The sequence below is a fragment of the Dipodomys merriami genome, unplaced genomic scaffold (assembly GCF_024711535.1).
Source record: "Dipodomys merriami isolate MVZ:Mamm:240054 unplaced genomic scaffold, mDipMer1.0.p SCAF_9, whole genome shotgun sequence".
Classification (NCBI taxonomy): Eukaryota; Metazoa; Chordata; class Mammalia; order Rodentia; family Heteromyidae; genus Dipodomys; species Dipodomys merriami.
The window spans coordinates 61,434,590-61,506,678 of NW_027206512.1; the positions used below are offsets into that span (position 1 = coordinate 61,434,590).

General features: G+C 44.0%; 1 protein-coding gene across 5 annotated transcripts; it reads left to right on the forward strand.

Moving 5' to 3' along the window:
• Nucleotides 1-13,142: 13,142 nt before the first annotated feature.
• Nucleotides 13,143-43,045, forward strand: Hs3st1 (heparan sulfate-glucosamine 3-sulfotransferase 1). 5 transcript variants are annotated; one of them, XM_070012523.1, is made up of 4 exons: nucleotides 13,143-13,388; nucleotides 33,991-34,129; nucleotides 35,544-35,699; nucleotides 41,727-43,045. In XM_070012523.1, the coding sequence occupies exons 3-4, from the start codon at nucleotides 35,651-35,653 to the stop codon at nucleotides 42,719-42,721; spliced, it is 1,044 nt and encodes a 347-aa protein (XP_069868624.1). In that variant the 5' UTR covers nucleotides 13,143-13,388; nucleotides 33,991-34,129; nucleotides 35,544-35,650; the 3' UTR covers nucleotides 42,722-43,045. The 5 variants fall into 5 exon arrangements, with proteins under 5 accessions (XP_069868624.1, XP_069868625.1, XP_069868628.1 ...); XM_070012524.1 differs by lacking the exon at nucleotides 33,991-34,129; XM_070012527.1 differs by lacking the exon at nucleotides 35,544-35,699 and having other exon boundaries at nucleotides 41,727-43,044.
• Nucleotides 43,046-72,089: the final 29,044 nt, after the last annotated feature.

The following is a 72,089-nucleotide window of genomic DNA, read 5'->3' on the forward strand; positions in this document are numbered from 1 at the left end:
ATTAAAGGAACTCCTTCTGTTTCTCTCCTCCGAAAAGAATTCATTTATCTGTGATGTAGGGAGAAAAACCAGACTAAGATTTGTTTATTTTGTTTGTTTATAAGACATTTTTATTCTCTGACCACCAGGAACAAGGCAAGTCCCAATAGGACAGAAGAAAATTTTATTATCCCCCTTAAAAAAATATGGCCAGGAAACCACAGAAAGCTTGAAAAGGCAAGAATGAATACTTAACCTAAAATATTTCATTGCTCATATTGTGTATATTTTAATTTTTAATGTATTTTATTTCCAGGAGCATTTCTTTTTGCTTTATTTTGCTCTGTTTTCTTCTTTCTCCAGGTAGAACCACTTGTTTTAGACTCTTCTTGGAACAAGCAGTAGACACCAACTTTACCACCCAATGCCTGTGAGAATGAAGCTTCCCCAGCTAGAAAACTGCCTTACTCCCCTGGGAGGATTTTAATAGGTTAAAAAAAATAGTGCTGTATAAACAATAAAGTTACAACCATGTTTGCTCCTAAACTTGGCATTCAGGCCCAGGGTGGACACAAGGATGGAAAGGCCAATGAGTCTGAATGGGCAAAGATTCTATGAGGCCAAGTTAGACCTGCTAGTGGAAGGCAGATGATGTTAGCTAATAATAATAGCATCGAACACTCTGTGTGTGTTACATATGGCTGCAGAAATTGCCTGTTTTGTGTCATAAAATTCCCATAATGACATCATATCATATGGGCATTATCCCCCCTTCTCATTCCATAAATATGAATATTGAAGCACAATGACTTGCCCCACATATATAAAGACCGTCTAGAAAGCAAAAATAGAAGACAACAATAATCAATAGAAAAAGGAACAAAACACACAAATAGGCTTCCCTAAAAAGAGGATATCCAAAGAAAAAAAGAAAGGTTCAATCTGATTTGCATCGCAAATATTCAAGTTAAAATCAAAATGGTACCCAACCCCTCAGTCAAGAGTGGCTGTCACCAAATGGATGGATACTTCCAAGTGCTGACAAAGAACAGAGCAGCTCCCCAGTGCTGGAGTGTGAATTGGGCCAAGATCATGGGGAAACAATTCTGCTTTAGCTACCAAGTTAGTTGGGGATGTACAAGTCCTAAGCTGCAACAACTTCACTTGGAATGGTCACCAAATATGAATGGTAGCCATTCTGCAGCAACAATATACACATAGCAATGTCCACAGAAGAAAAATTAGTGAACATCCTAACCCAGAAACAATATAAATGCTATCCACAGAAGGGCAGCTAAAGATGTTTATCAGATTCACATAATAAATATTATTTAAAACTACAAATGAGCTGGAACCACATCCAACAACATGGATAAACCTTATAAACAATATTGAATAAAATGACTAAGACAGAAGGACACATTTAAAATAATGATCACATTTAAAATAATGGGGAGGGAGGCAGAGGATGATTAAGAAAAAGTAATATAAATGAAGTGAATTTGACCAACATACATTATATGTAAGTTAATAATATCACAATAATACACTTTTTACAATTAATTTGTGTTACTTAAAAAAGAAGAAAATAAAGTTCCAAAGTTTACAAAATTAAAGTGTATTTTAAGACTCAGGATGGGCTGACTTTGGGGAAGGAAGAAGGCACAAAGACCTCCCAGAGTGACATCGGTGTCCTCCAGCTCGTCCGGATTGCACTCCTTGAACCAATTTCTTCATCTTGCTCCAAGAATTGGACCAACACAGTGGTTGACTGTGGTGGCACACACCTGTAATCCCAGCTACTCAGATGGAGAAGTGGGAGGACTGTGTGTGAAGGCTATCAGAACAAAAACATGAGACCCTGTGTGAAAAATGAACTAAATGCCAAACAACTGGGGCTGCAGCTCAAGTGTTGAAGAACTTTTCTAGCGAGGGTGAGGCCTTGAGTTTAATCCCTAATACTACCAAAACAACCTTTTTGTTAATTATGTGAAGGATGGATTGAATTATATTTTTGTCCTTCTTCCAGTCACCAAGTGAATACATGTGAATTTTTAATTTATTTTCTTCATAAAGCAAATATTAAAACATTGCTAATTGATTTTTAATGTAAAACCCTGTCCCTAATTTCAACTCTTCCAAAGAAATTGGAAATCTAGATCTTCAGTAAGCATTATATTTAGTAAAGTTAAACATAACCTACTTTAAATGTTAAAGACTTGTACATACTCTATACAACAAACCAACATTTCAATTTCCTTTTTTTCATTTCATCTCATTATATGCTCAGTCTTAATCTAGGAATTGCCTGTGGGTAGTGGAATTATTTTTTTCTGGCTTTATTTCTAATTTTATATCATTTTTCCCATTAGCTATAATAAACAACGATTACTTTATAATGAGACAAGCATGCACTTTAAACATTCAGCTTAACCCTCAGATGCTGACCTATGTATATCTAAAAGTGACGTACCGTCCCCTCTATACTCCTGAGCTGGTAGATGCTGATGCTGTTTCATTCTCTCAGGCCTTTTCATTCTCTCAGGCCTCATTACTGGTGGTACGCAGTAAGAATTTCGTCATTTGACCTTCCTGTGTTGAAACTGAGGCCATGCTTCTGGAGCTTGCTCTCCTTTGTGAAGCCTCACTCCCCTAGACCAGACATTGGAAAAGAGACTCCCTACACTTGTCTTATTTCCTTGACTGTAACCAATATTTTCAGGTTGGTGCCTATCCCTAGTTTAATAATCACCATCTTTTAGTCATCAAATAATTTATTAATCAATAAATGCCTCAATCTTTGAGTCATGATTTCTTTCTACTTTATATTAGAATATTCTTTATCAAAATACAGGATGTGAAAGTAACATGAAAGTCATAAGAAAAAAAATGTATAAGTACACCCAAAACATGACTTGAGCATGGTTTCAAAGATTTTTTTTTTTTAGAAATAATGTATTTCATTGACCTTCAGTTTTATTTTTTTCAAGCACTTAATGTTCATGAAATTTGGAGTATGTATGACTGGGGGCGTCTGTTCTTTGTTTAATATGAAATGTCTCCACGGGCTCATGTTTTAAGCACTTGCTTTGTCCCCAGCTGGTGTGGCTGTGTCAGGAGGTTCTGGGAACTTAAGGAGGTGTGGCCTGTGAAAGAAATGTATCACTGACAGGCGGAACTCTGAAGGTAACTCCTGATCTTCTGTCCCTTCTGCACCCTGCTTCCTGTCCACCATGAGGTGAAGCTCTTCCTCTCCTCCACAATATCGCATCACCACAATCGGCCTCAAAGCCCAGAACAACAGAACCAAGGACCAAGGACTGCAATTGCCAAAACTAATCAGCCTCAAAGCCCAGAACAATAGAACCAAGGACCAAGGACTGCAATTGCCAAAACTAATCAGCCTCAAAGCCCAGAACAACAGAACCAAGGACCAAGGACTGCAATTGCCAAAACTAATCAGCCTCAAAGCCCAGAACAATAGAACCAAGGACCAAGGACTGCAATTGCCAAAACTATGAACCAAAGATAGATCTCTTACTTTATGTTGTTTATGTCAGCGATGTTGCTTTCACCTTGAAGAAAGTGAAGAACAAAACATCTTACCACTATTGTTGTCCAAGCAGCCAATATGGTGCTCATGTTTCATATGCTTGTTCTTGGATTCCTCCTGTGTCAGGAATCACAGCCCCCAGGAATCCACCCTCATTATATTTATGCTCATAAAGAACTGCTTCCCCTGCACTGTGAATGGGACTTGGTACCAACTTCCAGACCACAGGAAATAGCAGATGTGACAAGCTGTTGCCTCTGATGCTAGGTGACTCAAATACAGGGGTGCCAACCTTGACATCTTCTTTTGTTGTGTCACCTGATCATCACAATGGGTCAACTACCATGTTATGCACCCTCCATTAGGAGACTTTGCAGCATGGAGGTGAATTCTGAAATCTCTTGCAAGGTACTCTGGCCTTTAGTCCAACAACATGCAAAACAACAAATCCCAGTTGCCAGGTGACTGGACTTGGAAGCAGATCCTCCCCCACAGAGAAGCCAATCCCTGCTTGAGTACAACCAAGGACACCCAGCGGACTCCACTGAGCTATGCTCAGAGGCAAATTGGATAACACACATAAGTTACTTTAAGGCATGAACTTCGGGGACAGTCATACATCAATGTATAATGGATAGATTTGTACAACTATTACCTCAATTGAAATATTAGCACAGGTGTTGAGTATAATTGCCGTTTCGAATATCATTTTAAAATACACTGATTAGACACTATAAATATTAGTCATATGCAAAAAGGACAGGATCAGCACACTGAGGTAAAAACATGCTTTGTCAAGTCTATGTCCTTGGTTGTGATAAAGACCAGCAAGTCTATGATGTTCACTGTCACATGAGGCGAAAGGATTTGCTGAAGTACCACATATGAGATGGCTTAAATAACAAACTATCATCTCTGCTTTGAGAGGCCCCAAAGTCCAAGATGAAGTGGCCTGCAGATTCCCTCTGAGGAGCAGCAGAAGGATCTGTATCACGTCTCCTTTAGGTTTGAAGATGCCCAGGTTTCCTCTGTGTGTTGACCGTCTTCTCTCTCTGTATTTACCTTCATATCAACTTCTATCAGTTATATTTGATTGGGGCCATCACCTTATCGTCGTCACCTCTACCAAGGCCTCGTCTGTAAATACAGTCACACTTTATGGTTCATAGGAATTAGGAAAGTGTATAGCTTAACGTATAAGCCATGTAAGGTAACATATTCATAGGTTAAGCAAGTAGCATGTGGACATCTTCCAAGAGCCACTGCTCTGTCTCCATCCAGAGTGAAGGAGAAGGAGGAGCCATGGGGAATTGTCTGTCCCAGCAAAAGCAGCATGTGGTCACTGTGAGTGGAGTACAGACAAGGTTAGAAAGGAATGGACCCTGTACAAGAACATCACCTGGCCTTGAAGCAAACAGACCAGTTGTTCAGTTCCCTCTGGAAGAATTCTCCTTCCTGCTGTCCATGTTCAGGGTCATTTGCTTTGTAGGTATAAGCAAATCAGTGCAGAGGATATCAGCAGATCTGGTGAATGGCACCTCCTAAAAATCAGTGCTTAAGGGCTGGGAAGTTGGCTCAGTAGTAGAGCGCTTGCCTTGCATGCATGAGGCCCTGGGTTCGATTCCTCAGCACCACATAAGCAAAAAGAAAAAAGCTGGAAGTGGCGCCGTGGCTCAAGTGGTAGGGCACTAGCCTTGAGCTGAAGAGCTGAGGGAAAGCGCTCAGGCCCAGAGTTCAGGCCCCATGACCGGACCCAAAAAAAAGAAGCTCATGGACCCAGGCCCTAAGTCCAAGCCCCAGAACTAGCACCAAAAAATCAGTGCTTAAAAGAATATTCCCTATATTGACTCATTCAAAATGAGTGTTGTGCACTGTGCATGGCTCTTGGTTGAACTATTTTTTCTCACCTCTCTAAATACTGAATGAGGCAAAGGAACCACGGTGTTTATTTTATTCAGAAAGAAATAAGGTTCAGAAAGGATTTGTGCAATTTGATCCCCAATTCTTGTTCCTTGAGAACTTCTCTTTTCTACGATGATTTTTCAAGCATGAATGACCTCTGGAAGAGATGCTGTCTATTTGGAGAAATGCATCACTTACAGGTTCTGAAATTCAGAGTTCTTTAGTACTGATGAAGAGACCGGAGAGGATTTTATTTGTACTTTCTTGGGAAGATAAGGTCTAATAGTGCACATGTATTCAGCGTGTACACATTCGCCAATGTCCAATACCAGGAGAAAGACGTCCTGTTTTCCCCCCATTTTATGGAGTCTGGAACTGATATTTAGAAATGAAGGTTGCAGCTCAGAGGTTGCTTATAGTATGCTTAGCATTCGCAAGGCCCTGGGTCTGATTCTAAGTACCCAGAAATGAAAAAAATAAATAAAAAGGGAAAAGAAGGAAGGACAGTAATAAAGTAAAGGGTGATAAGGAAAAAAAGGAAGGAAGGAAGGAAGGAAGGAAGGAAGGAAGGAAGGAAGGAAGGAAGGAAGGAAGGAAGGAAGGAAGGAAGGAAGATATTACAGAGCTGGGATCTGAATCCCAGGCATCCAATCTTGAAACCTGCCCTCTTAACATTAATGAAGTCTATTGACTATTTGTGGGAGATTCACTTCCTATTGTCTCCCCAAGCAGAACCAGAGCTCAAACAGAAATGGGCTATGGAGACAGTAGATTTACAGCAGTCCCCAAGAAAGGCATGGCTGTGGTATCTATTAGAGAACAGGACAGTGCATAATGAGTGCTGATGGTGGACAAGAAAGAAATGAATGAGGAGGCATGACAGAGAGGAATCACACAAGCACATAAACTGTGGATCTAAATCAGTCTCAGTAAACCACCCTCCTCTTCCCTGCATAGGAAGATGAGAGATAAGTATACCCCTTGTTACTGAAGAATGTCACTATGGGACAGCCAAGAGAACAGCTATCTCTGAATGTGAGAGTTAAGCACACTTACCCTAGACTAGGAGGAGCTTTCTCATCCAGGGAAGTGGCCCAGGGAGGAAGTGGCAAAGCTTTGCCAGCTGAACACTATCTCCCCAAGGGGTGAAGGACAGAGCTGATGGGAGCATCTACCGTCATCCTTCCCACATTTGTCAATAAATACACTCCTCTATTTCCCTAAGCAGACAATGCTCTATGCAAGTGAAAAGTGGCTTTCCAGGAAAAGGTGAATCCATGAAGACAGGCTGACTCCAGAGACGGAAGGAGAGAGGGTGAAGGACATTCTATCCTGCAGACAACGCACAAACACCAATCTGATGCCTAGCTCCATGCCCGCAGGGGTACTGGGAGTGGCTCAGTCTCCAGGGTTGAGCCCTACCCTCTCCCATGCAGGGCAGAGATTAAGAGCCAGAGTTAAGGAATGCTGGAGGGAATAAATGACCATTCACACAGAAGCGTGAGATCTGCAGCCCCACTTGTAACCAAGGGGTTCAATGTCCACTAGGGTTTGCCTGGAAAATACAAAGCCATAATAGCTTTCATAGTTAAAAGCTAATTATAGGTAGAGAGAGAAACACAATTACCTCGAGAACTGAGCTTTTAAGCTTAGCATTTTCTTTTGCCAATTAGTTTACTCAATACAATTATAACAAAATCATGAATATCGGATTTAAATACCGTATGGATAGTTATATTCCTCCAATGTAAGTACATTTGGAAGGCATGGAGAAGAATTCAATTCTCCTCTTCATTTGAAAGGGTAACATGAAATACACTATGGTCTTCTTTCTAGTTTTATGATGTGTATACAGGCAGATACGAGAGAATGAAAGGATTTGACTTTGACCAGCTTCTCATCCAGTACTGCTACTGCATGCTGGAAAATACAGACTTGAACTTTAGCTTCTCTGTGTTTCTATGCACAATGTGATAAAAGGAGAATGCATGTGTGGTACTCAATAAATGCCCTGATTTATACAATCTCTAAGCACTTGTCACTCACTGTACAAACTGTCTGATGGACTTTCCTAATTTAGTGCGAAAAGGCCATTTTCCACTCATTTACAATAAATATAATGTCCATGTACTGAACTATATTAACTTGCCTATTGTATTTCATATTGTTTCAATTCTATTTTATTTTATTTATTTATTCAGCAATCCTGGAGATTGAATTCAGGCCCTCCGGCTTGCAAGGCAGGGTCTCTATCACTGGAGTCACACACCAGCTCACTTGATAAATTTTAATATAATATATTATTGGTTTGGAGTTTTGGTTTGTTTTTTTAGGAGCCAATTGCCAGAGCTTCAAAGCATTCGGTGAACATTTATTACTACCACAAAGGAGGAAGGGACAGAGCTAGTTTTCCTAAATGCCACTGTCCACTCTTTCATAAGAAAAGTATTTTTAAAGGTGTAGGAGAAGAGAACTCCAGTTCATGCGGCTTCTCTTCCATTTTAAATCTGGAATCCAAGCAAAGTTAACAAGGCAGAAAGTAGCACTGTCGTCTGGAAGATCAATGGAGCCACATTTAGAGAACTTTACTGGGGGCCCAGTGACGAGAGAGACAGTAAAACACCCCAGGCTGCTTGAAGCTGAGAGTTCAGAGTAAAGTGAGACAGGACCAGAGAAATCATCCCAGCATTCCTTTGGCCTTCCTCATCTACAGAACCAGAAGCTCACCAGCATCATCAGATGGAAGATGCAGATCTGTGAGTTCCTGCAGCAAAGGAGTTCATTCTTCTCCATAGGACTCCATCTGTGTACCCATCACAGGCTGCTAGAAAGGAGGTAGCCTGTTAAAATTGGTTCTGCTAACTCCCTGGGCTTCAGGGAGACAGAGAGAAGATAACTCTCTTGCCCCTCCTCCCCCTTTCCCTGGAGACAGTGATTCCTCCATTATCTTTCAATGGGGTCTCAAAGAGAAAATCATCAAGCACTACTCATCAGAGGATCAGGCAGCTTTGGTCCCCGGCAAACCTAAAATCAAAGAGAGTACCTCCATTTGCCATTGCCTGGGAAGGCATGCTGGCGCTCAGCAGGATTTAGTCGCTTCAACCAGAGGACCGCTCCAAGTCTACAATATTGCAATTTTTTTTTTGTAGCACTAATGTATGTAATTTGGGACAAATTTTGACAGAGGTTCAGAAATAAAAGCAACACGTTGTCTTTACTTGTTATCCAATACAACAAATGGACTATAGGCTATTTGTGTGAAGTTGTTTTTAACAGACTGTACCTGAGCCAGTGAAGCACGCATACTCAGTAATATCACCATGCCAACTTTAGCATTAGAAGCTAGAGGCTCAGTGCCTAGAGTCTGTGGTGCTTTGGAAGGCTGTAAAATATTTTAAATTTCTTTGACAATCAGAAGAAAAATAAGGTAAAATTAGAGGTTAAAGAAAACATCTAAATTTAAAAAGGAATAATATTGTCCTTACTCCATTGCAATCATCAAGGATAATTCCAACTGTGAGTGTCTGTGTGTGCCTTAGAGCTCACTTCTCTTCAACATAACAAAATAGCAGAGGTGGGTTAACTTATCCCTAAGAAGGCTTAGTTACCTCTTCATTGTAAATGGCACAATGCAGTTCCCTTAGGAGTTCCCCCTTGGCTCCACCAACCCATGATGCTTTGCAATCCTGGAAGCAAGCAAAAGGCTAAAACATCAGGAACCAGAATGTAGGTAGGGACAAGCTTCCTGCTTTTACAACTGCTTTCTCAGGAGAATTCCCAAGACCTACGGGTCACAAAAGAACCACCTAAATACAGCCAACAAACCAAGGCTTCAACTCTTTGAGTTTCTGTCTCTTTTCCTGACACTGGAGACAAATTCTTTAATAAGTAAATCCTTGTGAGGGGATGGTATGGAAACCATTTCCAGGTAAGTCACAGCAGTATGTGAATAAAATGAATAAAAGGACCTATGTAGGCAAAAATCCGCAATCATATAAACACACGTGTGTGCATGCACACACACACACACACACACACACACACACACACACACACACACACAAGAATCAATCTGGTAAGGGCACACAGGAAACAAAAATCAGGTTTTCAGGAAGAAAACCGTATCACCAAATAGTTCACTTCTAGATGTCTGGATTGTTTGCACACTCATTAGATCACTTGTGAGCTGGGAAGGGTGTGTGGGAGGGAGAGATGGGATGGGTCATCTGGGTTGGAAGGACCCCCAAGCCTTCTCAGTTTGTGGATGAACTCCCCCAGGCTCTCTCACAGGCTCGTAGCTCTGGCTAATTAGCAAATCAAAAGAAACAGAAGCAATTCTAGACCTCAGCAAAATCAAATTAGTGGAGTTATTTGAGGATACCATTTTCACACAGTGTAATCATGCTTTCTTTGTTTTGGTCAAAAGCAGTGAAATTATCTTGCAAACCCAACATCTTCCCCTCTCCCCAACCAGCTCTTTGGACAGCATTGAGCCTATCAGCTCTCTTCAATCTTACAGACGATCTTTGTCTACGAAGACAGGAATGCACAATGCACAATTAAGCAATATCCATCAAGCTTCTCATACAAAGAGGACCTTTTAAAAATACATTTGACTTTTAAGGTGATTCGGCAAGAACAGCCATTAGCACATCATCTAAATCAGGACTTGGAAAGTTTATTAAAATTGGATTTTTAACCTGATCCCAATTTCCTCTGCTTGTAAAGAATCCCATTGGACTTCTTAATATTCATCCCATTAACCTGAAACATTCAAACTGCCATTTTGAGAGGAGAGGCTATACAGGGCAGACCAGTAGACAGAAGTTACAAGTAAAACTCCCTGAAGTCCAACCCAGGTAGAGAGAGTCTTCAGAATTAAGCAAGCTTGCTCTTTTCTCTCTCTCCCTGCCTCCCCTCCTCTTGGTCTCCCTCTCCCCTCACATATTGAGAGGAAAGAATAACCAAAGCCAACAACAGCAAACATAGCGGACTATTTAATTACAAAGAGCACTAAACCAGGAGTCCCATTTTCACTAAAAGAGGAGCTGCTGTGGATAAATTGCTTCCTCCTCTGGCACTCCATTGAACTCTCTCAGTTATAAACTAGGAAAGTGTAAGCCTAATACTTTCTAAGACTGGGTAAGAAAGACCTCTTATTAGTATGTCACCTTGAAAAGTTACCCAACTGCAGTAAAACTAAGGCTCTTGTTGGTTAAACTGAGAAATACTCTTTCCCAAAATGGTAGCTATACGCTTAGATGCAGCTTACAGAATTCATTTTGCACATTACCTATGACAGGCATCTTGGCTCTCCCTTAGCTGCTATTATTGCAGATTATTGAGCCAACTCATGGGTCGATTGCTTTTGTTTCTTTTCCATTGCTTGACTTTGCATCTTGTACAAACAATATCTAAACCTTAACCAGAATCAGTGAGCTCTGGGAAAGGTAGGCTGGATTATAGGCCTTGTTTCTGTCAAGACAATATTCTATGCTCCCTTCAGGTACTGGCCACAGTGTAATTTTTTTTAGTTCTTCTTCAGAGTAGGTGCTCATTAAATATCCTAATAGCTTCAGTACTGGTGGCACAGATATGATGACACTGCTTTGAGAGACACAACTACAGTTACAGCTACTTTTCTGGCTGACTACCATATCTTCTAGGAACCTCTATGCAAACATCCACAATTCTGACATAGAAATGCATTTGACCTTAACAAACCAACACACCTTAAAGAAACCAAATCTTTATGTATATATGTATATATACATATACATGAACATATATACATATATTATAGTTTATATGCATATATGTGTATATATTATATACATGTATATTATATACATATGATAGATAATAGATACTTCCCTGAGAAGATTTTATTTTCATACAATGTTGATTTAGAGTAAAACTAAATTCTAGTACTAAAAGAGTTCCTAAGGAGCAAGACCAATGCATGCCCTGAAGGATTTAGGGACGATGTTTAGAAGATCTTAGAAAATCTGGCAAATGTCTAAGCAGAGACATAAAGCTAAATAAGGGGGAAAATAGTCTGTGGACAATTTTTATTCATCTAAAGTATAAGGATATTGATTACTGATGCAAAGGGGCCCGGAGGTCACTTCTGCAAATGACTTTAACTAGCAGAGATTCAGAGCTGGAGCCTAGGATTCTATTTTCTTGCAGATTCTTGTGGCTGCCTTTGGCTTCCAGGGTACAAATAGAATCGTTGCTCACCTCCCTGTCACAAATGAATTGTGCAGTTCCCCCTGTAGGCACCAAACCACTTTGAGCCCTTTAGAAAAAGTAATCACTTGCCAGTGCAGAGGTGCAACCCCATGATCTTCCGTGCACTGGCCACCGGTAGAAGTTAGGGCTACCAAAACTGGCAGAGCTTTATCTTAGACCTCCCTTTGACCCCCAACAACCTCTCCGTGATTTTTCTCAGCGTCGCAGAATGGGGGAGCACTTTTACATCTCATATAAGCTTAAATGCTTAGGCTGTCACAGTGCAGCTTTAAAGTGACGTTCAATTTCTTAAATGGACTTAGTCTTAAATGGACTTGTGAATATTACTCTGACTCAGAGAACTATCCAGGGCCATTAAAACTCCTAAAAGCATATTTTAAAAAAGAAAAAAAGAAAGGCTGAGATCTAGACCAGCAAGATGTTTCTTGACTCTTCTAAGCCAGAAAACAGCAGTACCAGGCAGTACTTCATCTTCTACAAAGATGAAGGCTAATCTTTGCAGGAGTTAAGGGGTTAATTTGCAATAGAAACCTTCCCTGAGATGGGAGAATATTCGTTCTTCAAAAAAAACTGTAAACGGCCACTATTTCTCTTCCAATATTAAAGATAGTGGAAATGATCCACATCTGCTCTGAAGGAAGTTTCAGAACATTTGTTTCATGTTTCACGGCGAATGACCTCTTGACTTGGAGGGCGACTTGCTTGGCCCAGGTCAGGTTCTCCAAGGAGATTCCAAGTGGACTCTCCCTCATCTTAAGGTGAGCTGCGCGGTCCCTCGGAGCCCGGGACCCGGGGAGCAGCAGGAAGGCGTCCTTCCCTTGCAGGGTTGATGGTGTGCAATCCTCGCGCGTGAGCGCCCGGGCGAGCTGAGCTCCCCTGGCCCTCGCTTCTCTGCTCCTCTCTCTTTCTCTCTGTCCCCGGCTAAGTTGGCACGGGCTCTCCCCAAGGACAGACCGGGGCTGGGCGCGGGAGCGCCGGGCTGCGGGCACCGTGGGGCGGCATCGGCGCGCTAAGGGGGGTCACCTGCGGGGAGGAGACGCGGGGCGGGGACGCGGGGCTTGGGGACCTTGCGGAGCTGGGCGGTGGGGAAACGGATGAGCTCCAAGCCGGGCGCCCTCCAGAGCCTGTGGGATATTCGTTCCCGGTCAGCAGCGCAGACCTAGAAGTTCGCCCACCCCTCCCCCCCCAACCCGGTCCCTCTGGCTTCGCCTCCGGGGCTTGACACCAAGGACTCTCAGGCAGCCGGCCACCCAGGGGCACCCGGCACCCCGCGGCGGCCGGGCGGGCCTGGGGCGGCGGCGGAGCGCCGCGGGCCGGGCAGCAGCGGGCGCTCGCGAGCCGCCTCTGCCCCGCCGCGCGCTCTCCCTGCGGCCCCGGCCCCCTTGGCCCCGCCTCCGGCCTCGGCTCCTCCTCCCGCCCCGCCCCTCCCCGGGACCCAGGACCAAAACGCCCGCCTGCGAGGTCCCCGGCGCGCCGCAGCCCGGAGCCGCCGCCGCCGCCGCCCGCCTGCTCTCCGCCCGCGCCGGGTCCCCGCGCGCCCCGTCCCCGCGCGCCCCTCGTCGCTTCGCGCCTGTCCACCCCCTCCGGGGGGCGTCCCGGAATTCACCCCACCGCAGGCAGATGTTCGGCGGTGCCGCCCATGGCCCGGCCACCGCGGCGATCTAGGGCGCCCGACGGGCTGGACGGCTGCGCAGCCCAGGTGAGCGAGCGAGCGGGCGGGCGGGGCCGGGGCGGCGGGCTGGGCAGGGGCCGGGCGCGGGCGGCCAAGGTGCCCTGCACTTGGGGTCCGCCCGTCGGGTCGGGGACAGAGCCCGAGGTGGGGAGCCCGGGGAGCAGGTGGAATGGGATGACGGAGCCCCCCGGTGTACCCACCTGCGCCCCCCACCCCCGCGCGTCCCCCTCGGCTCTGGGATCCTCCGGACGCCGGCGTGGCCGAGTTCCGAACTGTGGATGGATGGCCGGGGTCCCCGGCGGGGCCGCGCGCGCCAGGCTGCAGCCCCGCGTCCTCCACCCGGGGCGGGCATCTGGGGTCGTGCCCTGGCCCGCGGGGCACCCCGGGGTGGGCGAGCCTGGGGTCTGGCTAAACTTTGCCTGCGGTTGGGAGACAGAGCATCAACCCCCCAAGGGACGGGGTGGGGGAGTGCCGATCGGAAAGAGATGGGGTGACCGCGGGACGGCGGTGAGCTTCCTTCCCCAAGCACTAACACGCGGCTGGGGGGGGGGGGGAGTGGATTTTATTTCATTTTTTATGGACTTGTAACTTTTCCCTCGCTCCCTCGGTGTCTCTTGCGGGTCCTGTGGGTAGTGCATGGGAATGGGGTTGAGTGGTGGCTGGACGCGAACCCGCGGTGCTCAGGGCTGCTTTGGGTATCGGGCCCGCGCGGCTCCCGCGTGCGTCGGGTCCAGCCTTCCTGCTGGCTAAACCTGGAGCTCAGGCCAAGGGCGGGCGGCAGAAGCTGGAGCGCGAGCCCCAAGCTGGCTGCAGCTGGATGGATGGCTGGGCTGGACTGAAGCAGGCGTTTGTCTGCGCTGTAGGGCTTAGATCTCGCATCCAGCACAGCCGCCCCAAAGGCTACCTGAGCCTCGTAGTCCACCTCCACCCTCCTCCACACAGCACTTTGTAGAACCATCGTACCCTCCTCTTGCCTGGCAGGAGACTCGCTCCTCCCTTTCTCCTCGCGTTATCCCTGGCTATTTTCAGCCACAACTTAATGCCAACATGTTTGGGGGTGTGGGGGAGATCCTGAGAAGGCGGACTCTAAATCGACTCTTCAGAATCTGCTCCCAGAAGCCTGTTCTTTGAGCCACTAGGAGTAGCAGGCCAAGGGGCAAAGGACTTAGGGTGTGCACCCATCGCTCCCCTTTGCTCCGTGAGCATTAGCTGTGCCTCCTGCCACCGGTCCAGGGAGCTGGTCCCCAGGCCCAGTCCCCACATGCTTGGGCCCTGGGTGCTTGTCCAGGTGATCTGACCACAGCTAAGCTGCAAACGGGATCCTTCGGACTGCCTGGCTCCTGGGATTGCAGTCAGATCTCTCCTGATTTTGTGGAAATGCAATTGCCAGCCTCCATCCAAGGGTTAATTCAAGGAATTCTATATTTAATTCTTTTTTTTTTTTTTTAAGCAGGGCGAGATAACCCAGCTTCTGCCTCAGCATTTCTAAAGCGCATCCTCTGGCTGTCTGAATTGTTCCTGCTCGCTGAGAAGCAGCAGTGACAGTGGGTGCAATTAGAAATTCCGGGAGACAAATGCTTCCGCCACAAACCTCTGCACTACTCTTTCCTTTGTATTTCCAGTGCTTGGATTCTCCCACCACAGAGTCAGAGAAATAATATATGGAAATGGACCTTTGTATTATGTAAGACTTCCCCTTCTCTCCCCCAGGGACTAGCCAGGGAAAGGTCTGCTTCTAAAAGAGCCTGGCTGGGTCTTCAATTACCCACCGAACTCTTGCAGTGGAGTTTGACAGGGAAAGACAACTTCATGATAAGCACTCTGAAGTCAGAGCAGCTAATTACACCCGCAGCACAGTGAGAAGATCCTTCCTGACGATGGCTGAGCCCTGATTCTGGGCTGCAGGTGCACTGCGAAGCTGCTGGGTGTACCATGGACTCTAGCTTTAAGAGGAGAGTGTTTTAATGGGGAAGCTGGTGAGAAAATGGTGCTTTAACCATGCACATGGGAGTTTGGACAAATCGAGGGCTCTGTGCTGCTGGAGTGTTGAAATATGCAATGTTATTCTCCACTTCTGGAAGTGCCCGACGCAGTGCATTTGTTTAGTATGGCCTGTTAAAGGGAAAGGGATTTTGTTTTGTTTTGTTTTTTGTTTTTGTCTTTCTGGGCCTCAATAATGTAGCTGAGAATTGTGCTTTTGTGGTGGAAAGAAGTAATATTTCTACTGGGGGAAAAATGCCAGGTGCTCTCCGAAAGGAAATGCCATGTGAAAGCTTTTCTTGGTTTGAATTAAGTGTGGGTGATAAACTCCAGAGGGGCTTCGAAGGTGGGTGATATGTCATCTTCTGTGTACTGCATGTCCGAGACCACAGCTTCTACTCCTGGTAGCACCTGCCGATCAGGAGGACCAACAGCAGTGCATGCTGGGAGTTTGGAAGGAGGGATAGTCAAATATGTAAGGGTTCTGGTTGCACTGAGCTTTGTTTGCTAGTGGTATTTAGGCATCTGTGCCAGGGCCTGCACTAAAGCCTGGGTTATGGGTGAGACACTTGTGGAGAGTGACATTGTCTGGACTCTCCTTCATGGAAAATGGAGTTATTTCCAGTTACCACAGAAGTCAGTAACTTTCTAGGTGGGTTGGAGAACGCCCAGGGCTGTTTCCCCATAGGTTTTCGGTTATCGTCTTCCCTCAGCCCAGCTACATAACTGAGGTTTTTCCATCTCCACTGCCTTTCTTGGCAGAGAAGGCAAGAGGCTGCTCGCTGGGTATCGGCCAGATTCTTTTCCCTGGACTTTAGGCAAACTGTTTCCCCTCTCTGAGCCTCAGATTTCCTCTCTGCAAAATAGAGGTTGATGGATTGTTAGAAGAAAGTGAGCAAACTAGTACTCCATCAGTCAAACCAGGCCTCCAGCCCTTCTGATTGTATTTTGTCCTTGAGATAGGATTTTGTCCAGGCTGGCCTTGAACTTCCCTTTTTACTCTTCCTTTCTTCCTTCCTGCTTTCTTTTACATTTTGAGCTCTTAAATATAGGTTTACTGTAAGTACTGGAATAAGGTGATACATTCAACTTCTTGCTGGCCTTGAAGTTGCTATCCTCCTGCTCTACCTACAAATAGAGTCTGGGATCAGGAACTTTCCCCAGGCGTGGCTCCCTTTCTTCTTGTGTTTATCCTATATGAATTATTAACCACTGGGCTACATTGCTTCTCAGAATTAGTAGCATTTTGTTTGCAAGATCACAGTTAATTTTTAGAGTTTTTCTTTTTAACTTATGTCGCATCTGTCTTTAGAAAGTCTGTTTGCAGGGAGGGTCTTGGTATTGCATCATCTAAAAGGAAAGAAGTTACAGATAGTTGAGCCATGACCAGTTTTTTGGTGAGGCAGCCTGGGTTTCTCTCCTGTAAAACTGTCCTAGCCTAGAGCACTGACTCTTTTCACCTTGGGAGTTTTTCAGACTTTGTCTCAGAATGCAGCTCAGTACCCAGCATTGAATAGATGTCTGACAAATGAGTCTGGGAAAATGAATGAATGATGGAACTGAAAGCAGATGGCATCATTTGTATTTCAAAGACTGGGAATCTGCAAATTGGAAAGCTTCATTACTTTTTTCTAAAGGTACAAAGGGTTCCAGATTGGATTTCAAATCTGTCTGTCCCCTGTTAATCTTTGTCATGCCTTTCCTTCTAAGGCCACTTCACATCCTTCTCTTTAGGTAGGTAAGAGGTACCCGCAACCAAGCATCACATTGAGAGGGAATTACACTCTTGTTAGGGACAGAAGAGCTCCATGGGAGATGGGTTCTTTCTCCTTATCCAGCTCTTCCATCCCTAAACTCAGGCTGAATTAAATGATCTCACCTGGGGCCCAGCATCTGGAGGGATTAGCCAAAGGACATAGAGATAGGTAAGTGTTTATTTATCACCTTGGGTCAGGGTTGAAGTGACTAGCGTCATCAGTAGCATGGATGTCCCCAGACACATTCCCAGTGGAACCATTCCTTTGGTACCATCATGCCATGATCTCCAGAGCCAGGTTCCTTTTATTGCTTCTAATGTTCCAACCCTGTCTTTTCAGCATCTCACTCAGGGTTGGGGACTAGAGGTAACCCACAGACTTTAAGACAATTCCTGTTCAGTCAGAGGTAGGCAGCACTCTAACAGCTGGTGCACAGGATCCCTGCAAGCCATCTTCAGGGCTGCCGCCAGCCTGAAGCCTTCTCGGCTCCAGCAACCCACAGGGAATTCCGTTCATAGCTTCTCCAGGCCGTTAGAATAATATTTACTGGGCGATAGCTTGTCAATAGTTATGTGCTACCATGAGAAGTCTTGAAAAACGAATACATTATTCTTTCAAGGCATAGCGTGAACATCACAGAAATGGATCCCAGTGGACATATTTTCTTTAATATTTTTTCTACATATTGCATGCTTTCTGGTAACTTTCCAGCAGGGGTCGCAAACTCTAATGACTTCAGCCACTGCTCCTAGCAGCAGCCTGTAAGGAAAGTGAACAAGGAAGTTCAGAACTAGCAGAAAAAGGGTTGTAGGTGTGACTCAAGGCCCGGCCTGACCTAGCCAGGTATTTATTTACATAGTGCCCAACATCAAATTCAAGTTCAGTTTTATATAGAATCTACTGACTTCTAAAGTGCTAACAACTAAGATAGTTCTTGCTAAATGGCACTATGCAGATGCCCCGCTAGAATATATCTTTGGTCCCAGTCCTATTCCACAGGCCCACAGTGTCTGAGGATGGAAAGGATGCTGGTTTGCAGTGTGAGATTCAGGAGACTCGGTCACCTGTACGATCCTGCCAGGCCAGTAGCGGTGACCTGTGGACAGGGTTTGAGTCAGTGCCTCTGTGTGGACACTGTATCTGCTTTAGCCCAACTGGGAGACCTCATGTTCCTGTCTCAGCAAGCAGTTACGGAGATCACATTTACTCCTTTAACACATGTTTATTGAGTTCTAGCCTTGTACCAAGTATTGTTCTGCTCGCTGGTGACACAGTAGGGAATAAAACAGATGGAATTCCTTGCCCTTGTGTTTATTGCCTAGCAGACAGGAGGAACAACAAGGCAAAACAGAAGACAAATAAAATCTCTTTTAGTTAGACAATAATGTTCTAAGACTGAAAGAATAGATCAGAGGAAGGGGATACGAAATGTCATGATAGGTGGGAAGCTTAGGCAGTGAGCCAGGGTGTATGCACCCAGTCCAGTCTCAGGTGATGTGACTGAAGTGAGAGTTCCACTGTCGTGTGTGTGTGTGTGTGTGTGTGTGTGTGTGTGTGTGTCTGTGTGTGGTGTGTGTGTGCGTGCGCACGCGCGTGTACGCATCACACTGGGGCTCAAACTCAAGGCCTCACACTCTTGCTAGTGTTCTACCTCCCTGCACCACAGCCCCACTTCCTGCTTTCTTGTTGGTTGATTAGCGATAAGAGTCTCCTGGACTTTTCTGCCCTGGCTGTCTTGAAACTGTGATCCTCAGATCTCAGCCCCTTGAGTAGCTAGGAACCATGAGCCTGACAAATGTCCCTGTCTTTCATAAACCATGTTTGTTGATGTGGGAGTGTGGAGGCTTGATTCCAGCCTGGGAGCTACAGTTGTGAGTCTGTCCCCAATACTGGCCCGCCTGACCCTTTCCCCCCAATTTTTATGAAAGCGACCGTTGAACACATTTGTTAAACAGCCAACTTGCCGCAGGCAGCCCCCTTCAGCGTGAGAACACAATGATGGATCAAAGTAATCAAGTGCAGGTCCTCAAGGAAACTCCAGACCAGCACGGAAGACATTAACACATGCGCACAGGCCATTGGATGACTAAGTTGTGTTCAAAATGCGATGCAGTGGGGTTCCCTTAGAGAACTTTTGGGCTAATTTGGTACCTATTGCATGTGGGGGGGGGATAGTTTTCTTTTCTCCACTTGTTTTGTGTCTGCATTTCATCACCAGTGCACATTTCCTTGAAGCTGTTATTTCTCTACTTAGTAATTATATGTGCTGCTAAGACAGAGTTCCATTTTGTCCTGGCAAAACAAAAAAGTATTTCACAAAAGTATGCTAAGTGTTAGGAAGTGTCCTTGTGCCCTTGGAGACAAAGGTACTGGGCATCAAGTCTGCCCAGCTTTGGACAGCTATTGACTTTTGTTGGCAGGGGCACCTGCCCGAGGGAATTAAACACTAGCTCTTCCTTGTTCTTGGCGAATTTATAGATTAGGTGTGATCAGATAAATTAGCAAGCTTTTAACAAGGTGAAGAAAGCATAGTGTTCACCAGTTGGCTCTCCCAGGAATGAACCCCTTTCTCCATCCTATTTCACAGTAGAACCGCTGGACATTGTTGTGAAGAGTGAATGTCTGTCTGCAGTTACATCACTGCTTGATTTACCCAGTTGCTTACTCCAAGATGCTCCCTCACCCAGGGAGATGCTCTTCATGACACAAAGAGCTGGACATGTATGTTTGGTTTGGTGCCTAGCAGAGCACATCTGCTTTCATGTTGTTTAGAAAAGAAACAGGCAGAATTATGGAGGGCTTCGTGGGGGAAGAAATGTTAAGAGAGAGGTTCATTCAGAAAATTCAAACAAGAGGGGTTAGCTGTAGTCAAGACTTGTATGGCGCTCCACCCTAGAAAACTGATGAAGCTATTTTGAAGATTTCCAGTGTGATCATCTTGGCTGAGTGATGACCTTTAATCCTAAGGCCTCTGCTGGATAGATCTTGGCCATACAAAAGCACCCTGGCATGAGAAGAATGGAGGAATGATAATTCTTTACTTTCATATAGACTGTGTCCTCTTTCTCACATACCCAGTCCTACATAAATGGGTGGGGAGCTCTTTAGCATTTTGATTTTATATTTAAGGAAACTGAAGTCTGAAGGTAGAACACTGTTTCTTAGATTTCCAGGATGAAGGTGGCAGATACTGGATGTACAGCCAGGATTCTCTCCCTGCATTGAACAGATAGCCGGAGATGGAGATTATTACAGCCCGAGAGAAATGACTGAGTGGCCCACATTGCCTATAAGCGAAGAAATACACTTACATTTAAAACATTCACGTCTCCTTTTATCCATCCAGAACTTCCATTTCAGCATTTTACTTCTTGTCGAATTTCCCTGAGAATTCCTGCAGATTCAGTACATCGACGCCCTGCAGTAGGTTGTTTTATGTAAATGTCTTCATTCTTTAGTTTAGGAGAGTAAATCAAAGTCCTATATCAGCAGTTAAAATAGAGTGAGGGAAAGGTGATTGCAGATGGAGCTGAAATGAAAAGGCATGCTTGCCTGACTGCTCAGAAAAAATAAATACTTCAGGAGCGTCAGCAGGAGGAGGATGGGAGGCTCCTAGGGGAAACTGCCATTGCTCCTCAGAACAGTGCTCTCCCTGCCTAGAGAGACGTGAAAGACAAGGTATCTGTTACTGATGCTGGGGATGCAATTTTGGAATTATTCTTATCCAAGAAAAAAAAACCACATTGTATTTCAGATCATACCTATTTGCATTTCTGGCCCGAGTCCTTCCTATTGGTTGTATCTTCTTGAGATACAACCTCCCTCACAGGTTGTAATTTCTCAGCTTTTTACTGAAAATCAAAAAGCTTTACCAATCAAAAGTGCCTTTCCCAATGTCCAGTGTTCCCTTTTCCCTGTAGAAAGTTGCTAGACGTAGCCACTAAAAAGATAGGACATCCAATTCAAGTTCCATTTGAAACATGCAGCAGGTAATAGTTTAGGTATACTCTAGAAAATACATAGCAATAAATGATTCATTTTGGGCTGGGGTAAGTTTAGCCTAGCATCGGTAGGTAGAGAATGTGCTGAGCGTGCATAAGGTTTTGTGTTCCAACCCAGCTCCTCTACCTCCCCCACCAAGCCAAACCCTAGACACCTCCCTCCCCACAAACAAAATATAGGTGGTGATCATCTGCCATTTAATTGTAATTGTTTATCCTGTATTTTTTTTTATCAACTACCCCTATTTTTCTCACAACCATTCTGAGAGATGGCTTTTCTGAAAATCCTAGAACCCCAGGAAGTTAAGAAAAAGGATTACACTGTAATCTCCAAGGTGAAATGATTTAGCCTGAGGGAATGGTCCAAGAAGAATGAGATGTGTTATTTTCCCTGGTGAGCTAAACAAAACAGTCAGAGTGAGGAGAGCTTATTTATTTGCTAAAAAAGAAGAAAGCAGATCTTGCTCTGTATTTCATAAGTGAGCCAGTCTCTCTCCCGGGCTATGAAATCATGAGGCAGATGATTCTCTACATCCTGGGAAGAAGGTATGTCCACCTGCAAGGCCACCAGAGAGGTGCTGGAGCTCAGGGGTGCTATAGTCAATGTATAACTATCACTTGGAGCTCATCACTGTAGACCCGGAATTAGAAAGAGGAGGCCCCACACAAGGGCACCACCGAGGATGTGGAAGGAGGGGTTTGTGATCTCAAAGCCCATACCTAGAACTGTTCTACATCCAAGCACTAGACTGTCTTCGTGACCTTGGGTTATAACCCAAGTCGGAGATCTCCCTCAAATGGCTGGAGCATATTCTGAAGATGCCTGTCAAAGTCCTGGATTTCATCTGCAGGCACTAGCGTGTAGAGAATTAAACAAACACCAATTCTGTCCAGTGTGAGGGTTCCAAAGCCAAGTCATATGGATTCTTCCATAGTAAGGTGGTACTCAGGCCGCACGTACCAGTGTCTGTGGCGTGTAATACTTACAACTGGTCATTTAACCTGTGTGTTCATGGAATAGGGACCAGAGTAAAGGCAGGAAGACATCTCCTTGGCACAAAGGCTCATCGAGCCAGAGGAATCGGCTCCTCAGCTCCTTGGAGAGTGATTTTTACATTCTTTGTTTTTCTCTGCTCCTGGGCGCTGTCCCTCAGCTCTTCAGCTCAAGGCGTGTGCTCTACCACTTGAGCTACAGCGCCACTTCTGGTTTTCTGATGGTTCATTGGAAAAAAGGGTCTCATGGACTTTCCTTGCCTGGGCTGGCTTTGAACCACAATCCTCAGGTCTCAGCCTCCAGAGTAACTAGGATTACAGGTGTGAGCCACCAGCGCTGGGCTGTTTCTTTATTCTGCATTTATATTTCAAGTGACTTCTGATATATATATATATATATATATATATATACATATATATATATGCCATATATATATATATATATGCCAACATATAAACAGCAGCACAGAAGTGCAGAATGAAGTGATTCAGGGGTCACAAAGTACAGGGAGGGAAATGGAAGGAGGAGAGGATGAGGGGTAAGAGGGAGCAAAAAGAAGATGAAAGTAGACAAAATGACTGTGCAGGCCTGGTGCCCAGTGACCTTTTCTCACCCAGCAGCCGCAGCAGCCCCTCGCCAAGTCCCCATGCGGTCATTTAGATGAACGCCACTCCCTCTCCCGTCCCACAGCTTCCTGTGTGTGACCTGAAGAAAAGACCTAAAAGCTGTCATCGTCAGACTGGGAAGGAGAGGCAATGAGACACAGGCCAAGGAAGCCTGCTTGTGTCTTCCTCCCTGGGCTGTGACAGCACAAAATCTCAGCTAAAATCACGAGACAAGGGGACAGACTGCCATCTTGTGGAGGGACCGACCGCCGTGCCCCGAGCCATTCTCTGATTAGATGAAGGGCTGGCCTTTGATTTTAATTTTCTACTTGTTAAACTTTGACTCTCATTTTTGGGAGTTTCACGGTGACAACTCCGCTGTCTTATCTCCCTGTGAGTTGGTTTCCTTGCTCGCTCCTGTCTCTCTTATCTCCATCCTCATGCTGTCTTTGAACTATTTGCTTCTGGGCCAGGGCCTCATTTTTATTAGCCATTCTGTGGGGACAGAGGTATATTCCCCCAAGGAGTTGAGAGTTCACAGTGACACAGGCTATAGGAGGATGTTCACAGTCAGAAAAGACGTACAGCCAGGCACTGGTGGCTCACACCTGTGATCTTAGCTACTCAGGAGGCTGAGATCTGAGGATCACCATTTCATACTGTCAGCCTAGGAAGAACAATCTGTGGGACTCTTATCTCCAATGAAGTAACACCAAAGAGCTGGAAGTGGAGGTGTGGCTTAAGCCGTAGAGTACAGGCCTTGAGCAGACAACACTGGGGAGAGTGTCGGCCTTGAGTTCAGCAGTTACCAAAAAAGTGCTTCTGTGACACTTAATAGCATTATCTGTGGAAGGCAAGAATAGTCGCTCACTGCCGGGCGCTGATGGCTCACGCCTGTAATCCTAGCTACTCAGGAGGCTTAGATCTGAGGATCGTGGTTCAAAGCCAGCCAGGGCAGGAGAGACCGTGAGACTCCTATCTCCAATAAACCACCAGAAAACCAGAAGTGGCGCTGTAGCTCAAGTGGTAGAGCGCTCGCCTTGAGCTGAAGAGCTGAGGGACAGCGCCCAGGCCCAGAGTTCAAGCCCCACGGCCGACAAAAAAAAAAAAAAAAAGAATAGTCGCTCAGGGACTACTGGCGTGAGAATGCTATTTTGTAATGTATGCAAAGCACCCATTTGAGAGCCCGGTACATAGTCCATACCTCTACCGTGGCAGTTTATAGTAAGTTTTGGTTTCTCTAGCTGGGAAGTCTTATTTCAATGGAAAAGCAGAGAAAGAATATCATCTTGGTTCTAACTGTGAACCATCTTTTGTCCACCTGATTCTTCTGGCTGAGCCTTAACACCTTCCCCCATAAACACACCACTGGTAATAAACACCACTACGTCCCCAGATAGATGGACTCTTCACTCTGCTCTACTGTAGCAAGAGACTAAGTTAGGGATCCCATGCCTTTTAACCTCTAGAAAACTTTCCCATTACTTCCCCACCCCACCCCCCAAAAAAATCAGGTCACATGTTCAAAAGTAAACTATAAAGAGACTAGGGAACTGAGTCAGGAACACTTTGAAAATGAAAGCGGAGAGTGAATAGGATATGTTAACTCTGAATCAATCCCTCTTGCCTTGGAGCAGCTATGAGGCATGTATGTGTACATTGCTGTAGAGATAGATCCTCTTGCGCTTCCTAATTCTCTCTCTTTTTGGTGTCTGCAGCTAACATACCAATCCTTTTTCTCCCTGCTCGCCCTTGTTTTCTCTTCCCCTGCTCTGTAACTCTTGCAGCTGTTTGCAATCGGCAGTATTTCTCTATGTTCATCTCTGTGGATGGCCTGAGAAATCTTTGGAAAATCTGGAGCTAATAAGATCCCTGTTTCATCCTCTCGTAGCATTGAGGCTTAAGTGCAGGACTCTCAAACACAGAAGAGATCTTGTCCCGGCCACATGCTTCGAGCTGGTGTCACCTTGAGCAAGTTCAGAAGCTCTGTGAACCTCAAGTATTCTTCCACAGTTTTAATCATCTCTTATATATAGGCCTAAATTTCATATTTAATTCATTCCAAGTGATTGTCTTATAGGAATTTGGAGAATTGGCCTATATCACTTGAATTTGAATTCAATCTAAATCAATACCTGGTTGACTGTTGACACTTTAGCAATTACTGCTGAATGAAAACATCAAGAAACGTAATACTTTTCATCTTATCGAGTCTTTTAGTAGTATTAAATGCAGCAGTGTGCTTAGTGGTGACTTTCCGACATTTAAGCACACAGTGGGTGCACAAAACCTAATTCTTCACTCGCTGTTTTGTGCTCTGAGTGAAGGTAGCAATAAGCTCTAAGTTCAGTGGTGTCTCTCCCATTCTAACCATCCCAGCCTCAGACCTCACACTACATTCTGTACTACATACCTACATTGACCCCTCATTGTCCCTCCAGAGAGACCCAGACTGGACAAGCGACAAGGAGGAAGTACGGAGATGCAGGACTCAGCTCAGACTAGCTTAGTCCTAGCCTGTCCTGACGCTGCCCCTACCCCATGCGGCTAGAACATCACATCACACAGGTGATGTGGCTGTCATTTCTGTTGCCTTGGTTACATCTTTCAGAAGAAATGTTCTCCAAGAGCTTGAGAAGAGACTCCTGACCCCTGTGCCTGTTGCAGGGTATAGGAGCACAATTGTGGATGAAGTGTGGGTTGACGTACCTGGCAAAATGGAAGCCAGGACCTGGTGGTGGTCCTTGGGAAGCCAAAGTCCTATTAGTGTGAATAGAAACGTCAGGCTTGGAGGGAAAGGTTGATACCTTAAGCTTAAAATTTCCCAGAATTCAAGAGGGCAGCTATCCTTTGTCACCTTATAAGGGAGATAATATGAGAAAATGTCCTCTTGGTAAGAGCAAGGGTCACTTGGACTCTGTTCTTTCCTGGGCATGCTCAGCAGAGCCAATCTGTGCATCAGCCCTTGGCCAGCCTTGGAAATACCTGCTCAGGGCCATTGTCCTCAGCCAGCCTTGCACACAGAGCCTGGTCACATACTCAGGCAAAGGACCGGACCCTGCTGTTTTAAGGAAACCTATGTGTTCAAGATTGTCAGCCCTGGCAGCCCCTCTTTACCTGAATAGTTCTTTAAGGTTCTCTGATAAAGGCTGATCGCCTCCTAAGAGCTGTCCTTTAAGTAAAAACACAAAATTAAGAGCCACTTTATGCTTTTTATTCATCTTTTCCTTTGTCATCTGTCTCTCTGCAGAGCTATCAGTATGGTCACTGTTTTGCGCCTTTGCTGAAGACCATCTTTTTCAAACGTGGCACATTTTGGAAAGTTGTCTTTCCTTTCTGTATTCATAGCAATTATTTCAGCAGCCCAGACAAGTAGTTATAAAACCTGAACTATTACTCATTTCTTTCTCTCCTTTAAGCTCATGTCTATCATCACACTACAAATTTCTGCATGGATGTCACCGAGACCCTGTTACTGGGTCAGGTGGGCCTGTGAGACTTTGTTTAATTCTTACAACCACCCTAGAAAGGGTTCTCTTTCTTGATGGGCAGGCTAAAGTCCAGAGAGAGAAGAACAGTATTTCCAAGGGCACCGAACTAAGGCAGGATTTAAGCCCAGGGATTTAACCCTAAGCTCTTACCATGCTATTTATTTATTTCTGCCTTGTATGTACAACAGCCTGGATTTCATGTCAGAGTGTTGAACTTCGTTCTTGTGCTCTGCAGACCTCTGAACTGCCTTGGGCATCTTCTTCATGGAGCAAATGACGCACGTTTCCTTCTTGGTCTCCACTGAGTTGTCCAGTTTGTGTCTGTTCCACAGTCTCTTTCAACTCCTTGTGACTGTTTCTCTAGCCACCTCTCCCCTTTCACGGGGGTTGGGGGTGGGGGTGGGGACTCTTCGAGGAGGACAAGGCCCGAAGACCATGCACAGAGAAGGCCTGGCCACTGTACCAGGCAGGCACCTCTGCGTACTGCTGAGTTTGCTTGTGTTTCGATGAGGGGAAAGAAGATGTAGGGTAATTGGAAGAAGTCTTCAGAGCTCAAGTTAGTGATTGATGTAGAGTATTAAAAGTTTCTCTCTGCAGATCTAAACGTTTGAGGGGAGACTAAGCAAAGCCAGTCTAGAAATGTCAGCACCAGTCTTCAGAGCCTCGTTTGACTAAAACCGTGGTTCTTTGGCCAAATCGACTGTGGCAGTTGGCTTTCTTGGATGGCAACAAAATGCCAGAGATGAAGCAACTTAAAGAGAAGAAAGGTTTATTGGACTCACTGTCCTGGAGATTTCACTTCATGGTCAAGTGTCCTGTCATCTTTGTGCCTGTGGAGGGAGAGAGTCCATCTAATAAGATCTCAAGGCAGAGGAAGCTGATTGCTTCATGACAGTTGAAAAGCAAAGGGAAGGAGATAAGACAAGGCTTCCACACTCCCCTCCCAAGGCATACCCTGCATTAACCGACACTACTAGATCCTGCCCCCCCCAAAAGGCTCCCCGCTTCCCAGTAGTGCACAGTCTTTAATACACATGCCCTGGAGACACTCATCCAAACCATAAGCCCTACTCATTTACACCCTGAACACTTCGGAATCTGCTGGTTTGGGCCAATTTGGAATAAGAAACCAGGCCTAAGGCTTCACGCTAGTTTGTTGGAGGCATAAATGTGATTGGCACAGCACCAACGCAATTTGCTTGGCCAAAGTGATGGAGATGAGATACCTCTGAAAACTCTTTCTTCAGGAGTCATGGTATAGACTGAAAAGATTGTAGGCTTTGACATGTGTGTTGACTTTATTAATGTCTCAATGGTCTTGGAAAAGTGAGAGAAGAGCAAGAAATCTGAGGTCCTCATCCTGAGAATCTACACCGCAGTATCCTCCATGCTGGGCCTGGAACTGGTGCTTCACAAGTTAGCATTCCTCAGGTCTCACATCCGGTGAATGCACCAAAAGACAGAACAATCTAGAACATTCCAGGGTAGGCACACTGCTTCCTGTCCTTCCCTCATTCCCAGCACCTTGCCTTTCCTAGTCCATAGTGAGTTGAGGAAGATAGTACCACTTTAAAAGATAACTCATATCTTCACCTCATCTTTTCCTTGAAAATTTTGTGTCTTACCAACTGGCATCCTGGCCCCTCCCACTGCCCTGATTGTGCTGTGAAATAAGGACTTTTTATGTATATGATTTTTGCCTCCCCTCTCTCTCCACACATTTTACCCTTATACAGGCCTGAATTGCTTGAAGGAAGGGACAGGATGGATGTTGACTTTGTTTTCAATTCCCTGGAACTTGAGACATGCTGTGTCTGTGTAGGTCTCCACTGAACCATTGATTCCTGGAGCTGATAAGGTGGTTTTTCTCAAATCCTGATCCTTTGCTGTGGTTATATTTCCATTTACTTAGAGAGAGAGAGTGTGTTGTATGTGGCAAGAAGTCGGACCCTGAGGAAGTGCTCAGTCCCATTCCCCAGTATGTGTGGGTGTGGGTGTTTTCCTGGAATTGAACTGAAGACCTTACGCATACCAAGCAAGTACATTACCACGAAATGAAAGCGCAGCCCTAACTCCTGAACTTACATATTCATGAGAGCCAGCGAAAGTCTGGCAGTACATCACTTCTGTCCAGCCTAGAACTTCCACTTTGGAGCTGGACAAAGGGAATATTATTTTTCTCTACCACAAGTACTGACCCTTTGTGCCTGCTTCATGCTGAAGGCTTGCTTCTAACGGTTTCTTTTACTGTCACTGAGTAACTTCAGATATGAGGCTTGTTCAATTCAATTCAGACTGCCACAACAAAGAAATAATGCAGACAGGATTGTTTGTAAGCAGGAGAATTTATTTCCTAGGGTAGTGTGGGCCAGGAGGACCAAGGTCGGGGACACCACAGTGATGGCAGACTTCCAAATTCTCTCAGCATCCTCACGTGATAGGAAGAGAGTGAATGCACTCCCTTTCTCTGAGGTTGATTATCACCTTCCTGAAGCCCCTCCCCAAGGCCAGACCCCAGAGGACCACCACTTGTAGGCATTTAGAATTCAGCATGAATTTTAGAGGGATACACACGTTTCCTTCCATCGTTGCCTATTTTCTGCTATTGTAACTGAATAGGTGGGACTAGAATATTTGCATAAGAAATGTGACTTCTTCTATCTGTATCTCAAACATGATATGGTCATCTGGTGGGGGTGGTCATGCTGCATAATCCCACAGGAAAAGGGGGAAGGGCCAAAGAAAGGGAGAGTGAGCAGTCCCCAAGTCTCATAAAGACATGAATTCATTCAGCTGTGGGGAAATGTCATGAGTTAAACACCTCTCATTAGGCCTTGACTCTTCCGTGTCTGTTGTACAGGGAATGGAGTTCCCAAACATGTTTCATGGAGAACATTCAAACCATTGCCTGTCCATAATCGTGCAACACTCTGTTCATCTTATTTTGTTCCTGTAATGATTAAGCATAGATTATACATTGTTCCCTCATCTAACTTATCTGCCTGTGAATCGGGCCCTGATTCAATTAATACTCATAGAATAAGTGCTAGTTATGACTATGAGCAGAATGAGAGTAGCAAGCTGAATATGAGAGACTCGATCTGAAGCAGCAGTTCCTTTTTATCTGTACCTTTCATTTTCAAGAAACCCACAGCTCAGAAATTTAACATAAGTGACTATTTTGAACCTATAAAATGTTGGGCTGATGTGGCGAGACTGTGGTTAACTTTTAACAGTCATCATTTTCTTTGGAATTTTGGATAGATGCCAACAAAGACAAGTCTACTTCTTTAGTCTCTACAAATTGCATTCTGAAGATACTGAAGAACGCCTAGAGTGTCTCTGTGTCCTGCCTGCTAAAACATTGGGGCAGAATTCAGGATTGGTGTCCAGCTCTTGATTACCAGCCCTCCACCCTGCCCATTCCTAAGCAAAGAAGACCATGGAGCTACATTTTGTGTGCCTGAGATTATGGACAATAGTGATTTTTATCTACCTGAATAAAGCACTTGTCAGCCTTAACAGTAAAAAGCAAAACCAAAAGATGATAGATAACTCACATCCTGTGAGCTTTCTACATACCAGGCCTACTCTGATGTATGCCTTGTAGTAATATCACCTTTGTTCTTATGATAGCCTTATAAAGTTGATATTGTGATCAAATCCCATACTTTAGAATTAAAAATGAGACCTACAAGTCACATGATTTGCTCTTGAATCAGGAGTACAGGGTAGATCTAGAGCTAGGACTCAAACCTAGACTTTAGTCAGGTGCAGGTGGCTCATGCCTCTAATTCTAGCTACTCAGGTGGTTGAGGTCAGAGGATTATGGTTCAAAGCCAGTTTGGACAAAAACCTCCCTGTGAGACTCTTATCTCCAATTAACTACTCAGAAACCAGAAGTAGAACCATGGCTCAAAGAGGTAGAGTGCTAACCTTGAGCCCAGGACCTGAGTTCAAGCCCATGACAATAACAATAACAACAAAACACACAAAATAACGAGCATTCCTATGGAGTGGGCTCCAGAATTCATCCAATGACTCTAGATTACGTCTTGAGTCTTGCCTGCTTGTTTCAACTTCTTTATTGAAATGATAGCAAATATTTTAATATAAAACATAAATCAATCATTTTCATTAGCATTCAGAACAAATGAATAACACAGTCTATGATGCTTTGCCTTGATATACATCATTGTATCTGATCTGAAGATATTTCAATTGGGGTGAGAGATAGTAAGAGATTGCAAATGTTGTGTCCAGGGTAATTCATGTGTAGTGCTGTAAATCTGAATACATCACAGGGCATTTAAATATTTCAAGATGACAAGATAATAAAATGGCATTATCTTGATAAGGTAAATTGATACAGAAATTTTAAATCTTGAATTCAAGATAAATAAGATACTAATTAATTTTGCTGATTCCCCCAAACATCAGCACAAAGGAATATTGAACTTGCATTGCATTTTTAAGTGTTTATCAAGGCAGGTGCAAATAAGCAGGGGAGGAGGCAGAGGTAAGAAGTGTGTACTCTTGCTGATTCACAACTACCATATTAATGGCAGCAGATTTATTCCAAGAAGGAAAAATAAAGAACCTGGGATGGTGCTGATTTCTACTCTAGTTTTTCCCCTGAGCTCCTTGCAGACTTGGTTTCTCTCTTCTTGGCAATACAAACAAACAGTCCTGATTTAGGATGGTTTGCCTTAAAGTTTTTCAACTTAACTGTGGTGAGAAAATGCTATGCATTCAGTAGATCCTGTCTTTTGAGCTTAGAATATGGAGCTGTGCCTGAGCCGGTCATACTTGCTCCCGTGCTCTCAAGATGCTGACAGACAACAGTGCATCACAGGGGGGACTTCCCTGCCAAGGAAGCAGTTGACGCTTCCAGTGCTGTGTGCTGTGTCACTCAGCTACGATGTTCAATAGGTTATGGATCTACAATTCATTTTCACCTATGACAGTTTCAGCAGCCAGAAGCATGTAGCAGGATATAACCATATGTGAAGTGAAGGAACAGGGGCATGTTACTGAACGGTCACTTAAATATTTGTTTTTAAATGATCATGTTAAACCATACGGATTGAAGGAGCTCTGGGCCACAGTCAAACAGAAATTTTAAAGATGTTTCTTCCATTCACTTTCCTCCTGCCTGCTGGTAAAGATGCGTTAGGACCCTGTTTTTAATTCCTGAATCCTTCAGCAGGCACTGAAGGGGTGTGCAGTTCTCACAGCCTCGTACCATCTAACCTCCGCCCGCCATCATCTGCGGGTCCCAGAGCAAAGTCCAGCTTGGGCCTTCTGTACAGAACACAGCCCAGCTTCCTGCTGCGAAATAACTAGAGCCCGAGCCCCTGGGGGAATTTCTGCAGATCAGACTCATCTCTTCCAAGGTTATGCCCGCACAGAACCTCCCCTGTGGCCTCCATCCACGCACTTCCTGCTCCAGCTCCCTCCTGGGTCTGTGGCTACCATGGCTCACTCCATGCCACCGCCTTGTGAGTAAGACACAGAGGAGAAGTCAAGTGTAAAGCAGCGAGTTTCCTGAAAGTGCAACTAGAGTACTGACTTTCCCACTGCGGCCTTGTCAGGGAGCAGCTACCATAGATTTTGTTGGTTGAGTGCAAACCCAGGGCATTATGGGAAGAAGAACCACCATGTGCTCCACCACATATTCTATCCACCTGTATCTGTGGAGCAGTTCCTCTTTCCTCCTCTCCAGCAGCTCCTTCCAGGTATGTCCTCCAAGATCCCATATACTCACAGATAGACACCCTTTGAGTACAGTAACTGGATTGTTTCCACATCCCCAGAAATGCAGTGCCATTTGAGAAACCTTGTAGACACTTGGTAAAATGTTAGTTATGAGCTGTGAACACAATATAGCCCTTAGGTTTCAGCCTTTTTTGAGTTTGTTCTACAATCCTCCCCGCCCCCCCCCCTTCTTCTCCTTATTGGCCAAGTTGTATCCATTTAATGAAGTAATACACATCAGGACTGACCACATAGATAGGCAAATTGAATCCTGAAAAACCCAGAGATCAGTCGCTTTGGTCCCCTGGTTTCCAACCAACAACAGCTGCCATGGTTGGCAGCAGCTGCCTGTTTAAGCCAGAATAAGTGCAGAGTTGCCTGCCCGGAGCCTACCACCAGCCAGCTTCCCGAGTGACGTCAGCGGCAGTCCTGTGCTTACACAGCAGGAGAGCTCAGGAAAAGCCCTTTCCTCAGCTGCTGTTGCTCTGCAGACCACATCCCAGTCAGCTGGACTGCTCTAAACCGGTCCACAGGACAGGTCCACCCATGGGAGGCATCTCTCACAGTTACTGAGGCTGGAAGCCCAGCTTCAAGGTGTCAGCGTCTTCAGTCCCTGGCTGCCTCCTCCCTGTGTGTTCACAAGGTGGACAGAGAAGGCACGCTCTGGTCCTTTCCTTTTCTTCCAAAGACACCAAACTTGTTGGGGTTAAGGGGTCCCAACCGCACGTCCTCACCTAACCCTACTCACTTCCCAAAGACCCCAGCTTCCCGTACCATTGCGTTGGGGATTTGCAGTCCAAAACATGAACGTGACAAAGACGCATTCTATCCCTAACAGAGTGTCTGGAGAAATGAAGCACATCCTCCCTTTCTCTTTGCCCATCTAGGGGGATGAATTTACTTTGGTTTGCACATCCCTGTTTCCAGCTGCAATCTCCTAATCCTCCATGCTCCAACACAACACATTCTCGTGTTTTGGGGTCCCCTGGCAAAGGAATCAGGACACAGGAGTTTCCTACACATTTCAGAACCTGTGTGCCTGACTTTAGGATTCTCATTCCTTACCTACCTCAACTTCCTTTTCTGTGAAATGGCAGAATGGAACAAGAAAGCCCGTGGTTCTCTTTGCTTCCCATGCCCCGTGTCTCTCCACTTCTATTTCTGGGGGAACACATGGGATTTGTGGGTGCTCTTCACCTGTGGGCTGATGGATGAGGTCTCTCCCTCATGTAGGGGGAGCTTCTGTGGCTGAGAGGGCACCTGTCAGGTGTTGAGTCATAAGCCGGGGCAGGACTGAAGCCAGGCACAGCAGAGAGGGCTGCCACAACCCAGCGCCTGCCTCCCGTCTGCTCGCAGAGCCCTGTTTCTCCTCAGCTTCTCTGAGAAATAAGAGAGGCCCTGTCCACCCTCCTGTCACAGTGCTCTGCCGTGCGCCGCCTGTGCCAGTGTTTTCTGCCTCTAATGAAGGATTTATTTAGGTCACGGCTGCCTTCTGCGCCCAGCCACGCAGATGAAGTGCACTGAGAAGGAGCCTTGCTTCTCCTTCTTCTCTGGGCTGCTGCTACCCACACCTGGCTGCTTGGTACCCATTCACAGGGCACTTTGCAAGGCCTTGCTTTGTGCTGTCTCCAAAGAGAGAGCTGGATTGCTTCTGTGTATCTGTGTGTCACTGTCCTTTTGTTTCTTTTTGTCTTTTTTTTTTCCTTGAGCCCCTGGCTGGTTGAGTCACTGCAGCAGTTTGGATCGTGAACAAATGTGTTTGACTAATTATCATCCCTGGGACCCATTTATACTGTGCAGCATTTTTTTTTTCTTTTCAGAGGCAAAAATAGTGGCTGGCATTTGCAGGCTTGGCACCGGCCAGGCAATAAGGCAATATTCTGGCCACTCCATGTGTGCCATCTTACTTAACCTTCACTGCAAATACAGAGGGCCAGTGCCTCCCATCTCAGCCTCCGAAATTCAGAGGTTGTCTTGTGCATTCTAAATGGGAGAGCTGGGGTTTGAGTCAAGTTTCTGGCTCTAAATTCTCTGTTCATTCCAGGATCTCCCCTGGGTGCGTTCCAGTCTTGTTACCGGTTTGATCTTGTGAAACGGCCTCATTCCCATCCTGATTCCTTCTCTTTGCCATCTCCCATGATTGTTTTTAATCCTGGACCTGAAAACCAACTACCTCCACACAAGTAAGAAAACAAAGGGAACACGCAGAACACTCCTCCCACAGGCCAGGTGGGCAGAATCTGGGCAGACATGCGCATTCTAAGGCCCTTCATTCCTGGGATTGGAAATGAGTAAGCCAACTCCACCTGGTCCTGAGAACCAGTGCCTTAGGAATGCAGCACCCCAGGCTATCCCTCGAACACCCTGGACTAAAATCTGCCTCTCAGGGTTGCAAAGCACAGAACTCCTCCTTGCTTGCTTATCCGCCTCTAATCTTGTACTTTAGGAGGACAAGCATTGCATGGGTAGGCTTCAAACTACCCTGCGGGGCGAGGTTGCATTTCTTATTTATGCATTCATTGTTTTGATTCTATCAGGGGACATTCACAGACTCCAAGATGGCGCTGAGAGTTACAGCTCCATGTCCCTGCTCCTATCATGACCCATTGCTTCCATCCCTAGCTAGACAAGGTATCTCTTTCCTTTAGTTCTAGAGAGTGATGTTTGTTACTGAGGTACTTTCAATATTTATTTTTGTAAATTTGGAAACTCTCAGCCTTTCAGAGGACTTAAGGCTGCCGAGAATGCCTGGACGAGTTGCATTCCAAGAGTCTTAAGCTCCTCATGAGGAAAATAGGGCCAATTTCTTTTTCACCAGACAGCTGATATGGTCCAGGGAACCTTATTAACATTATGTGAACTGACCTCTGGTTCTTGGGACTCTATAAACTCTTTTTAATCCCATCCTACCTGACAGCTATTGCTACTATAAGTCCAGACAAAAGCTCATGTCAACCTTTCTTGAGAAGTGTCATGTATAGGGAGCCAAGGTAGAGAAAATAAATATTTATGCTGGTCTGGAAATATCAGGGCCCTTCCACAGAGTGACAGTCAACGCTCAATTTGTTTCCTATTTCTTACTTTCTGAGCTGCCAAAGATGGAAATTTAACACCCCAGCAACAGGTTATTAAGTCATTTTGTAGAGATGAAAGTGCAGACCAGCTTGACTCCTAAAAAAGAAGAAATAACCTCATGCTTTTGATTGCCCAGAGGTTCAGTTGAAGAAGAAGAAGAAGAAGAAGAGGAGGAGGAGGAGGAGGAGGAGGAGGAGGAGGAGGAGGAGGAGGAGGAGGAGGAGGAGGAGGAGGAGGAGGAGGAGGAGGAGGAGGAGGAGGAGGAGGAGGAGGAGGAGGAGGAGGAGGAGGAGGAGGAGGAAGAGGAAGAAGAAGAAGAAGAAGAAGAAGAAGAAGAAGAAGAAGAAGAAGAAGAAGAAGAAGAAGAAGAAAAGTTATGTTGTCCAACTATCTTATTTAGGTTTCAGTTAGTTCTAGAAAATTCTATTATTTGATACCATGGAATGCTTGAACTGAGCAGTTCTTGCACAGTAACATATAAGATCTGGTACTTTCTGCTCTCTTATGTTGCTTTTGTACAAGTTTGGCCTGCTGTTTGGAATTCACTTCCCCCTGCCCACCGGGAACACAGACATGCAAAGGGAGAGATGAATGCCCAGAGCTTTGCAGATGGCCTTGGAATTTGAGCTATGACATTTCCTGATTCAGAGATCTTGAGCAGATCATTTACCCTAAATTGTAAGTTTCTAGTAAATGTCTGTATCTAGTGTGGGGAGAGGGGGAGGCAGGGCACTGATGTTTGTCATGTGCATGGCCCTGTGCTGTGTACTTGGTATGAATAGCATTCAATCCAGATGGCTCCCCTGTGAAGTAGGTTTAAGCCTGAGCTGAACATTGAACCCTCAAGAAAGGTACCTGAAGACAATTAGGTACAGGAATCCCACCTTGCATCTGTCTGATTGCAAACCCTTCTTTGCTTTCCAACTCCTCTTAGCCATGATTTCATTGCTTAGAAATATAAATAAAAGAGAGAACACCTCCCTGTCCATCATGTGGTAAGTGTTAAAAGAGATGATCTATGTGCCAGTACTTACTGCCTGGCACATGATGGCACATGTCCAGCAGGCAGCCCCTTCCTCTGTATCTCTTTTCCTGAATCTTATCAAGTACTTGTGGGCCATGATTAGATCACCCCTATTGCCCTAGAGGAGATTCTGACCACACCAGCTATATTCTTCTTCCTGTTAATGGCCAGTTGTTCTGCAGACAAGGTGCTGCTAGCACACCTCTGTTGCTGATGCAAGTTTCTATTCATGAAATATTATTCTTACTTCATTTGGGTCCATGAATGTGTTCCAGTGTTAGGACTAAGAGCCTCTGTTACAGTCAGGGTCATAATGAATTACGTGACAAGAAGACTTCAGAAGAAAAATTTAAAAATATTTTGAAGGGTTATGTTACAGCTTCCCCCCCTTTGACATTAAAAATGTTTATGTCCTGTCACTATTAGACATACAGAAGCCCCTTGCAACATCTGGCTGATGCTTGACTCTCTAGAGATCGCTGGCAAAGCTACTACTCATATGATACAGACTTTTAAAATTCCTCTGTTTGCTAAATGGAAATCCTTTCTCAGTAACCTTTAGACATTGGCCTAACCGTTGATTGTCCTTAACAAGTTGATGTAACAAATAGACAGCAGTCCCTATAATGAGCCCAACAGCCAGAGAAGACCTGACAACAACCAAGAGGCTCAGTAAGGTGCATTGTAGGGAGGGGCAAACAGTAGACAACCAAGGGATCTCCAAAAGTATTTGAGGACCATCAAATGGATTGATGTGAATGAGAGGGTGTCTGTGTACTAGGGGAGATGTTTGGGAAAAAAAAAAAACCTGACCTGATCATCAAACAGCAGCCTCAGAAAACCTAGAGCACCCTAACAACCTAGAAATGGGGAGTCATAAATTCCAAGGCCAAAGATGGGTGGGTTTGAGTGGGTTCCAGAGGACAGATAGGTGAGTGAGGCTTAAGCCCAGATGAAGGTGCAACGTGAAGCTGGAGGGGCCACTTTAGGGGACACCCCCTTGCCCCCGATAGGAATTTGGATTAAATTCTAAAGCAAGTCCCCTTGTGGATGTTTCTGGAGTGCCCTGCAGGGTTCACCTGTGGTTTTATGTTCACATTGGGGCCTGCGGAAGCCTGGAGTCACTGGTGCGAGGAGTTCATGTCCTTTGACTTCCTGAGCCCCAGGGTTTGGTTTGTCACGGCAGCGCCTAGAAAACAGCACACAGAAATGGCTGTGTCTGCCCCTGGGAACTATTAATTGGCCTATGAGGAAGGAAGGTGCGTGTTTTGCTCATCCAAGCAAAGCTGAGTCTTCATAGAAATGCTATTGCTTATCCAAGGATCAGCACCGAGCATGAATATTTAACAGGGCTGAAGAACCAAACCAAGAGGCCCAGTTAGTAAGACTCATGCACACCCAGTTCTTGGTTAAGAATCAAACTGTTTGGCCCAGTAACTATTTGTACACTAACTGTAGGTCTTGCCAAGAAGTGAAGTGGGAAACAAAGACTCGGGCTTTGCCTGCTCAGTGTTGGAATCCTTGCCCTGTCCCCCAGCTCTCTAGACAAAACCACTGCTTTCATCCTGTAGTAGAGACCACTCTGGTGGAGTTGGCAGGAAGAATATCCCATGAATCAAAAAGTCATCCTTAGCCCAGAGCCTACACAGGGCCATGACATAGACAAGAGAGGAGGTCGAAGGGATGGCCTCAGCTCCAGATGCTGTGGAGCATTCTAGATCCCTGCCCTTGACAGCTCCAAACTTCCAGACCATTCCATGTGTACAGGATGACCTGGTTCACTCCTTGTGGGAGAAGAGTGAATTTATCTTCAGGGAGAATAATGGTTGTGTCTGTGCCTTCGGCAAGTTCAGACTCACCCTCCTGGTCCTCTTCCCACTCAGGAAGGCCTCCTCTGTGGCTTAGTGCTCCACGTGTGTTTTCCACCATAGCCTGGACAGGTACTATAAAGATCCACACAGTGGATTTTTTTAGGCATGATACAAAAGGATGCATAGGATTGTGCATAGTGATTGCACGTTGCAGTAGTGATATTTTGGATATATGTTGATCACATGAAATATGTTTTAAATGGCTCCTAGAAAATTTAAAAGGGCAGATCCAGCCTACAGTATATTTCTGTTGGACAACCCTGGCATATCATCTTATTTCCGTTTCAGTATAGTCATTGGGGCTGGTGGAAATGTGCCCATTTTACAGGCTGAGAAGCAAAGACACACTGACCAAGGTCAAAGCTAGAAGCATGATGCCTTCACCCCATCTACTAAACAGAACAGATTACTGGGTGTGACATCATGCTGGGTGTACCCCATGCATCAGCTGATTCTGCAGTTGGTGGCCAAGGAATTGACCTTGCTGGCTCTATTCTGTTGTGTCTCTCTTCTTTGGGGACCTCTTCAGCACAATCATTGTTTTATAGAAAGCAGTCATAGCAACCAAGGCTACGGGACTAGAAATCAGGATCCAAAATTTCCAAGTCCGGATTTGGAACTGTGGCTGTGGGAAGTCATCTCAAGCATCTTCACTGATAACACGAAAAGACAACATGACTCTCTTGGGCCGGAATTCCAAGCGTCATTCTGATGCTGAGATTCCATTGTCAAGGTCAGTGTGGCGCTGATGGAGCTTCCAGCTCCATCTGAACTTGGGCATCTTTTCTGGCTATGCCTCTGGTGGGTCCAAATGATTGAGCCACCAAAAGAAGTTGTCTCCCACTGGCTATTTTGTGTGCATACATATTCCATTGCATATTAGTGTATAGTAACATGGAGTATTTACTTAGATATGCATATGTGTATAAAAATACATATACGCAGTCTATATACATGTGTAGCATATATGCAAATATACTTATATGCACATATATAACATGTGTAGCTAGAAATATATGTATATTTACTCTGGCATAAACACACACATATATATGTATACACACAGATAGATATGATTTCAGCTAATTTTCCCCTGTAAAACTGAAATATATTTGGAATACAAAAGGTCTAGACATAAGTGCATTCATTTTTAGAAAGTATTAAAGTAGAAACAAGGGGCTTTTAACTACTAACTGCCTTTTTTTCATTTTCTTCTTTTTTTTTTCTTTTTTTTTGTAAAAGCCAAACTATATTTTGGCTGTCTGCTGGTAATTCCCCCTTTAGAAGCTGTCTCAGAGGTATCCTGTACTACCCAGAAAACAGCATCAACTAGCCAGACTATCTAAACAACAGATCTAGCTGGGTTATTGTTTTGTGGGTCTTCATGCAGAACTGATGCTTAGTTTTAGGTGTTAGTACTTTACTTTTCCCCTGGACCATGAAATCATATGTACATGTGATACACAAAGACAAACGTGCACACACACACACACACACACACCACCACCACCACCACCACCACCAGGCCTATTTTTTTCTCTCCACATGATCATTTGAAAAGGAAATGAAATTTGACTGAAGCATTCTGAAACATTCATTTGACTGAAGCAAATAACCCATTACCCTCCCTGTACACCCCATCAGCACAACCCGCCTCAAACCACATCTTGCGTGGCCAACCCTCCTTAACACTTCTTCTCCTTAAAAAATATTTGCCACCTAATCTCTCAAGTGTCTGCCCTGGTGCACTCTCATTCTCTGATAGCAAATCTGGTCCATTGCTTGCTACATAACTTACATTTGTTTTTTCAAGGCAGGGGAAACAGATCAAGAAATTTAATCTGAAGTCCTGGGTTGTGTTGGTTGTTCATATATATATACATATATATATATATATATATTCTGGGATTAGAGGCATGAGTTACCATGCCTGATCCAGTCATCAAATGTTACTTGTTTTTAACATGGTGAAGTACAATTTAAACACATTCTAAAGAAGGGGATGGATCTTCTCAATAGAAAACATTTCACTGGTTTTATAAACATGGCAGGGCCCATAGTAGGCCTGTCTCTAACCCATCCCTTCAGTGTTGAAGCAGAGTTACTGAAGTGAGCATTCAAAGTCTCCTCTGGTCTGGAGACTGCCAAACACAGGTGCTCGTGCATCTGCTCCTCCACAGCCTCTCCCACAACATATCTGCTCTGGGAGGCCCCGACACCAAGGCTAAGTAGTCATTAGCCTGTGTGTGTCCTTCTGGGGTTTTACTGGCCGAATGCTGTCAGAAAGGTGAAGAAGAGGAATTGGGTAGAAGGAGGCAGTTTGAAGAATGAGAGCTGGAAATTTAGCTTTGAATCCGGGCTCTGATTTTAGAAATGGACTACATTTGGGGCTCCTTGGACACGTCGGTCACCTACAGAGTAGAAGCCTACACTGAGACTGAGCCAGTTGGGAGCTGCTTTATTCGCAGTCAGGCGCTATGTACACAAGCCATTTTGCTCTTCTGCTTACATCACTTTTCACCCCCTCTTGTCCACTGTAAGCATTTCTCCTGTGAAGACTTCTCCATTGTCACAGGCCAATAAAGGAATGTGCCTACCAACCTACTACCACATCTTTCTGCAGAGAGTCAAGTAACACTCACCAGAGGGTAGGCCTGGTGGCTCACACCTGTCACCCCAGTTACTCAGAAAGTGGAGATCAGGAGGATCTCATTCAAGGTCAGCCCAGGGGATGGGGGGAAAAGGTTGGTGAGACCCCCCATATCAACACTCCCAAAGTGCTGGGTGGTGGCTTGTATCTGTAATCTCAGCTCTGCAGGAGGCATCCATAGGAGGGTTGCAGTACGGGGACTCTGTCTGAAATGTGACTGAAGCAAAATAAAGGGCTGGGGTGTGGTTTTATGAGTAGAACCCCAAGGCCAGCTGCTGGCCAGGGCACTTTCTTCCCATGGTGGTGGCACCAGCGCTGGGGCCTGGCCTCGTGAGGCCAGCGTTGTCATGGCTCTCCATTCACCATGTGTCAAGCCCACATCAAGTTTCTCCTTGTTCCCTTCTCCTTTCTCTCCTTTCTCCTTGCTGCCCCAGTAAGACCGTTACCAGGGTCTTACTGGGTACTGGGTGATGGTTCTCTTGCTCAGGTTTGCTTGCCCTGGGAGAGGAAGAGCCCCTAAAAGGGCGGGGGTGGGGGTGGGGGTGAAGAAACAAGCCTTGTTCTAGATCACTGACGGCTACTGAGACGTAGGCAGCTATTTCCCTGGTGTTTGGTGGAGCCCAGTGACGGAGATTTCCACCCTTTTCTGTAGGGCAGGGGTTGTGGAATGGTGGCCGAGAAGGGGTCTCTGGCCTTGTTTTTGTACCACGTGTGAGATAGCCATACAGAGATTCGCAAACAAATGAGGAAAAAAATAGAGAGAGTGTACTATGAATAAAAATGAGTGCATGTAAATTTAAATAAACAAAGTTATTGGCACACAGCCTTGGCCAGTGCTTTGGTCCTTCTTCTCTGGGTGCTCAAGATGTCTAACGTCACATTTGGAACAGTAATTACCATAGATGCCATAGCTCTACCTCCACCCCCACATTATAAATATATATATATATATATCCCCAAAGATAAATATATATGTATATATACACACACACATATGCACATATATTTTTTTTTCACTCTAACCTCTTACAAAGTGTTACAGAGAGATGAACAAGACTCCAAAGAAGGTAAAACGCAGCGCCCAGACTACAGGTGTCCACGGTGTGGCTTCTCTCTTCCATTTGGGGTTAACACGTCCTTGTTCTTTTCTTTCTCCCCAGTAACCGGCAGCCTTCGACACCCATGTGCCACTGATCGGAGGTCGGTCCCTGCCGCGTGGGGCGCCCTGAGGCCCCCCCAGGTGTCCAGCATGGCCTGGGCGGCGCTGCTCCTGGGCGCGTTGCTGCTGGTGGCCCAGCCCCGGCTGGTGCCTTCGCGCCCGGCCTCTCCCGGGTTCGAGCCCGGCGATGGCGGCGGGGGGGTCGCCCCCACCAACGGCTCGGCCCGGCAGCTGCCTCACACCATCATCATCGGGGTGCGCAAGGGCGGCACGCGCGCGCTGCTGGAGATGCTCAGCCTGCACCCCGACGTGGCGGCCGCGGAGAACGAGGTGCACTTCTTCGACTGGGAGGAGCACTACAGCCAGGGCCTGGGCTGGTACCTCAGCCAGATGCCCCTGTCCCTGCCACACCAGCTCACGGTGGAGAAGACCCCGGCCTACTTCACCTCCCCCAAAGTGCCCGCGCGCGTGCACCGCATGAACCCCGCCATCCGCCTGCTGCTCATCCTGCGGGACCCCTCGGAGCGCGTGCTGTCCGACTACACGCAGGTGTTCTACAACCACCTGCAGAAGCGCAAGCCCTACCCGGCCATCGAGGAGTTCCTGGTGCGCCATGGCCGCCTCAACGTGGACTACAAGGCGCTCAACCGCAGCCTGTACCACGTGCACATGCAGAACTGGCTGCGCTTCTTCCCGCTCGGCCGCTTCCACATCGTGGACGGGGACCGCCTCATCCGGGACCCTTTCCCCGAGATCCAGAAGGTGGAGAGGTTCCTGCGCCTGGCGCCCCAGATCAACGCCTCCAACTTCTACTTCAACAAGACCAAAGGGTTCTACTGCCTGCGGGACGGGGGCCGGGACCGCTGCTTGCACGAGTCCAAGGGCCGCGCGCACCCCCAGGTGGACCCCAAACTCCTCCACAAACTGCACGAGTACTTCCACGAGCCCAATAAGAAGTTCTTCGAGCTGGTGGGCAGAACATTTGACTGGCACTGATGGGCGATCATGGTCCCAGGCAGCAACCCAGACCTGTACATCCAGAGGAGGAGGGAGAGAATTTAAAACAGAAAGAAAAGGCATTTAAGCTATAATTTATTTGTAAAAACAAACTGCATAAATTACTTCTGTACAGTATTAGATTCACAATTGCCATATATATATATATATGAATATAAATATACTAGTTATATTTTTCTACTTGTTAAACGGAGGGCATTTTTGTATTGTTTTTTCATGGTTGTTAACGTTGTGTAATATGTTATATGAAAGAACTAAACTATTTCACTGAGAAAAAAAAGATTTTTCTGGAGATACTTTCTTTTTTTTTTAATATAATTAACTGGCCCCCAACTCGTGGTCTCTATTTTATTCATGGCAGAAAAAAGAAAGATGATTCCTCGCTACTTCTCCTCACCTGTCTACATTGTCCTTTTAATTTTGAGTGTCTCCCTATCATCATCAGATGTATTTCTTTCTTTCTTTTTTTTTTTTTTTACTTACATCGTGAGAATTGTCTTCTCTTAGATTCTCTTTTGGCTGTGGGAGAGCTGTTAGGCATCGGTCTCCGTGGGGAGTTTAACCCTTGGTAAACTTGTAGCAGACATGACAGTTCACTGGTTGGAGAAGCAGGTAATAGCTTGTAGAAGGTTATTTATGACTTGATTTTAACTTAAAAAAAAATAGGACTAGGACATATCCTTCTAGTCTCACCAAGGGGTAGAGGTTTCTACATACGAGAAATAGATTGAGCATTTGTCTTTCAGAATAGTAATGGGTCTATGGACTTTGCCCCAGGATCTCTGGAAACTCTTTTAGACTATAAAACAATGATTGCAAACTCTATGTGTGTCTCCAGTCCACAGATTAGGTGGAAAGCGAAACACAAGTGCAATAACCTCTTGCTTATTCTGAGAGTGTTCCTTTTATCCTGAAAGATCAATCTGTGCATTTATGTCTATACATGCCTATACGTATATTTTATGTATATACACATGTATGTATAGATGTACAACATGTACCTTCTCATATGCATTGAGACAGAAATGCAGGTTTATTTTTAAATCACCTCCAAGTGTGGAATCCTGATTGTGAAGGACATGTTAAACTCCCAGAGATGGAAGCCGTGAAAAGGGCCATGTTTGGGGCAGAGTTTAGAACCTTTGTACCTGCACACAAGCAGAGATTCGTGCTGACCTGGAACAGCCAGGCCGCAGGGCTGCTCACGTCAGCCAGTTCCCCAGCTCTCCTGCATTTCTCTATCTTTCAGCCTTGAAACATTAAATAGGTGGGGTCTGGGAAGGTGGCTCGGGGGTAGAGCACTTGCCTTGCATGCCTGAGGCCCTGGGTTCGATTCCTCAGCCACCATATAAGCAAAAAGAAAAAAAAAGCCGGAAGTGGCGCTGTGGCTCAAGTGGTAGAGCGCTAGCCTTGAGCTGAAGAGCTGAGGGACAGTGCCCAGGCCCAGAGTTCAAGCCCCATGACCAACAAAATAAATAAATAAATAGGTATTTTCTTACGAAAGCAAAACATGGTCATTAAAGTAATAGAAAATACAAATAAACAAATTAATATTGTTTACTGACACAAGCTGTGCTTACAGTAGACTTGAGACACTATAGTTTGCATTCTGTACCTAGGAATTTCCCTAAGAATTACTAGTTCAAAGAGGGGGAAAGAGGCCCTAGGACCTGAGGAACCTGTCCCAGATCACACTGACTAGAGTTCAGAGTTCACATTCCATCACAGTGAAGATCACTCATTGGCCTGAGAGTTTGTTTCTCCCCAGGTGTTTCTGAGCATCCTAGGCAGAGCTCAGACTCAGACACTGTTCTTCCCAACTTGACATTTTTCCCCTGGAGTCAAGAAGTCTTCTGCCCTGAGCAGCGTGCCTTAGAGACAGGAAGGGTAAGAAAGGGGATGCATTTTTCTCACCATCCTTATCAGAGATGTGTGGCTTAGCAGCTCCAGCCTGACCTGACCTCCTATGTTCCACACCCTACTCCTCCAGGCTGTGCAAGATGACACCCAGAATGCCTTCCTCCTCAGAACCCACTAAGGTTGTCATTCAACCAGGAGAGGGGTAGAAATGTTTATGGCAGACTTCCAGTGGACATGGTATTGTGCAATACGGGGCAATTCCCTCTGCAGCAGTTCAATGGATCTTGGTTTTACCCTATTCATTTAAGAGCTGAAGAATGGAAGGGCACAGAGAAGTGTAAGCGAGGTCCCAGGGCTGCCCAAGAATGTAGTGACAGAGATAAACTTACAATCTGAAAGTCCCCAGTGAAAGCCTGTCTTCAAGGGAGATGGTTTAGTGGGAACACAGCTTGTCACAGGTGGGTATAACCGAAGAAAGTTGGTCCAGCATGAAGGCTACAATCCAGCTGCCAGAGCTTCCAGATCAGTGTCAAATGATCACGGGACGAGTTCAATTAATTGCTAGTATAGAAGTTTAGAGTCTGGACTCAGGATAGTCATCAATGGAAACCATGGGTGACAGGCCCAGAATTTCAAGTGATGATTCTGATTCAGTCATATTTGGTGCATCCCAGCTAGTCTTTGACCAAAGTATTTAGATATTTAGATATTTAGCTCTCCTTTAAACACCGTCACATTAAGAGGATACTTCTGTAAACCCATGCTTAGCGGGGAGGACCAAAATATAGTGACCTAGCCAAATAGCGTTTGATCTCTCCTATACACACCTCAGAGCAATCCTGTGAAGAGAGAGACAATGCCAAGCAAAGGGAGTGAGGTCCCGACCCAGCCCAGGTTCACGGGCAGCGTGAGGGTCTCTAGGTGAGATTCTTCCAGAGAGACAGCTGAGAGGATCTGGGCTAAACCTCAGCCATGGGAGGAGCACACACACTTCACTCGCTGTTCCTGATTCAGGAACACAAATCAGACTGTCCCAGATCCCCATCAAACCAGCGTGGCTCTGCTCACAGCCCAGAGTAGGCTAGTTTGGGAGAAAGGGTGATGGGCTTTCGAGTCCAAGCTGCCGCCTTCTGTCCTGGGAGATCGTTGCTCCACTGAGCAGAGATGCCGGGCAGAAGGGGGCAGTGCCCAGCGTGCCTCCGGCGTGCAAAGGGCAGGGATGAGAGGCCAGCAGGATTCATTAAGATGGTATTTGTTATAGATCCACTACTATACACCACGCATTGCATTAGTTTATTAAGAATATCAGAAATGCAACAGGAAGTCAAGGAAGGCAAAGGAAAAGATCTTGAGTTCAGTGCAGATTGGGCAAGGTAGTGTATTCCATAGCTGGACATTCATTCAGACACATCCTTGGAAGAGTCACCTAGGGATTAGTTCAGTTAGCCATTAGTCAACTAGCTGATTCTAGAATCAACTAGAATGGTCGCAGAGAAGAAGCCATGCAGGCATTAGACCATGCCCTGCCCCCAGTACACATTTTAGAAAGGAAGAAAAGCTGCTCACTTTAGGGGATAGTTGTCCAATGAGGGGGGACATGGACATGAAATGTCACCAAGGAGAGGCGTGCCCGACATCCCACAATTTGATTTCTTAGAAATAATCAAAGATGAAGAATCTTCCCAAAAGACACACAGCAGAGTTTTGACCCAAGCCACTGAGATGGTGGGCCACAGAAGGCCCATACTTTTACAAGGTTTTCAGAGGCTTGGTGAGAATTTAGAACATGGAACACAGTGATATCACCAGGGGAGGACCTTCTAGATAAAGACAGCCTTAAGAGGGCCTGGGAAGGTGGCTCAGTGGTAGAGCGCTTGCCTTACACGCATGAGGCCCTGGGTTCGATTCCTCAGCACTACATAAGAAAAAAGAAAAAAGCTGGAAGTGGTGCTGTGGCTCAAGTGGTAGAGCGCTAGTCTTGAGCTGAAGAGCTGAGGGACAGCACCCAGGCCCAGAGTTCAGGCCCCACGACCGGACCCCCCCCCCACAAAAAAAAGACAACCTTAGGAGTTATATAGAGGTGATGGAGAGAGTTGAGGAGGAAGGCAAAGAAGAGAAAAGGCTTGCCTAGTGGATGTGGGAATGGTTTAAACACATTGAAGAGCCACTACACCAGTTCTCATCAGGAACTCATGGCCTTGAGAGTTGCTCTAAGACAGAGGTGTTAGAAGCTTACTTAATAGGCACCTGTGTGTCTCTGGCTCCTGTGCAGGTGTGTCTATTGCATAAAAATAACTATCATTTATTGCACACCCGTTATGTACTTGGTATTTTAAATCTGTTGCTTCTAACCCACATAACAATTCTGAAAAGTGGGAAATGACATACTGATTTTACAGAGGAGGAAACTCAAAACTCAGTGATTAAAGGGTTTACCTGTGCTCACAGAGTCTTTGATTTGTTCAACTGGAAAATGTTCTCTATGACCCTTGCTCTGGTAATTTTTAGACATTATTTTGAGACAACCTGAGTTCAGGCTGCTGGCCTCAAACTCAGGATTTGTCTAACCCAGCCTGACCAATACCACGCTTACAATGTGGGCTTTTATACCAAGCTTTCCCTTGGATACTTTTCAATACATCTAATTGTGGTTAAGGGGAGGGAGAAGTAAAGTTTGAGTGTCTCTCAAGGTGGGAGAGCCTATTAGGGAAACTATAGGCAAAATCTTGTGAAATTGGACAAACAGGGGATGCTAAGGTCACCTTCAAGAAAATAATGGCTGGGACTTGAACAAACATTCTCCAACAGTCAGAAATAAAGAAACTTGAGCTTGAGGTCAAGGCCAGCTTTTCCAGTGTGACATAAGGACAGAGAACCACACCACCAGACTTGATGGATGTATTTTGATAAAGGAAGCAACCCTGGCCATATTATTCACCCTGATATGAGATCTTTATTCTCTTTTGCTCTAATTCTCCAGTTAGGAAAAAGGAAGGCAAAAGCAACTAGATCCAATTATAGGGCCAATGTGAACTTAGCTTCAAATTCTCAGAGCCTCAGTTTCCTTTGAATTCAAAGCAAGCTGATACTCAGTCTGCATAGTTGAAAAATCAACCAGATAACGTAGGTAAGAACTCTACACTCAGTGTCCATGTGGCTTAGGAGTTAAGAGGACTTTAGAGTTGTATGATAGTGCAAACCACGCATCCCTCAACACATCCCTGCTATGCAATTATCACTGTGGCTGTGGGTGTCTTACCCAGATCCATTTCCCAGGGAAGAGAGGTCCATTCTCATCTGCCACAAAGGCTGCTGATGGCTCACTCTCAACTGAGTTCTGGAGGCTTTCTCCCTATAGTCATCAGGAGCTACCTTTCTTGGGATGGCGGGCATTATAACTAATGTGTGATCAAGCTACAATAGGATTATGGCAGGGAGGGGATGTGGGCAAACATCAGCACTCCTCATGCGATAAGGCTGGCCAGGCTTCTAAAACCATCCGTGCTTGTTTCTTCCTCTACATTGTCTTTGTCTCTCATAGCATCGTGGTGTCTCCTGCAGTCCGGCCCAGGAAAAAAATATCCCTGAGGATATAGGAATCACCATCCTAGGCTTTGCTTCTAGGTCATGCAATCTAGATAACCAATGTATACAATGCTCTTACTCTATACTGCCTATGGATATGAATAATACATGGAGCCCCTAAAATCCTCCCAGTGAAATGTGAGATGACATGTCATCTCAACATGACAAAAACATTCCCTTAACTTTTATGAAAAAAACTCATTTCCTTTTCTTTTTTGATCACTAAGCTACTATGATACTGCCAGTGAAACTGTATATGATGGTGCATGTCTGGAGTTCCCTGTACTTGGAGGGTCATGAGTTCAAAGCCAGCCAAACTACTTAGGAAGACTATCACTGATATAAATACATCAATGTCAAATTCTATTAAATATTTCTGTACCTCAACATATGAATGCACTGTTCTATCTTATTTGTATCGCAGGGTATTGCATCTCTTTGTGTTTGCTAAGTATTCCACTTGGAATTGGTAAATAGATACCTCTTCCTTTTGATTGAAAAGAGGGAGAAACAAGCAAGAGGTGCTTGGCTAGACAAGAAGTTGACAGAAAGGTAAATGTAAAGTACATGTTTGTGGATTGAATAATCACTCCTGTCTAGTTGTCTAATAACTCTCGTGTAGGTGTCAGCCTAATGTAAAAGCTCACTCTATGTCATTCCAGCCTTTCAATCCGATCTGCTCCTGGAAGTACTTTTTTTTAAATCCAAGCTCTTGCAGACACTTTAATATATGTTGCTTTATTTACTCCTCACAAGGCCTTGAGGAATAATCCATCTAATCTCCATGTGTTTCCTTATTATCATCTTATCAGCAAACAGTACAAGGCTTAACATAGGAATGATGAAGGTCTATTAATTCAACAAATAATCCCAATGCCCAGGCTTTTTCCACTTATCTAGGCTTTGCATTATCCTCTTGAAGATCCAACCAATGGATAAGTGCGTTTTCAACATGGCAGCCCATTACAGCTCAAAACTGGCTCTTGGAATTCTGTATCTGTATTCCCCTAGCTCCCTTCTGTGGGTCTGAGTCACCACATGCTGTGACAAAGCCAATCTAATAGCAATTCACCCTATTGGCCTCTGGAAAAAGCACTGGCCAAGGCTTCTGAAGACTGGAATTTAGAAGTGTAGCTCAATCTTTTGGGGAGTTATGTGATCTTGACAATTTTTCTAGGCTCTCTGAATTTCTAGAACCTTTTGATAAGACATATGTAGTATTATTCTTTCATGGGTATTTTGACTATGTATAATGGATGCTACACACATGTAACTCCAAAACACTACTAAAATTAGTAACTCCCTGTAACACCTACTTAGTTCTCATGACTGTGGTATTGTCTGTAGTGTTAATGTCAGTGAACCATAGCTCAGTGGTTTTTATTTTTTATTTTCCCTTTTTGCCAGTCCTGGGGCTTAAACTCTGGGACTGGCCACTGTCACTGAGCTTTTCTTTGCTCAAGGCTAGTGCTCTACCACTTGATCCACAAGGCCACTTCTGGCTTTTTCTGTGTATGTGGTACTGAATAATCGAACCCAGTGCTTCATGCATACAAGGCAAGCACTCTACCACTAAGCCACATTCCCAGCCCAGTTCAGTGTATTTAAAAGGTGGATGAGTACCTTATCATTGAATCTTCACATCAATCTATGAGACTCATTACCCATATGATATAGATGAGGAAAACATGCACAAAGTTATTAAGCAATTTATTCCAAGTCATGGTTAAAAATGGTAGAACCATAATAGTCCCTGGACAGTACTCCAGGCTACATTATTTTTCAGTATAGAAGAGAAATTTTTCTCCAACACATCTACCCATAGAAAGAGGAGGAAAAAAACAAAACAAAAATAGAGACAAGGAGATAGGATAGATATCAGTGAAATGACTATGGTAAATGGAAATCCAGAATGGCTCCTAAAATACCCACTCCTGTGTAAACAACCCTAGAGAGATACCCTCTCAGATTTGAGCAGAATTTGAAAAATAATTGGATATTTACTCTTCTCATTAGGCTGTTCTGTATGGCAAAGGCGATACACTTGTGATGTGACTACATTATGATTATGTGACTATGTGACTCCATCTTAATAGACTGAGGGGACAGAGAGAGAGAGAGAGAGAGAGAGAGAGAGAGAGAGAGAGAGAGAGAGAGAGAGAGAGAGAGAGAGAGAGATTTCCTAGAGTCTTTTGAAGGCACCCCCTGCCTGTGTGTGAGAGGCTGTTGACAAGGTGACATCACAAAAACTGTTACTTTGGCCAATGACTGAGTGTCCCTGCCAACATCCAGCAAGCAATGAAAGACCTGCCCTACAGTTGCAAAGAGGTAATTGTTTCCAACACAGGTTGATGGATGAAGAAGGCCCAGAGGCTCCTAATGGGAAACCATGAGGCTGAAACTTCGATTGCTGCCTGGGGAGATTAAAGCAGAGCTAGGGCAAACTTGGACTCCTGCACTTGCCAACTAAGATAATACTAAGATACACGTGGGCGTAAGCTTCTTAAGTTGTTCGTAATGTATTAGGTAACAGCTTACTAGCACAGGCATTTAAGACTGTTTCCTTATCCCACTAAATTTTCTATACCATCTCTTGAAAACAAGAGCCCATGACTTTTTGTTACCCAAGGAACACACCCTCATTGTATCACAAGAAGAGCCATCATTTTAGATTATTCAGACGTAACAATTGTCAATAGATTGGTTTATGTCCTACCAGATTTTTCCAAGCTGGAAACAAAAGTAGCACCTGAATGTTTGTATGTCCCATGTCTGGCTGCTCACTCCCAAGTAAAGGCCTGTGGCTCACGGTGGAAAACAGTGCCGCACAGTTCCCTGCAGATACTCCATTGAGAGTTGTCAGCGTTTCATTCTTCTTTTACTGATGACTCGTGTGGAGGGAAAATCCGTCTGTATAAGAGTTGCTTATGTCTGTACAGCAAACTACCCCCCAAACGTTCTGGTTTAGAGATGGCTTATTGTCTCCTAGGTTCTGAAGGTTGGATGGGCACAGGTGGGCAGCTCTTGCTCAGCCAGGTGCAGTTGGATGGTGGCCAGGGAGAAAGTTATCCAGAGGCTGATCTGAACTGTTGTCCAACATGGCTGCTTTACTAGGGCTGTGTGTGTGTGTGTGTGTGTGTGTGTGTGTGTGTGTGTGTGTGTGTGTGTGTGTGTGTGTGTGTGTTTGTACGCACGCATGTGTGTGTGTGTGTGTGTGGTGGTACTGGGGCTTGAACTCCGAGTCTCATGTTTGTGAGGTAAGCCCTCTACCACTTAAATCAAGCCTTCAGTCCATTTTTCCAGAAGAGGCTCTCCCACTTTTTGCCATGAACTGATAAACCTACCCATGCCACTCATTGCAGCTGTGAGTGTAGGTATGCTCTACCACTCCTGGACTCATTTCATTTCTGTGATAACATCCATGATTCCAAAGCTGGGGTGACCACGATACCTGGGGACTGACTTCCGATCATGGCCGAACGGAGCACTTGGTGGCAGTACATAAAGCTGGCCTTGCCCACAGTGTTCCTAAAGAGGAAAGCAAATGTCACAAGTGTTGCACAGAGATACTATTGCTACATTCTGTTATCTCGAAGAACTGCTCGGACCCAGTGTGGGAAAGGATCACATGAGGAGAGGCATAATCAGAGGTGGGGTTCGTTGGGGTCCTCCTTAGAGACTAGCACTCACATCTGAGTGTTCTTTGACAATAAAATGGATAAAACACCTACTTAATGGATCTATGGCAATACTTTTAAAAACAGACTAATAGAGGTATAAGCTTTCAGGATATTAAAGACCATTAAACAAATGTAAATTATCATTATTATGACTCCTTGGGCCTCCTATATAATTTCAAAACTATTTTGACTGAAGGCATTTGACTATTTTCCGTCCATTTTTTCGGGTTGTATATGACGGTGATTAAGTGATTTCACGTAAATCCATTTGCTCTACAAGCAGAATATAGGCAAGTGTGCTGAGCTGATTGCTTTGAATTTCCCCATAGCTCAATCATGTGAGGAAGAGATGCACTTAGAAGAAATTGTGGGATGGGGTCCGTTCCGAAAGCACAGGTCCTGACAGACTTAGCACATCTCTTCAACAATTCATCAGACTCTGAAGAATCTTAACTGAGATGTCGAACCATGGATATTAAAAGCTGTAGTCAGCATTCAAAAGAGACAGCATGGCAGGTTCTATTTCCTCCTCCTTTAATTTAGATGTCCTATCTTTAGCAGCAATTTACATTTTCCACACAATTAAAGACTGTACCTAGTTCTGATTTGCACTTCAAGTATCCAATTCAGCTGTGGTTTACATTTTTTTCCTCTAGCTGTGTATCTACTTCTCAGTACGAAAACTAGGTTCCCCCCACCACCATAATTTTATTTAGCATCAATTAGTTGTTACTTAGATAGATCCCTATATACATACAATGTATCTTCACCAAGCTCATTCTCCCCATCATTCTGTTTTCTCCCTTTGTCTCTTTCCAAAGCAATCTCAATAAGCTTCATCGTTCTACTTCACATCTGTGTATATAGTATTTTGTCCATATTTACCCTACTTGGCCCTCTTGCTTTGTCCTTCCTCCTTCGTATTCCCACATGTCAGAAAATGCTTGTTTTCCATTCCTGTCATTAATGCAAATGTTGAATTGATGTCATCATTGAAAATGATGGACGATACTTGTCTAGTGTAAATGGCTACTTCAGAAGGTCAGGATGCTGGAGTGCTAAATAGGAATGATATTTTTATTTAAGTAATTATTGCATATGATAAGGGCTGTGAGCATAGCCAGGCACCCAAGTAGGCATTCTCCGTATGTATACTTACTGATCTTTTAATAAACTTTTGTGGTTCCCTCCAAGTAGGAACTGTCTAATGACAATAGAATATTCCATCAGCCTAGCATGAAACCACCATGAATGTTGAGACCAATGCATCTGAAATCAAAGCAGTTTTGTGTTGCTTCTGACTAAAAGCATTTGTGAGCATCAAAGTCATGGACAAGTGTGAAATAATAAGAATTACCTATGAGGCGTTGGTTTTCATGATCCTGGCTCAGAGCTCCAAACATTTATAGTTTCCTGAGAAATAAGAGCAATAAAAATGTGAAGAGAGCCTTTGATCGTTCACAGCAAGCCATGCCCGAGTTTATAGTAATGAGGGGAGTCGGCAGAGCCTCTCAACAAACACGGGAAAGAGTACAGTACCTGGAGAACAAAGTTGTTCTCAGAAAGTTAAAGTCTTCAGCCCTTCAGTCCTGTCCCTCCTCAGTGGCTCACTGACCCCTGGCCTTCTGGAGAACAGAGAAGAGACTCAGAAAGTGGAATTGATAATCAGCATACCATGATTTCATCCATCAAAATTCCTGAAGACAGTCTTCACAGGACCCTGTAGAGCAAGATGTCAATTGCTTCTGGGCTGGTGAGCAGGTGGGTCATTGGGAGAACGGCATTCCTGGAAAGCCCATGGAAGATTTCTGACCCTACCACTTACTTGTCTTGGTATATATTTCACTGATCTGTTCCTGAAACCAAAATTCAAGTGAGGATACTCTTGTCCTTCGTTCCATACATGCTCTCCTAGCCAATGAATGACCCGCAGGAGGGTATAGGAACCATTTGTGGACAGTGGACCAGAAATACAAGTAACAAACAACTGGACTGAATTGTCACCTGAAGTATGGACGGTCACGTGACACTGAGCCCTTAGTCTGTGGGATCTGATACTGTCTTGGGAGAATGACAGAAGTGTAAGAAATTAGGCAAATACTCAGCCACTGTGTTCCAAGAATTGGAGATTTGAATGAGTTAAGAAAAAAACATATATATATATATATGCATATATATGTGTATATATATATATATATGTTGGCCTGCAATAGGTTAGTGATGGGTCCAAGTACAAACAAATCCATTTTTGTCTTTATTGTGCTACAAACAAAAGCAATTTTGGAGACAACTATCAGGATAATAAAGGTCACTCTGTTTTCTGGAAATATTCAAATAGTGAAATAGAAAAGGTTAAACATTCTCCCCATTCTGTTCTCTGTACACGGACAGATATAAATAAAAGATAATTTTGAAAGAAATTGCTTCCATAAATAGTTGAGGAATGTTGCTTCTTTTGGTAGAGAAGTCTGTTAACTATCTCCCAAGGATGTAAAAATGATTATTTTTTTAAATTAACTGCTGTTGTTTATTTTTATTTGTACTTAAGTTATTCCTTTCACAGTCAGTAGTGAGTCATACTTAATTTTATTTCCTCCCTTAGGAGAGGGGAACTTTCAAAACAGGTGTTTCAAAGTTTATAAATTTAAAGAAATTTAAAGTTCAAGAGATATTATAGCTGGGCTCATATATGTACTGAAATCCAGTTTACTCTTACTCATAACTGTAATGAGGTAGAACCGATCCAAGTGCTCATCAATAGAGGAGTAGATGAAAAAGTGTCACATAGCCATACAATGCAATATTGTTCAGGAATGGAAGTACGGAAAATTCAATGCAAGATTCAACAAGAGTGAACCATGATCATCAAGAACCATCATACACATTGTGTGATGTCCCCAAATACTGAGAATGGACAGATTCATAGAGACAGAAAAGAGATCGCAGGAGGATTAATGGTTTCATAGATATAAAATTTCTGTTTGGGTGATGAAATAATTTGAAGACAATAGTGATGCATGTATAATAATTTAGCTAGAATTAATGTTTGAATTATGTCCTTAAATTTTGTGCAATATATTTTACCATAAATGTGTGTGTTGTGGTTTTTAATCTGTGTACCTATCAATCATCTCTCCATGTATCTATTAATTCATCCATGAGGGGCTAGATCAAAGTATCTGATCTTTGTGTGTGCACACTGTGTGACTTGCAAACAAGTCAGGCAAACCTCGATTCATTTGTGGTATATGCAGAAGGACTTCCATAAAAGTGTGAGATCTAGGCATCATTTCTGTACAACAACTTCAGTTTCTAATGGCTGCATTACTTACCAGTTTATAGATGGGAAATAAAGGTGATACCTAATGTGAAGCAAACCTAATTACATCCACTTTTCATTTGCCTAACTCGTGGCTTAGCTTCAAACCAAATAAATCATTTACACTTATAATTTAAGCTACTGTACGGAATGTTTCCTTTCACCCATCTTGAGAACTACATTATTACCTTCTGCATCAGGCTATTCCCAATCTACCTGTGAAACGCTCAGCAACACAATCTCAGGGTAAATGTCTCATTAGTCAGCTTTCTCCGGGGTGGAAATTAACCCTGTACCTGTCTGTTCTGTTTCATAAAATGTCCTGATCCTTTTTTGAGCACGTTGACCAAACTGCTTAAAATAATTGATAAAAAAGATAAGCTACTTCATCAGTAGAGTCAGATATTAAAATGGATTTCTAATAACAGTGATCAAATGAATAAATAATAATTAATGTGGCAGGAGACACCCTAAAATCCTCTTTTGTTTTGCTTGTATATATGAGGCTCCTGAGTAGGTGAGTAGGTGGCTCTGTGTCTCATAGATATCCACTTCAAGTGACGAAGTGCCCTCGGAGCAAAGTTACACCATTGTGAAGAAGACTCTATATATAAAATCATAGAGATACAAATAACCTGCTGCACTTTGGTGTCTTAAATGAATCTCCCAAAAGGTTATGTGTTGGAAACAATGCATATATATATATATATATATATATATATATATATATATATATGCATTTAACTTTATATATATAACATATTATGTAGTATATATAATATACATATATATATATATATATATATATATATATATATATATATATATGAATGATGGCATTTGGAAATAAGGCCTTTGTGAGATCATTAGGATGAGATGAGATTGTAAGAGTAAAACCTCCATAAAGGCATTAGTGCCTAGATAAGAAGAGGAAGAAGTTAGCATGCTGTCTCTGAATTCCTCCCATATATAAAAGGCTCCCTCCTCCTCCTCCATCTGATCATCTAAGGTTCACGCTTATCACTATTTCCCTATACAGCTATCCTTTTCCTTGTAAAAGCGTGGCAAATATACCTACCTCCTTATACCTGCCAATATATTTCCTATGTGCTTGCTTTTATTTTAGATATCAGATGTATTAGATATTCACTCATAGAACAGATATTCCTTTTCCCTCTTGCTTGTTTCTCATGTGCTAAATATAATCCATTTACTCTTTGTCTAAGTATTGACTGACAGGCACTATTCAGGCCCCATCACCAATAGTCAGTAGTGTGGCTCTGTGAGGTCAGGGCCTTTGTATTTTCTGTTCATTCTTGAAACTCCAGAACCTTCAAGAGGGTAGGACCCAAACAGGGCCCACAGAGGGTGAATGAGTGAGTAGGTTTCATCAGAAGTGAATGACTGAAGGCTCTTCTTCCCTGGCACAGACACGATCCCCAGGAAAGCAAAGGAGGCCAGACATTGGAACTCCATACACAGCTGTGTTATGGAATGTATATCATAGGTGATCCTTATGATTTATATGAACGGTGTTTTATCTCTCTTCTTGGGGTGAAAAGTAACATTCAGAGACATCTAATCACATCTTCGAGCCTATATAATTAGAGAAGGAGTCAGAATTCTAACCCAAGTCTAATTGACCACCTTTGCCATGCCCTACCCTCTATATCTATGCAAACCAGCAGAGAACCACTGAACTGTGACCAGCTATTAAAGGTCTGTACAGAGCTCGATTCCAGGACGGCTGTCTTATGTTCCGGACATTAGGGAACCATCTCAACAGACTGGTATACAGAAGCTATAAATATCCAAGGTTTAGATAACTGGAAAACATACATCATCTGGGTAGTTCATGAAAGAAGAAGGGAGAAGGTGGTAAAAGAAGGAGGAGGAGAGAAAAAAAAGAAAGTAAGCAGGTGGGATGTTTAATTGGCTTTTTATTCACATTGGTGAATAAATTGGCCATAGATTCCTGCTTGAAGTTGTTTACTATCCTGGAGGGATTGCTCAATAGCTTCCTATGAAAGATTTCTCCCCATTTCTCAGTGGAGAGCCAAGAGCCCCTCCCAACCGGGTACCTTCTTCTATTCACTGCAGGCTCCTGAATTGTGTCCAGGGTTCTGCTCCCTTGGCCAGTGGCCAGAGGTACAAAACCGTTCTCTGGGCACAGAAATGGAGTGCTTTTGTATGCTTGGACATGGGAGAGAAAATCGCCCCGCAAGGCCTTCCTGCCATCTAAACTGGTTCACAAATGACATAACACAGGATTAGGGGAAGGGCTGCACAAGTTGTACTTTATCAAATAGCTTGTGGTTTTTAGACAATAATCTTTACCACTGTGAGTCTCTGATTTTGTTCTCTAAAAAATACCATAGAACTATGTGATCTGCACGGTTCTTGTGAATTCTAAAACACTTCTCCTAGGCAAGAGAAAGAAGGGAATTTTGGCTTTCATCCGCCCTCTCTTTCTTTCTCCATTTGCCCTCCCTCTCTTCCTACCCAGCTTACTCTTAGCACTTTCTTTCTTCCTTCTCAGGCTTGTACTTTCTCCAGCTTTCTCTTTCTCCAGCTCTCTCTGTCTCTCCCTCTGTCATGCCAAAGATTTGAGTAAGGTACATGATGTTCTGGCTGAAATCAATCCCTTAAATGTTTGAAATTGTTCTGGGTAGAAGCCCAGAAAAATGATTTCTTAAAAGCTGCAACCTCTTTGCTTCATTCCTTAGATGAGGAAAATTGAGGACTCCTTTGCAAGCGGTCTTTCCTTCATTTTAAGAACCACAAAGTCACAGGCTCCATTCCTCAGGAAGTCACCCCCTCCATCCTGACATGGCAGACAGAGAAGAGTGCCTACGTTTGGACGTGCACACCCATTTTCCAGTTCACTGCTTCCATTGGCCAGTCATTGCTTTGCTGAGTCAGGAACAGCCCAGTCAGCAAGATGACGGGCCTGGTCTACAGACAGGGCCAGCAAAGATCTGGGGAAAGCACATTCGTTCCGGAGGTTCTGAAAACTACCTTCATCACAGTACAAATGGAGGTCGGTTTAGATGTTTGTTTTCATAGGCTTTCATACAAGAGAGGAGATAAAGATAGGGGAGATAAAGTGATGAATTCATGTTGAGTAAGACTTCCTTGGGCCCCAGGGAAAAAGTTACTCTGAATGGGGTCAGTGTCCCTCTCCATACCCCAACCCTCTGCCTCCCAAGCATACTGACAGCAGAGACAGGTTCCGTAGGAGCTAGCCATGCTGAAGCTACCAGGTTCATGGATTCATTGTGAGCTAGAGACTTTTGTGTGTATGCCCTGTGTGATTGGGGCTGTTACGGTTGTAATGCAACCAAAACTGAACCAGCCTATCACAACCCTCAGAGCAAACACGAATTGATCATTGGTGAGCGTGGCATATACTTCTTTGGGAACTGGAAGAAAGGTAGAGTGTGAATAGCTTCAGATGAGATTTTGCAACCAAGCTCAGAGCCTGCAAGAGGTGCACTCATTTTCCCATTAACTATTGAAATATGGGTATGGGGTCAAACTTTCCAAATACTCTTAGAGGTGAAGTCCTACCTCCAGGTGATAGACATGCCTGAATTCTTGGACACAAGGCAGAGACTTAAACAATAGGTTGCTAGACCTGCCACACCTCTACCATGAACTCCCGAGACACTTTGAACTCTGGAGCTCCCTGTGACTCTGCCCACCAAGAGCCTGTCTGGGCCTGGACCACCTCATCCACCATTGCATCATGCCTCGAGTCTCCTGACTCTCCTCAGGTCACCCTAGCCTCCTGTTCAGCTCTCTATTACAGCTGATCTGGTCTGTTGAGATTGTTTTTCTGCTCTTTCTTTACTACGCTTGTGGCTCGGTTTCCTAATAGTATTAAGTGCCTTTGAGGTTGTATGTATTTTGGGGACACGTCCACTCACAGTGGCCAGCTTTCTAACAAAGACTCCTGATACAACCTCTCAAAATGTGGCTTCTCTGTATCTCACAATCGGATTTCCCCTATAACACTATAAGCTGTGAACTTACTAGACACAGATTCAAGAACTTTGGAAGACTGTCTCCTTGAGCCTTAACAATGATCATTTAAAAGACAAGAAGTGGAGGCTGGAGTTCCAGGCCGATCGTGTCAAATTAGAGTTCATCCCCCGATTCCGTGGCCCTCACTCCACTCTCCATTTGTGCTTTGCTCTCCTGCCTCTGTGTATGAATCTTATTAATATAGAAATATGCTATTATGCATTTTATTATTGCTATATTGAAGACAATGGGCTTTTCCTACTGGAGAGACCTTGACATATTCAGAGCTGAAAGAAGCAACAACAACTAATGTTTAACTACTTTGCTATCAGCTCCACTTCCTATGAAAAATACTTGAATGTTTACAAAAACATGGGAGCTCTCATCCCACAACCTCAGGAGCTGAAGGACTGAAAAGGGTTCAAACGCGGAGGGAATTAGATTTCTTTAGCAATCTCTTAAACAGCTTCAAGTTTTTTCTAAATGTCATGCTTACGATAAACTATATATAGGCATTAATAAACATGAGTGGGTTTTTTAAGGATTAGACAAATGGAATAAATAAAGGAGCAGAACCTGGATGCAGAGAGCAGGCGTAGGAGGCAGGAGGGCCCAGTTTTCCCTTGGCCTTTGCTCCGTGTAGGTCAGCCATGTTGGCTGTGACCTTCATGAGGCCAATGGGAATCATTCCTTACTCGTCCCCCTTAATGGCTGCCTACTTGTGGGAGGCAATTTTATTTCTTGTTTTGTTTTTATTTTTAATTCTGTTTTCCTAACAGGCCAATTGCACTCCTGGCCTAACCTAAACACCCTGTCTTCTGTGCTACTCAGTGCGCTTGGCAGCGTTGGATACCATACAAGTAGCGGACAAACTTCCCTGAATTTCTAAACAGACCATTACTGTTGGTGTTTCCCCTCCTTGTTTACAGTATTTTCCTCCGCTTCTACCCAGAAGTGGACAAGTAGCTTTCAGGGTTCTCCTGACTCACTGCCTTTTGCAGGTATTTCCCATAGTTCCTCAAAGTTTAAAAACAAAATCAGTATCTCCCTAGCTTGAAGCACGGGAACTAGGGAAGGCTGGCCACTCCTGACACCTGACTCTTCAACCAGGGATCCCATCCTGGCTCTCAGTAGATATGCTCAGCAAAAGCCTGTGGGAAGAATATTTAGATAGAGGACAAATAGCGATTGAGGGTCCTCCCCTTCCTTTCGTTTGTTCTTGCTTCTCCATCTGCGGTGGACCAAGGGCAGAGAGAGCAGAACAAATGGTCCACTCGCACCTTACGGGGAATAAACAGTGGATTGTCTGTACAATGCTTCTGAAGAGGAATGAAAGGGATTTTAAATCACTCTGCTTCCTAAATGCAGAACAATGCCAGTGTTCAAGCATCCCCCCCACCCCATTTCAAGGGCCACCATGTACAGAATGCTGGCGTCCTGTTCCTTGTTTCTGTAAGCATTGCACTTATGGTCCATTTACCTATTTATTTATTTGACCAATAGTTATGCAGTTACTAGTATAGAGCAAGCATTAATGTACAGTGATGGATGGAATCATCTTGACACTTGAATTCTACTTGGAGGAAATAGAAAACGGAATGATTAAACACACACACACACACACTATAGGAGTAGTAGTTTTATGAAGGTTGCCTGCTGAGACAGAGACAAGGAAATTTTAGTGTCAAGGGTGTGTGAAGCCAAGGTGAAACTGAGGTCCAAGAGATGAGACAGGCCAGCGATGTGAGGAGCAGAATGAAGGCATCAGCAGAGGGAAGAACAAGTTCACAGCCCAGAGGAGGCGCCAGGCGGGTGTTACAGGACAGCACAGGCAAGCTTCCCAGGAAGGCCGCAGGCTGTAGCTTCTGCAGTCTTGAAATCCCTGCAAAAGGCCTATCTCATCAGCGCAGCTGTGCTTGGCACGCTCTCCTGATTCTGGATCTGGACACAGAGCCAAGCGTGGCCAAGAAATAGTGTGGGTTTGACTCCCATGCCCATCACTCTGTGTCTGACTCCTGGGGAAGAGGACGGAGCAAGCCTGGGCCTTGAATGCAGACCAAGGAGGACTGCACCGCCCCTCGTCAGCCTCCTCCCCAGCGGCCGTCCACCCCACCTTCCAGTGCAGATATGCAAACGACGTGGCTCCCAGAGTCCTCCCTCCCCTCTTGTGAGTATTGAATTCACAGACTTGTCATTTGCTAGGGGTTGCATATGGATTATATCTGCTAAATTCATGCTGAAATTTAATCCTCAAAAATAGGTCAATAATATAAGAAGACTAGAAACTGAGACTGACTACGCGTTTAGAGCACAACCTTTTGGAAAGTGATCAGGATGATGTACAGCCGCTAGAGTGGGGCGCCTTAGATGGACTCTTGGCTCTTTGAAAAGGCTCACAGACACATGTGCATTGCTGGTCTCGTGTGGCCTGATGCCACCTGCCACCTGGGGACTCTACCGACATGAAGCCTATCTCTACTTGATGACAATACCTGCGGATGAAGATGTGATTATACAGAGATTTCTATCCATTCCATGGTATTGAAGAGAGAGAGTTGTTTGGGGGTTTCAGTGCCTATAGACAATTCTGATGATCAAAAATAAAAACAAAGTATTAGAACAGAAATATTACTTCAAAAAATATCCATTTTAGCATTTATAATACTCAAGGCTTTTATAAACAAAATATAAACAGCATACATGTCAAATGATCACACAAAGACAAGTAACTTGCAATGCAAAGCCATCGTGTATTACATAGTGCTTGCGACACATTGTTTAAAGGCTATTCAGAAACACTAAAAATCTTTTTAAAATGTTAGTTAAAAATGCAAGATAAACTCGAGCATAGAAATATAATATGCAAATGAATTATAATATGCAAAACTGTTCTTCAGTGCTCTAAGATGATAAAGTGCTATTTATAAATGGTATCTGAATGGCCTTGTGTAGAGGATGCCAGGAGTATCTTCCTCTTTCTCTCTCTCCCTCTCTCTCTATTTTTCCTTCTCTCCCTCTCTCCTCCCTTTCCCTCTCCCACTCCCTCCCTCCTTTCTATTTTCTCTCCCTCTCCTTTTCCCTCTCTTTTCTCTCTCACCTCCTCTCTCTTTTTTGCCTTCCAATTTTGCCTTTTCCTCCTCCACTATATTTTAAAATAAAAATGTAATGATGTGAAAGATGTGTAGTAAATCTTCAAGGGAAACAACTACAGCCAACTGAGGACAAAGGAATGGCTAACAAGGCTTTATAGATCCATCCTTCAACAAATTCCCAGCCAATATCCACCGCAGCAAGGGAATGCACAGACTGGCACTTTACTTCGGAGACTACAACTTACGCAGATTATTAAAGGCTTGGGAAAAAACTTTAGACTAGAAGGCACACAAAAGATTACTCAGTTCAGTAGGATCTTTAGAGTCAACACTTCAAAAAAGAAAACAAACTTCAGTGTTTATTTAGTGTTTTTACCAAAACAGCTCTCACAAGCTTTGTTCCCAAAGCCTCAGACTTTAAAGTGTCAGTGTCTAGATTTTATGTTTTGATTAAGTCTGCCTTGTGGGCTTGGAGAGCTATTATGTATAAAGATGGCCAAGACTACCAGAGGCTCTAACACCTGCCATAAGAAGACCTTACAAGAAGTGATTGGTTGCAAAGATTAATGATATCAATTGAAGATTCTTTGGGGACTGAGGGACGTAAGTACTCCTGTGTCTCTTTCCATATGTCAATGCCCTTGGAATGTTGGCTAGATTCATTGGCTAACTCCAACTGGAAGCAATGACTGAGTCCTTAGAGATCAGCCTCCTGGAGAAAAGCATAAAGTTGTGAGGAATGGATCTAGAGTTCTGGACAGAAAATAGTCTGAACACAGTCCAAAAAAAGAACAAGCCAGTCTTATAAAACAGTATCTGTCTCAGCATTGTTGGTGGAGAAAAGTGGTGGGAAGAGTACTCAGGACAAGCTAACTAGATTATGCTGCTAGAGCAGATGACTTACCTTTTCCCCTTTCATTCTGAGCTTTTGTAACTCTTAACACCAGAGACGAATGAATAACCCACAAAATTATGCTTCCACATTATGGCCACCAACTTGAAGTCTGGAGAATTGAGCTCTTCATCCCTTTTACAGGGCAATAACCTTTTCTAGCATCCACACTGATTATCTGCAGAAGAATTTTACAAAGCAATAAAACCAATGGTACATTTAATTGATGTATGAGGGCCACCGATCCACAGCATACTCGGCGATGAATATATAACCTGTTTGTCATCAAAGACCATGCTGCACGAGAGGTACACGTGAGTAAGAGCTAACATATATGAAGGGCTCACATATATGTAGTCCTTACCACAGGCCAGGCATGGGGCAGCACACTTGGATTTAACTCATAAAATTCTGCCAAGAGCACTATGACTCCAGACTCCAGAGCAGTAAGAAAATAAGTTGCTATTATTTAAGCCACCACGTCTACAGTTCTTTATTACAATGGGCTGTTTATGTCAAATTGCAGGTTCTTGACTAATTTCATAGCCTAGGGAGAGGAGAGATGAGGTGCAAACCAGGTTATCTGACTTCTAGTTCCCAATGTACTTGCTCATTGAACTGGGCTGGACGGACTCTGGAGATACTACTGCTCAGACAATCTTGCTGGCCTATGCCCTTAGAAAGTTCTTCTATTACCATTTAACCAAAGAGTTTTTGCTCTATATTTTTATTCAACTGACTTGAGGTCAGACATCTGCTGTATCTGAAACTTCTTCACTTCAGAAAATCATCTTGATCTTTCTTTTTTCTCCTTGTGATGGCTGAGGGTTCAGATGACTCCTAACTTTTCACCCTTCTGGGCAGGCGAGTTGAGCAGATGTGAGTGTGAAGAGGTTCCAGCATTTTCCAGCTGTGAGGCCTTAACCCACTGACTGCCATGAGCCTTTGGTGAATTATGTAAAGAAATGAGAGCATTCATTCCTGCCTGGGGTCACACAAAGAACTGAGTCAGCTTATACAGATAACATCACCTGGTATGCAAAAATAACATCAAGACTGCACCCAATCCTTGCTTGGATGCACCACTTGATTTATTTATTGAACTGGTTTCTGATTAATCTGTTGCCCAGACGTGATGAAAATATTCTCATTTCCAACTATGGCTTTCCCATTTCTCTCCTGTGTATGTGCTGCAAGATTTCTGATGTACAGATTTGGGAAGTTCCATTCAGAAACTTTTCTTGACATTGACATTTCCCCATATCTTCTCAAGAACCAAAAGAAAACATTTCATAGCTTGGTTCTCTCATGGCTGGAATTTCTCATGAACTTGATCATCAAGTTCTGACTAGCCTGAGTTATCACAGCCATTGCAAAACTTTCTTCATCCACTGGGCAAAATAAATCCTCCAGGTCATCGCTAAAGTTGAATTTCCAATAATCATGCTGCGCTTTCAATGATTTCCAATTTTTCTTGCTTGATCCTATTTCAGAAAGCTAAGAGCAAGGTGTGATGTGTGTGTGTGTGTGTGTGTGTGTGTGTGTGTGTGTGTGTGTACAATTTTATAATGAATATTACACAAAAGGTGCCATCCTCCATATCTAATGGTTTTCTGTGTAAGATGGCTATGAATTTGACTCATTTAACTAATGAATTGTGTTACCATGGGGAGTTGTCTTAATTTCTCTGTGCTAAAATTTTGTAGCAAGAAAATTAGAATTGATTTACCTTTCTTGGGTTTTCTTGTATGAGTTAAAAATATCATGAAGATCTCCTTGGTGACACAAGTACTTCCCTAAATAAATGGGAATTGATACTGTACATGTGTAAAGTCTGATATGTTACTAACTTGGAGTCCACACCATCTCTTCTCTGTTCCCAGTTATAGATCCACACAGCTCTCTGAGATTTTCAAAATTGGCTAGTGGAGAATTTCCATTATTGATTTGCAAGAAACAGCTGGATGGCCTGTTGGAACTTGTCGTTTAACTCCTGATATACTTCATTTGTAAACACTGCAGTTGGTGTATTTCTTTGTCTTTGATTTTGTGTTAGCAAAACTTTAATTCTCAGGCCTAAATCTAGGTTTTTATTGGATAAGTCAAAATTTAGTTCACGCACAATACTCCATGGATGAGTTTTGCTTCCTTTTCTACCTGGTTTTTGAATGAATCCTTTGAAATAATATTAAACACTTGGAAAGCCCCACTAAATTGGTCCTTGGCGATTATTTGTATTGTGAAATGTGTGCAGAAGGAACCATTTCCTGTACCTGTAAGCTGTGGAAGAATCATTTCATTATCTTGAGAAGAATGAGCAGAAGAAGTAGGAGGAGGAGGAAGATGAAGAGGAGGAGGAAGAAGAAAGAGGAGGAGGAAGAGAATCATTGAATTTTTAATAGTACTTTTCATCAAACCTTTATTAATTTCTACAGATCCTACTGTGATGCAGGAAATGACAAGTCCTGCTGTTAACAAGTGCATGGATGCAATGTGTTGTGATTTCCCTCTTCAAAGGGAAGCAGAGAGTACATAAAGCAGGGGTCTTAGGAACTGAGAATGAGCTAGGGTGTCCATTCTCCCTGTCCCTTCCATGCATCCCAGAGCTTCCATTGCTGACAATACACATTGCCTGGCTCTGAGCGATTTAAGCAACTGCTACCTGCCTTTAATAGGGGGCTAGTAGAGCAAACACGGTCCTGAATTTTGACTACATTCTTTTAAACCATTTGAATTTAGGCAAGATACATTTGAACTTGGGCAAGTTACTTAATTCTGGTATAGGTCATGTTTCCACACACTCCAATTTTTTAATGTTTTTTATTGTGAAAATACTGTAGAGAGGGGTTACAACCACATTAAAACCAATGAGGAAAACTGAGGGAAGGGGTGAGTTTGGGAGAAGGAGGGGGAGAAGGAGGAAAGGGGTGAGAGTGGTCAAGGTGTATTGTGCTCACAAACTAATGTGTTGAATGACAAATCTTTCATGCAACTACTTAATGATAATAATTTGTTTTTGTTTTTGTTTTTGTATTTGCTTGGTTGTGGGTCCTGAACTCAGGGCCTGGGTGCTGTCCCAGAGCACTTCAGTTCAAGGCTAGCGCTCTACCACTTGATCCACAGCTCCGCTTCCAGTTTTCTGGTGATTTATTGGAGATAAGAGTCTCACAGACTTTCCTGCCTGGGCTGGCTTTGAACCAAGATCCTCAGATCTCTGCCTTCTGAGTAGCTAGGATTATAGGCGTGAGTCACTGGCACCCAGCCTAATGATAAGAATTTTATAAAAAGAAATCCCTAACGCTCAAGCTAACATAGTTGGAGGAGATACTTTGGGGAGGTGTTTAGGGCACAAGGGTCAGGCCTTCCTAAATAGGATTAGTGCCTTTATCAGAGAGGCCTGCAGGAGCACTGTCTACTCTCTTTGCCCAGTATAAAGTACAGCTGTTGATGAACCAAAGCCCGATTCTTCACCAGACACTGGGTCAGCTGGGGTCCTGATGCTGAACTCCGCAGCTTCAGAACTTTGAGACATAGTTTGGGTTGTTTAAACCACATGGCCCATAGTATTTTGTCTCTGTAGCAAACAAAACCAACGTGTGTGTTCTTGTTTCTTCATCTGTGAAATTAAAAATGATAGTAGCTACATGGTGTCTCATTTTGTATGCCATAACTTGTGCCTGGCATATAACAAGCCCTCAGTAACTATAACCTATCATTACCATGCCTTCTGACTGGATAGGCTAGAAGTCTGCCCTTACACTGAGATTTCTAATGGATACCATGGCTCCTGTCCCTCCACTCCTCTCCTCTCCCCTTCCCTCTTCACCCTTCTCCTTTACCCTCTTTCCCTTTCTTTCTTTTTCCTTTTCCTCCTTTTCTTCCTATCTTTTTCTCTCTGTCTCCCCTCTTCTTTCCTTCCTTCCTTCCTTCCTTCCTTCCTTCCTTCCTTCCTTCCTTCCTTCCTTCCTTCCTTCCTTCCTTCCTTTCTTCCTTCTCAGTACTAGGATTTGAACTAAGGGTCTGTGCTGGCTAGGAAGGTGCTCTACCACTTGAGTCACACACACGCATTCAGCACACTAGGAGCCTAGGGATCTGTTTCATCTTTGCATCACTGATGTGGGCAGTGTAGATCCTGGCATGGTCAGGATTTCCATCTCACAGTCAGTGCACTCATCTTTCACTGATACAGCCTTGGATTTGGCTTTGGCTTTTGTGTTTGCTTTTCAGATGCTGCTGCTCTATGATGCATTGCCTTCATTTATTTAATTTAATTAATTTATTTATTTTTGCCAGTCCTCAGGCTTAAACTCAGGGCCTAGGACTGTCCTTGAGCTTCTTCTGCTCAAGGCTAGGGCTCTACTACTTTGAGCCGTAGCTAATTAGAGATGAGTCTCATGGACTTTCCTGCCCAGGCTGGCTTCAAACCACCTCATATCTCAGCTTCCTGAGTAGCTAAGATTATAGACATGAGCCACTGGTGCCCGGCTTGCCTTCACATTTTTAAGGAGCAAAGTTTCTGTTTAAACAAACTACTTCTGTTTTTACTGTACTCTCATCAGTAAAGAAAAATGGAATTCTGCCATTTGTACACAAATGTATGACACTAGAGATCACCATGTTGAGCAACAACAACCAAATGTCATTCGTTCTCACTCATTTTATGAATATAGACTTAAAATGAAATAGATGATGATAGTGATGATCATGTGATGACAATAACTTATGACATAAATGTTAAGGGGAAAGGAGAGCTGTCCAATGCCAATGAGCAGGAGGGAGGAAGGTAAGGTAAAGATGCTGAGAGATGAAGAGGTTGAAGTACATTGCATATGTATATGTATATGTATATGCATATGTAAGTATATGTGTACGTGTAAATATAAGTGTATGCATATGAGTATGTATCTGTAGATATGTGTATGTATATATTATGTATATATGTACATCTATGTGCATGAGTGTATGTATATATGCATATGTAAATGTGTGTATGTGTGTATGTGTACATGCACATGTGTTTGTTGTGTGCATACATATGTGTATTATATATGTATATGTTTATATATGTGTATGTGTATATGTATATGGGTATATGTATATGTGTGTATATAGATGAATATGTGTATATGTATGTATATTGGTATATGGATATGTATGTGTATAGATATATGGGTATATGTATGTGCATGTGTGTATATATGTGTATATGTGTATGTATATTTGTATGTGGGTATGTGTATGTGCATGTATGTGTACATGTGTGCATATATGTGTGTGTATATGTGAATATAGGTATAAGTATATGTGTATATGTATATGTATGTGTGTATTATGGGTGTATATGTGTATGTGTATATGGGTATGGGTATATGTATATGTATCTATATGTGTATATGTATGTGTATATGATGTATGTGTATATGTGTGTATGGATGTATGTATATGGGTATATGTTATATATGTGTATATATGTATATATGTGAATGTGTATGGATATGGATATGTGTATATGGGTATGTGTATGTGTATGTGTATGTGTGTATATGTGTGCATGTGTATATATATATGGGTATATGCTATGTATGTGTATGTGTTTATATATGTGTGCATATATATGTATATGTGTATGTGTATGTGTGTATGTGTGTGCATGTGTATATGTTATGTGTGTGTATATGTGTGTTTATATATGTGTGCATATATGTGTATATGTGTATGTGTATGTGTGTATGTGTGTGCATGTGTATATGTATATGGGTGTATGTTATGTACGTGTATGTGTATATGTATGATGGAACACACCAAATACTGAAGAAATGGGGAGGGAGAGAGCCTGAAGAGGCATGGGTGTGGGATGGAAAGTGAGAACTTGCTGCAGGTACAGTACACACACTGATGGAGTTAACACAGTGACTCCCCGCTGTAGCATGCTAACTGAAAACTACAACACATCTTAAAAAAGAAAAAAGATGTATCTAAAGTAAGAAATTCAGAAAGTCAAACCTCATGTACGGGCTTTAAATACCTTAAAGATGGAAAAAAAGAAACTCCACTAAGTAAATATTCCTAAAGTGCGATTTACTAAATGGCAATCTGTATTGAGTATCTATAACATTAAACCTCATTGAATAGGCACAGAATTCAACCAAGTGATAACATTCATTAACCAGTGAGCACACTCATCCATTAACAGATTAATCACCTTGCCCCACTTTGAAAATGAATTCATGACTGAATGGCCTATTAGACTCATCTTGTCTCACTGAACACAGTTAACAGGAGGACATTCACTGTGGGGAGGGAAGGTGAGAGTTATTATTTTACCTTTTAACTATTTTTGGTTTTGTATTTTAATGTCCTCATGTTATATCAAGTCTTCCTCAATACAGGAAGGATAAATGTTGTATGTTGTTTTCTTGCTGCTTTGGGTTTATCTGTAGCATTCAGTATACATTGATGAGAGTGTTTTACCTTCATAAAATTCTCAATGAAGGCAATCATGAAGCCCCCTTTACATCTGGGAGCCCCGGGACATATTGGCAACTCCCTAGGCTTCAGCAGGATGGCAGTCCACAAGCTGGTCTCACGGCCAGACTTGATCCAGGAGCTTCCTCAGAGGTCTGTTCTGAAGTCTGTTTGCTGTACTTGCACCCTGCCCACGGGCGGTGGTGTTACAACAGGCGGATGTCGGCCAGCCTTGAAAAGCAACTTCCTCCTCCTCCCGTGTTTGCTAGGCTCACACACTTACTGCCCAAGCTTGCTACCTGTGGAACCATTCCCAGCAATCTGACTGTTCTCATCTCACAAGCAAGAACGGGGTTACATAGCTGTCAGCAAAGAATGGATATGAACACAGATTTACCGCCCCAGAATCTCTCCGCTCTGCCTCAGGAAAATCAAGAGGCCATTTTCTTCAATGCTAGCTAGCCCCACCTGAGTGTATTTTGTGAAGACCAGGCATAATGAAAGCTTAAGAAAAGCAACGGAGCTGGGCATCAGTGGCTCATGCCTGTAATCTTAGCTACTCAGGAGGCTAAGATCTGAGGATCACAGTTCAAAGCCAGCCCAGACAGGAAAGTCTGTGAGACTCTTATCTCCAATAAACCACTAGAAAACCAGAAGTGGCATTGTGGTTCAAGCAGTAGACCACTCGCCTTGAGCTGAAGAGCACAGGGATAGTGCTCAAGCCCAGAGTTCAAGCCCCACGACAGACCAAAAAGAAAAAAACAAGAAAAAAAAGAAAAGCAGGTGAAGCTATGGATTGTGGAGAGTCCTAGCTGAGTCCCTCCCATGTTCTGCTCTCCTGTTTCCTGAGAGATGAAGAAACTGAAATTCTCATAAATTTCACTGGCCACTTTGAATTGGCTTGAGAAAAACCACCATGTGTAAAGTGCAAATTATTTTGAGCTTGTATTATGCATGTCCCTGTCAATGTGTTAAAAGCGAACATCCAGCACCTTGCAGTATGAGACACAGCAAGCTACAGGGAGTTGCTTAGGGTGGTCGTGATGGCTGACTCCTGTCCTTATAGAGAGAACATTGGGACATTGGGCCACATGCAGAAGTGGGGCTGTGTGGAGAAGCACAAGTAGCAGGCAGCTAAAGAGACAGCTGGAACAGATCTTCCTTCAGAGCCCCCCAAAAGGAAGCCCACCCGGCCCTTGATCTTAGACTTCTGCCCTGAGGAACTGTGCGATAATGCATTTCTGTGGCATAAGCCACTTGGTTTGTTGGGCTTCCTATAGTAACAAACCTTAGATCAAGCCCTGTCACAATTGCCCGAGCCTGCCTGACCAAGTCTCTTCCTCTGCTCCCCAGGAGCCAGCTTCTCCCAGCAGCTTGCTCGCTTGCAGCAGGTACTATCTGTGCTATGGATTTGGCTTGTAAGAAATAAAACAGAGTGGAGCAAAGGTGTGGTCAAGAAACCCATTGAAGGGTCTTCTGGCCTGGCCCAGGGCTCCCTTCAAAGGATACATGCATGAAACAGGGGCACAGATGAAGCGTGCGGCGTGATGCCTGAGGAATGGCAACGTCTCGGGGTTGGGGCATGGTGTAAGTTGGCAGACTGTCTCTGTAGCAAGTGCTCAGGTCACATCCCAGTACCACCAAAATAAACAAATAAAAAGGAATGGGAGGCCCAGCAGAAACTGAAGCAACAGAAGATGCTTTTCTCAGGCACATAATGTAGTTCCCAAAGGCTGGACTCCTCACCGGGTCTGCCTGTCAGCAGTCAGGGCTTAGGGCTGAGCGGGGTATCTGTGTAGGAGGACAGGGCTCTCTCTCTGAAGGGTCTGAGCCCAGAGTGCACACCAGCAGACCAGCCCTCCATTGTAAATATACCTTTAAATATATCTTCATTCCTTTTTAAAAGTGCATTATATTTTTCAATTAGCATACAGACAGTGGGGATTCTTTGTGATAATTCCATCACAGATGTCTGTGAAATGGAAATATACACCTTGTGGGGGAGGGAAGTCGGAGGGAAAAGCTGGGAGAAAACAAGGGAAGAGGTGACACTGTGCAAAAGGAAATGTACTCATTGCCTGGCTTCTGTAACTGTAAGCCCTCTGTACATCACCTTTACAATAACACATGAATAAATTAATTAATTAATCCCACGAGGGACTGCTGGGATGAAGGCTGCATTTGAAGAAGGCTGAGGATTCATTAATTATAGAGAAATTTATTTTTTCATATTTTATTAGTATTTACTAATTGTACAAACGGATCTCACTGTGATGTTTCCAAGCATGTCTATGTTGTACATTGAGCATATATCTCCTCTCTGCCCTCCTCCCTTTTTATTCAAAATAGGTTCATGTGTGTATATAACATACTCTAAGTATGTTTCATTCCTTCCATCCACTTTCTTCTTTCATCCATTCCTGATTCC

What these genes read in the sequence shown, in the direction of transcription:
- Hs3st1 (XM_070012523.1), top strand. Translation starts at nt 35,651, where the DNA reads ATGACATTTCCTGATTCAGAGATCTTGAGCAGATCATTTACCCTAAAT. An exon ending in CAGATCATTTACCCTAAATT is followed by an intron (nt 35,700 to 41,726) that starts GTAAGTTTCTAG and finishes CTTTCTCCCCAG; the next exon opens with TAACCGGCAGCCTTCGACAC.